The following is a 72,089-nucleotide window of genomic DNA, read 5'->3' as shown; positions in this document are numbered from 1 at the left end:
CTGCCCATAGTGCTTCAGCTACCGGACTCCTTACCACCATCTTAGAGTTCGGCCCAGTGGATCCACCTCCTGGGTCTGCCCGACCGCCTGGCCCTGACAGTATACTGTATATGTGACCCCAGTAATGATGCCGGAGACGTCCGGTCACTGCGGGGTCTCTGTATACTGTATATATGACCCATGTAATGGTGCAGGAGACGTCCGGTCTCTGTATACTGTATATGTGACCCCTGTAATAGTGCAGGAGACGTCCGGTCACTGCGGGGGTCTCTGTATACTGTATATATGACCCCTGTAATGGTGCAAGAGACGTCCGGTCACTGCGGGGTCTCTGTATACTGTGTATATGACCCCTGTAATGGTGCAGGAGACGTCCGGTCACTGCGGGGTCTCTGTATACTGTATATATGACCCCTGTAATGGTGCAGGAGACGTCCGGTCACTGCGGGGTCTCTGTGTACTGTATATGTGACCCCTGTAATAGTGCAGGAGACGTCCGGTCACTGCGAGGTCTCTGTATACTGTATATATGACCCCTGTAATGGTGCAGGAGACGTCCGGTCACTGCGGGGTCTCTGTATACTGTATATATGACCCCTGTAATGGTGCAGGAGACGTCCGGTCACTGCGGGGTCTCTGTATACTGTATATATGACCCCTGTAATGGTGCAGGAGACGTCCGGTCACTGCGGGGTCTCTGTATACTGTATATGTGACCCCTGTAATGGTGCAGGAGACGTCCGGTCACTGCGGGGTCTCTGTATACTGTATATGTGACCCCTGTAATAGTGCAGGAGACGTCCGGTCACTGCGAGGTCTCTGTATACTGTATATGTGACCCCTGTAATGGTGCAGGAGACGTCCGGTCACTGCGGGGTCTCTGTATACTGTATATGTGACCCCTGTAATGGTGCAGGAGACGTCCGGTCACTGCGGGGTCTCTGTATACTGTATATATGACCCCAGTAATGGTGCAGGAGACGTCCGGTCACTGCGGGGTCTCTGTATACTGTATATGTGACCCCTGTAATGGTGCAGGAGACGTCCGGTCACTGCGGGGTCTCTGTATTCTGTATATGTGACCCCTGTAATGGTGCAGGAGATGTCCGGTCACTGCGGGGTCTCTGTATACTGTATTTATGACCCCAGTAATGGTGCAGGAGACGTCCGGTCACTGCGGGGGTCTCTGTATTCTGTATATGTGACCCCAGTAATGGTGCAGGAGTCGTCCGGTCACTGCGGGGTCTCTGTATACTGTATATATGACCCCTGTAATGGTGCAGGAGACGTCTGGTCACTGCGGGGTCTCTGTATACTGTATATATGACCCCTGTAATGGTGCAGGAGACGTCTGGTCACTGCGGGGTCTTTGTATTCTGTATATATGACCCCAGTAATGGTGCAGGAGACGTCTGGTCACTGCGGGGTCTTTGTATTCTGTATATATGACCCCAGTAATGGTGCAGGAGACGTCCGGTCACTGCGGGGTCTTTGTATTCTGTATATATGACCCCAATAATGGTGCAGGAGACGTCCGGTCACTGCGGGGTCTCTGTATACTGTATATATGACCCCTGTAATGGTGCAGGAGACGTCCGGTCACTGCGGGGTCTCTGTATACTGTATATATGACCCCTGTAATGGTGCAGGAGACGTCCGGTCACTGCGGGGTCTCTGTATACTGTATATATGACCCCTGTAATGGTGCAGGAGACGTCCGGTCACTGTGGGGTCTCTGTATACTGTATATGTGACCCCTGTAATGGTGCAGGAGACGTCCGGTCACTGCGGGGTCTTTGTATTCTGTATATATGACCCCAGTAATGGTGCAGGAGACGTCCGGTCACTGCGGGGTCTCTGTATACTGTATATATGACCCCAGTAATGGTGCAGGAGACGTCCGGTCACTGCGGGGTCTCTGTATACTGTATATGTGACCCCTGTAATGGTGCAGGAGACGTCCGGTCACTGCGGGGGTCTCTGTATTCTGTATATGTGACCCCAGTAATGGTGCAGGAGACGTCCGGTCACTGCGGGGTCTTTGTATTCTGTATATATGACCCCTGTAATGGTGCAGGAGACGTCCGGTCACTGCGGGGTCTCTGTATTCTGTATATGTGACCCCTGTAATGGTGCAGGAGACGTCCGGTCACTGCGGGGTCTCTGTATACTGTATATATGACCCCTGTAATGGTGCAGGAGACGTCCGGTCACTGCGGGGTCTCTGTATACTGTATATGTGACCCCTGTAATGGTGCAGGAGACGTCCGGTCACTGCGGGGTCTCTGTATACTGTATATATGACCCCAGTAATGGTGCAGGAGACGTCCGGTCACTGCGGGGTCTTTGTATTCTGTATATATGACCCCTGTAATGGTGCAGGAGACGTCCGGTCACTGCGGGGTCTCTGTATACTGTATATGTGACCCCAGTAATGGTGCAGGAGACGTCCGGTCACTGCGGGGTCTCTGTATACTGTATATATGACCCCTGTAATGGTGCAGGAGACGTCCGGTCACTGCGGGGACTCTGTATACTGTATATATGACCCCTGTAATGGTGCAGGAGACGTCCGGTCACTGCGGGGTCTTTGTATACTGTATATGTGACCCCTGTAATGGTGCAGGAGACGTCCGGTCACTGCGGGGTCTCTGTATACTGTATATATGACCCCAGTAATGGTGCAGGAGACGTCCGGTCACTGCGGGGTCTCTGTATACTGTATATATGACCCCTGTAATGGTGCAGGAGACGTCCGGTCACTGCGGGGTCTCTGTATACTGTATATGTGACCCCTGTAATGGTGCAGGAGACGTCCGGTCACTGCGGGGTCTCTGTATACTTTATATATGACCCCTGTAATGGTGCAGGAGACGTCCGGTCACTGCGGGGTCTCTGTATACTGTATATATGACCCCTGTAATGGTGCAGGAGACATCCGGTCACTGCGGGGTCTCTGTATACTGTATATATGACCCCTGTAATGGTGCAGGAGACGTCCGGTCACTGCGGGGTCTCTGTATACTGTATATATGACCCCAGTAATGGTGCAGGAGACGTCCGGTCACTGCGGGGTCTCTGTATACTGTATATGTGACCCCTGTAATGGTGCAGGAGACGTCCGGTCACTGCGGGGTCTCTGTATACTGTATATATGACCCCTGTAATGGTGCAGGAGACGTCCGGTCACTGCGGGGTCTCTGTATACTGTATATGTGACCCCTGTAATGGTGCAGGAGACGTCCGGTCACTGCGGGGTCTCTGTATACTGTATATATGACCCCAGTAATGGTGCAGGAGACGTCTGGTCACTGCGGGGTCTTTGTATTCTGTATATATGACCCCAGTAATGGTGCAGGAGACGTCCGGTCACTGCGGGGTCTCTGTATACTGTATATGTGACCCCTGTAATGGTGCAGGAGACGTCCGGTCACTGCGGGGTCTTTGTATTCTGTATATATGACCCCAGTAATGGTGCAGGAGACGTCTGGTCACTGCGGGGTCTCTGTATACTGTATATATGACCCCTGTAATGGTGCAGGAGACGTCCGGTCACTGCGGGGTCTCTGTATACTGTATTTGTGACCCCAGTAATGGTGCAGTAGACGTCCGGTCACTGCGGGGTCTTTGTATTCTGTATATATGACCCCAGTAATGGTGCAGGAGACGTCCGGTCACTGCGGGGTCTCTGTATACTGTATATGTGACCCCTGTAATGGTGCAGGAGACGTCCGGTCACTGCGGGGTCTTTGTATTCTGTATATATGACCCCAGTAATGGTGCAGGAGACGTCCGGTCACTGCGGGGTCTCTGTATTCTGTATATATGACCCCTGTAATGGTGCAGGAGACGTCCGGTCACTGCGGGGTCTCTGTATACTGTATATATGACCCCTGTAATGGTGCAGGAGACGTCCGGTCACTGCGGGGTCTTTGTATTCTGTATATATGACCCCAGTAATGGTGCAGGAGACGTCCGGTCACTGCGGGGTCTCTGTATACTGTATATATGACCCCAGTAATGGTGCAGGAGACGTCCGGTCACTGCGGGGTCTCTGTATACTGTATATATGACCCCAGTAATGGTGCAGGAGACGTCCGGTCACTGCGGGGTCTCTGTATACTGTATATATGACCCCTGTAATGGTGCAGGAGACGTCCGGTCACTGCGGGGTCTTTGTATACTGTATATGTGACCCCTGTAATGGTGCAGGAGACGTCCGGTCACTGCGGGGTCTTTGTATTCTGTATATATGACCCCAGTAATGGTGCAGGAGACGTCCGGTCACTGCGGGGTCTCTGTATACTGTATATATGACCCCTGTAATGGTGCAGGAGACGTCCGGTCACTGCGGGGTCTCTGTATACTGTATATATGACCCCTGTAATGGTGCAGGAGACGTCCGGTCACTGCGGGGTCTTTGTATTCTGTATATATGACCCCTGTAATGGTGCAGGAGACGTCCGGTCACTGCGGGGTCTCTGTATACTGTATATGTGACCCCTGTAATGGTGCAGGAGACGTCCGGTCACTGCGGGGTCTCTGTATACTGTATATATGACCCCTGTAATGGTGCAGGAGACGTCCGGTCACTGCGGGGTCTCTGTATACTGTATATATGACCCCTGTAATGGTGCAGGAGACGTCCGGTCACTGCGGGGTCTTTGTATTCTGTATATGTGACCCCTGTAATGGTGCAGGAGACGTCCGGTCACTGCGGGGTCTCTGTATTCTGTATATGTGACCCCTGTAATGGTGCAGGAGATGTCCGGTCACTGCGGGGTCTCTGTATACTGTATATATGACCCCTGTAATGGTGCAGGAGACGTCCGGTCACTGCGGGGTCTCTGTATTCTGTATATGTGACCCCTGTAATGGTGCAGGAGTCGTCCGGTCACTGCGGGGTCTCTGTATACTGTATATATGACCCCTGTAATGGTGCAGGAGACGTCCGGTCACTGCGGGGTCTCTGTATACTGTATATGTGACCCCTGTAATGGTGCAGGAGACGTCCGGTCACTGCGGGGTCTCTGTATTCTGTATATGTGACCCCTGTAATGGTGCAGGAGTCGTCCGGTCACTGCGGGGTCTCTGTATACTGTATATATGACCCCTGTAATGGTGCAGGAGACGTCCGGTCACTGCGGGGTCTCTGTATACTGTATATATGACCCCAGTAATGGTGCAGGAGACGTCCGGTCACTGCGGGGTCTCTGTATACTGTATATGTGACCCCTGTAATGGTGCAGGAGACGTCCGGTCACTGCGGGGTCTTTGTATTCTGTATATGTGACCCCTGTAATGGTGCAGGAGACGTCCGGTCACTGCGGGGTCTCTGTATTCTGTATATGTGACCCCTGTAATGGTGCAGGAGACGTCCGGTCACTGCGGGGTCTCTGTATACTGTATTACTGCATTAAGCATCTGTATTAAGCAGAGATATATACCTGGAGAGTGAACTCAGCAGCAGAGGGGAGCAGACATTACACTTCAGCAAGCAGAGATATATACCAGGAGAGTGAACTCAGCAGCAGAGGGGAGCAGACATTACACTTCAGCAAGCAGAGATATATACCAGGAGAGTGAACTCAGCAGCAGAGGGAAGCAGACATTACACTTCAGCAAGCAGAGATATATACCAGGAGAGTGAATTCAGCAGCAGAGGGGAGCAGACATTACACTTCAGCAAGCAGAGATATATACCAGGAGAGTGAACTCAGCAGCAGAGGGGAGCAGACATTACACTTCAGCAAGCAGAGATATATACCAGGAGAGTGAATTCAGCAGCAGAGGGGAGCAGACATTACACTTCAGCAAGCAGAGATATATACCAGGAGAGTGAAGTCAGCAGCAGAGGGGAGCAGACATTACACTTCAGCAAGCAGAGATATATACCAGGAGAGTGAATTCAGCAGCAGAGGGGAGCAGACATTACACTTCAGCAAGCAGAGATATACACCAGGAGAGTGAATTCAGCAGCAGAGGGGAGCAGACATTACACTTCAGCAAGCAGAGATATACACCAGGATAGTGAATTCAGCAGCAGAGGGGAGCAGACATTACACTTCAGCAAGCAGAGATATATACCAGGAGAGTGAATTCAGCAGCAGAGGGGAGCAGACATTACACTTCAGCAAGCAGAGATATACACCAGGAGAGTGAATTCAGCAGCAGAGGGGAGCAGACATTACACTTCAGCAAGCAGAGATATACACCAGGAGAGTGAACTCAGCAGCAGAGGGGAGCAGACATTACACTTCAGCAAGCAGAGATATATACCAGGAGAGTGAATTCAGCAGCAGAGGGGAGCAGACATTACACTTCAGCAAGCAGAGATATATACCAGGAGAGTGAACTCAGCAGCAGAGGGGAGCAGACATTACACTTCAGCAAGCAGAGATATATACCAGGAGAGTGAATTCAGCAGCAGAGGGGAGCAGGCATTACACTTCAGCAAGCAGAGATATATACCAGGAGAGTGAACTCAGCAGCAGAGGGAAGCAGACATTACACTTCAGCAAGCAGAGATATATACCAGGAGAGTGAATTCAGCAGCAGAGGGGAGCAGACATTACACTTCAGCAAGCAGAGATATATACCAGGAGAGTGAACTCAGCAGCAGAGGGAAGCAGACATTACACTTCAGCAAGCAGAGATATATACCAGGAGAGTGAACTCAGCAGCAGAGGGGAGCAGACATTACACTTCAGCAAGCAGAGATATATATTCCAGGAGAGTGAATTCAGCAGCAGAGGGGAGCAGACATTACACTTCAGCAAGCAGAGATATACACCAGGAGAGTGAATTCAGCAGCAGAGGGGAGCAGACATTACACTTCAGCAAGCAGAGATATACACCAGGAGAGTGAACTCAGCAGCAGAGGGGAGCAGACATTACACTTCAGCAAGCAGAGATATATACCAGGAGAGTGAATTCAGCAGCAGAGGGGAGCAGACATTACACTTCAGCAAGCAGAGATATATACCAGGAGAGTGAATTCAGCAGCAGAGGGAAGCGGACATTACACTTCAGCAAGCAGAGATATATACCAGGAGAGTGAACTCAGCAGCAGAGGGGAGCAGACATTACACTTCAGCAAGCAGAGATATACACCAGGAGAGTGAATTCAGCAGCAGAGGGGAGCAGACATTACACTTCAGCAAGCAGAGATATATACCAGGAGAGTGAATTCAGCAGCAGAGGGGAGCAGACATTACACTTCAGCAAGCAGAGATATATACCAGGAGAGTGAATTCAGCAGCAGAGGGGAGCAGACATTACACTTCAGCAAGCAGAGATATATACCAGGAGAGTGAATTCAGCAGCAGAGGGGAGCAGACATTACACTTCAGCAAGCAGAGATATACACCAGGAGAGTGAATTCAGCAGCAGAGGGGAGCAGACATTACACTTCAGCAAGCAGAGATATATACCAGGAGAGTGAATTCAGCAGCAGAGGGGAGCAGACATTACACTTCAGCAAGCAGAGATATACACCAGGAGAGTGAACTCAGCAGCAGAGGGGAGCAGACATTACACTTCAGCAAGCAGAGATATATACCAGGAGAGTGAATTCAGCAGCAGAGGGGAGCAGACATTACACTTCAGCAAGCAGAGATATATACCAGGAGAGTGAACTCAGCAGCAGAGGGGAGCAGACATTACACTTCAGCAAGCAGATATATATACCAGGAGAGTGAACTCAGCAGCAGAGGGAAGCAGACATTACACTTCAGCAAGCAGAGATATATACCAGGAGAGTGAATTCAGCAGCAGAGGGGAGCAGACATTACACTTCAGCAAGCAGAGATATACACCAGGAGAGTGAATTCAGCAGCAGAGGGGAGCAGACATTACACTTCAGCAAGCAGAGATATATACCAGGAGAGTGAACTCAGCAGCAGAGGGGAGCAGACATTACACTTCAGCAAGCAGAGATATATACCAGGAGAGTGAATTCAGCAGCAGAGGGGAGCAGGCATTACACTTCAGCAAGCAGAGATATATACCAGGAGAGTGAACTCAGCAGCAGAGGGAAGCAGACATTACACTTCAGCAAGCAGAGATATATACCAGGAGAGTGAATTCAGCAGCAGAGGGGAGCAGACATTACACTTCAGCAAGCAGAGATATACACCAGGAGAGTGAATTCAGCAGCAGAGGGGAGCAGACATTACACTTCAGCAAGCAGAGATATACACCAGGAGAGTGAATTCAGCAGCAGAGGGGAGCAGACATTACACTTCAGCAAGCAGAGATATACATCAGGAGAGTGAATTCAGCAGCAGAGGGGAGCAGACATTACACTTCAGCAAGCAGAGATATATACCAGGAGAGTGAATTCAGCAGCAGAGGGGAGCAGACATTACACTTCAGCAAGCAGAGATATACACCAGGAGAGTGAATTCATCAGCAGAGGGGAGCAGACATTACACTTCAGCAAGCAGAGATATATACCAGGAGAGTGAATTCAGCAGCAGAGGGGAGCAGACATTACACTTCAGCAAGCAGAGATATATACCAGGAGAGTGAATTCAGCAGCAGAGGGGAGCAGACATTACACTTCAGCAAGCAGAGATATACACCAGGAGAGTGAACTCAGCAGCAGAGGGGAGCAGACATTACACTTCAGCAAGCAGAGATAGATACCAGGAGAGTGAATTCAGCAGCAGAGGGGAGCAGACATTACACTTCAGCAAGCAGAGATATATACCAGGAGAGTGAATTCAGCAGCAGAGGGGAGCAGACATTACACTTCAGCAAGCAGAGATATATACCAGGAGAGTGAATTCAGCAGCAGAGGGGAGCAGACATTACACTTCAGCAAGCAGAGATATATACCAGGAGAGTGAACTCAGCAGCAGAGGGGAGCAGACATTACACTTCAGCAAGCAGAGATATATACCAGGAGAGTGAATTCAGCAGCAGAGGGGAGCAGGCATTACACTTCAGCAAGCAGAGATATATACCAGGAGAGTGAACTCAGCAGCAGAGGGAAGCAGACATTACACTTCAGCAAGCAGAGATATATACCAGGAGAGTGAATTCAGCAGCAGAGGGGAGCAGACATTACACTTCAGCAAGCAGAGATAGATACCAGGAGAGTGAATTCAGCAGCAGAGGGAAGCAGACATTACACTTCAGCAAGCAGAGATATATACCAGGAGAGTGAATTCAGCAGCAGAGGGGAGCAGACATTACACTTCAGCAAGCAGAGATATATACCAGGAGAGTGAACTCAGCAGCAGAGGGGAGCAGACATTACACTTCAGCAAGCAGAGATATATACCAGGAGAGTGAACTCAGCAGCAGAGGGGATAGACATTACACTTCAGCAAGCAGAGATATATACCAGGAGAGTGAATTCAGCAGCAGAGGGGAGCAGGCATTACACTTCAGCAAGCAGAGATATATACCAGGAGAGTGAATTCAGCAGCAGAGGGGAGCAGACATTACACTTCAGCAAGCAGAGATATATACCAGGAGAGTGAACTCAGCAGCAGAGGGAAGCAGACATTACACTTCAGCAAGCAGAGATATATACCAGGAGAGTGAACTCAGCAGCAGAGGGAAGCAGACATTACACTTCAGCAAGCAGAGATATATACCAGGAGAGTGAATTCAGCAGCAGAGGGGAGCAGGCATTACACTTCAGCAAGCAGAGATATATACCAGGAGAGTGAATTCAGCAGCAGAGGGGAGCAGACATTACACTTCAGCAAGCAGAGATATATACCAGGAGAGTGAACTCAGCAGCAGAGGGAAGCAGACATTACACTTCAGCAAGCAGAGATATATACCAGGAGAGTGAACTCAGCAGCAGAGGGAAGCAGACATTACACTTCAGCAAGCAGAGATATATACCAGGAGAGTGAACTCAGCAGCAGAGGGGATAGACATTACACTTCAGCAAGCAGAGATATATACCAGGAGAGTGAATTCAGCAGCAGAGGGGAGCAGGCATTACACTTCAGCAAGCAGAGATATATACCAGGAGAGTGAATTCAGCAGCAGAGGGGAGCAGACATTACACTTCAGCAAGCAGAGATATATACCAGGAGAGTGAATTCAGCAGCAGAGGGGAGCAGACATTACACTTCAGCAAGCAGAGATATACACCAGGAGAGTGAATTCAGCAGCAGAGGGGAGCAGACATTACACTTCAGCAAGCAGAGATATATACCAGGAGAGTGAACTCAGCAGCAGAGGGGAGCAGACATTACACTTCAGCAAGCAGAGATATATACCAGGAGAGTGAATTCAGCAGCAGAGGGGAGCAGACATTACACTTCAGCAAGCAGAGATATATACCAGGAGAGTGAATTCAGCAGCAGAGGGGATAGACATTACACTTCAGCAAGCAGAGATATATACCAGGAGAGTGAACTCAGCAGCAGAGGGAAGCAGACATTACACTTCAGCAAGCAGAGATATATACCAGGAGAGTGAACTCAGCAGCAGAGGGGATAGACATTACACTTCAGCAAGCAGAGATATATACCAGGAGAGTGAATTCAGCAGCAGAGGGGAGCAGACATTACACTTCAGCAAGCAGAGATATATACCAGGAGAGTGAATTCAGCAGCAGAGGGGAGCAGACATTACACTTCAGCAAGCAGAGATATATACCAGGAGAGTGAACTCAGCAGCAGAGGGGAGCAGACATTACACTTCAGCAAGCAGAGATATATACCAGGAGAGTGAACTCAGCAGCAGAGGGGAGCAGACATTACACTTCAGCAAGCAGAGATATATACCAGGAGAGTGAATTCAGCAGCAGAGGGGAGCAGACATTACACTTCAGCAAGCAGAGATATATACCAGGAGAGTGAATTCAGCAGCAGAGGGGAGCAGACATTACACTTCAGCAAGCAGAGATATATACCAGGAGAGTGAACTCAGCAGCAGAGGGGAGCAGAAATTACACTTCAGCAAGCAGAGATATATACCAGGAGAGTGAAGTCAGCAGCAGAGGGGAGCAGACATTACACTTCAGCAAGCAGAGATATATACCAGGAGAGTGAATTCAGCAGCAGAGGGGAGCAGACATTACACTTCAGCAAGCAGAGATAGATACCAGGAGAGTGAATTCAGCAGCAGAGGGAAGCAGACATTACACTTCAGCAAGCAGAGATATATACCAGGAGAGTGAATTCAGCAGCAGATGGGAGCAGACATTACACTTCAGCAAGCAGAGATATATACCAGGAGAGTGAACTCAGCAGCAGAGGGGAGCAGACATTACACTTCAGCAAGCAGAGATATACACCAGGAGAGTGAATTCAGCAGCAGAGGGGAGCAGACATTACACTTCAGCAAGCAGAGATATATACCAGGAGAGTGAATTCAGCAGCAGAGGGGAGCAGACATTACACTTCAGCAAGCAGAGATATATACCAGGAGAGTGAATTCAGCAGCATGAGGGAGCAGACATTACACTTCAGCAAGCAGAGATATATACCTGGAGAGTGAATTCAGCAGCAGAGGGGAGCAGATATTACACTTCAGCAAGCAGAGATATATACCAGGAGAGTGAATTCAGCAGCAGAGGGAAGCAGACATTACACTTCAGCAAGCAGAGATATATACCAGGAGAGTGAATTTAGCAGCAGAGGGGAGCAGACATTACACTTCAGCAAGCAGAGATATATACCAGGAGAGTGAATTCAGCAGCAGAGGGGAGCAGACATTACACTTCAGCAAGCAGAGATATATACCAGGAGAGTGAATTCAGCAGCAGAGGGGAGCAGACATTACACTTCAGCAAGCAGAGATATATACCAGGAGAGTGAACTCAGCAGCAGAGGGGAGCAGACATTATGTGGCGCCCCTGACCTGGTCAGGCACCACTGAGTACTGCACCCATGCTGGGGACAGTACAACACAGGTAATCCAGAAGGCTGACCGGGGTGTGGAACACAGGCGCATAGTGATCAGGTCTCACACATGTACCCATGAGAGGACCCCTGGGGATCCCAGGAGGGGGCAAGCCTTCACCTTCACTGGAATAGTGGAGGGGGTAGAGCCTCCATCTCCTCTCAAGGGGTGTGGTGGAGAGTCTGGTTGCTAGGTGGCGTAGGCAAGAACAGGAGAGGAGGGGCAGTGAGCCAGTTCAGTGTAGAGTCCAGGGAGCTCAAGTGAGGAGCAGATCCCTGGAGCTGTGCAATCTGACAGCGTCCGCGCAGTGGCTACAGACGGGGGAGAACGGTCAACTAGGAGTGCTACCTGAAAGCCAGCTTCAGCTAGGGAGTGCAACGGAGTGGGAAGTAAGGAGACTGCTAGAGAGCACCAGGCCCAACCGGGCGGCAGATCCCGAAGCGAAGATAGATCCAGCTTTCTTCTGCTAAACCTGCCGGTGTGGGGCTCTCAAAGCCCACACCACAACACCACAAAAGCCGCAGCCACGTAACCACAGTGAGGGCCCATAGGTCACAGGAGGCAAGAAGCTGGAGTGGCCTGGTCCGGGGAACAAGCAAACGGCAAACAAAAGGGGGAGAGAGGCTGCAGCATCTTCCCTGGGCGACCCCCATAGGGACTAAAAGTCGGGGTCACCCCAAACCACCAAGGGCTAAGGAAGGCGAGTCAGTAGTCACCCTCATAAAGTCAGCCTGAAGGATACCTGGTTCCCATCTGGTTCATCTCAGCTACGCCCGGGCTACTCACCCTGCCATCAAATGTGAGTAAAGCCCTTGAAAGACAATTCTGCCTGTGTGGAGTTATTCTGCGCCTTGTGGTACTACAAACTTACACCGGGCCCTGGGGCTTGCCTCACTCTCAGGAGGCTATTCCAACTAACTGCACACACCATCAGCCCCAGGCGTCCCCTAACCTGCAGTGGCGGTCCCCACTGACCGCAATACTGAGAGTGGCGTCACGATCAAAACAGAAGATTTCCTACCAGTGACGGAGATCCAGCAACGTGGAGTCCCTGAAGGTAACGCACCGACACCGACACACCACCTGTGGGGCTTCACATCTGGCGTCACGAACAGGATAAGGACTAGACCTGTTCAGACAGGTGACCATGTGCCTGGGCGGTCCGCTTGAAAAATTGGAAGCGCCGCCATATTGCCACCATGAAAAGCGCGCTGAAAAACAACAGCAGCCCGCGCTGGAAGAAGTTACCGCCCACGAAGAGGTGTGGCTACCCAGAGATCCTCTGCAGAGTCCTGACCTCGCTGATGAAGAAAGCGGAAGCGTCCAGAGACGGCGGAGCAGAGAAGAAGCCAGTAGCGTGCTAGAGGAAATGGAGTCCAGACGTGGATACCCAGAGCCAGGCTCTGCTGCCTGGTGGTGCCGGGAGCTTGCCATCTTCTGCGACCAGCTGGAGGCCAGGATTGTGCGACAGCTCAGGGAAGAACGCACGGAGCTCCTGGAGATGGCTGCGGCGGTGCGGACCTACGAGGAGGGAGCCGCGCGACGCATGCCAGACCGAGCGGCGACGACGCAGACCCCGATGCTGCCACAGATGGGTGAGTCGAGTGATGCCCCGGCCAGCGCAAGTGCCCCGACCCCTGCTGCCACGCCCGCGGTCCCAGAAGAGGCGCCCGGCGCGGCGCCACCGAACCAGGCCGCAGCCACGCTAGATGCGGCCCGCCAAATCCAGGCCGCCGCAGCCATGCCCCGCCTGGCCCGCAAAGGTCCGACTACCACTGCGATACTGATCCGTGCCGCAGGTGTGACACTGACCCAGGCTGCCACCCTGCTGAGCCCAGTCCGCCAAGACCCCACCGCAGCAGCGACGCTCGTCCGCGCCGCAAGTGAGATGCTGAACCAGGCCGCAACCCCGCCAGGTGCGGCCCGCCAAGCTCCGATCGCTGCAGCGACGTCCAGCCCAGCCTGCACAGAGCCCCCTGCAACAGCTACACTGATCCAGGCCGCCGCCATGCCAGGCGCGGCCCGCCAAGACCAGGCCGCCGCCATGCCAGGCGCGGCCCGCCAAGACCAGGCCGCCGCCATACAGGGCGCGGCCCGCCAAGAGATTGGATCACTATTTTCCCCGGCCTGCAAGGCCAGAGCAGACACCGCTCCCCAGTCCAAAGAGGTCCCTGCTAGGAAGACCCTGATAGGAGAGGACCCCGAATACTGGAAGCTGAAGGCTGACCTAGAGGCCCAGTTCCCACAAGAGATGGTGGATCGGTATCTGCTCCCTCCGTATACCCCCAAGGAGATTCAGGCAACCCCTGCAGCTGCGCCGGAGAGTCCACCACCTGGGCCAGCTGAAGAACACTCATCCCCAGCGCTGCCACAACCAGAGTGCAGCGAAGAACTAAGGGGGAGGGGAGGCCAGGAAGCTGAGGGGCTGACTCCGACTCCAGTGCCACCAGCAGTGGACCCATACCCAGAGCCAGAGATGCTGCCCTATTCTCGCTGGGATGAGGAAGACCTGACCCCGTCTGCTGACGAAGATCAGCCCAAAGACCTCACCTGGGAGCCCGCAGGCATGAACCCAGCCCGCAAGACACGGCGCAGCAGAACAAAGTATCCTCCAACACCACAGTCTCCAGAGCAGAGAGAAGTCACAGCCAGAGACCTGCAAGAAAAACGAGCCCTGAGAAGATCCAAAGCCCAGGTCAGAGGACCCCTTTGTAGAGGAGTTGTGGAGGACTTCAATTTGAAAAGCGGATACGGCTTTATTGTAGCAAGAGGAATAAAAGAGGGCATATTTGTGAATCGGAGAGATGTTCAAGCCCACCTGCCCAGAGGACATTCAGGCAGAAATTTGAAAATTGGAGACGCAGTACAGTTCACCTTGCATCAAGGAGAAAGGGGCTACTATGCCTTAGACGTAGCACCATGTCCCAAAGAAGAAAGAAAAGACAGAGATAAAGAAACAGATGCAGAAAAGGGAACAGATGAAGATCAAGAAAGAAAAGACAAAGAGCCTACAGATGAAACTACCTCAGAGGATGACAAGGAGCAAGAAAACAGCAGGTGCCGTAGCCCAATAGGCCAAAGCCCTGGTACCGAGGAGTAAAGTAAAGAAAGAAGTACCGAAAGTTTGACCAGTTTGACAAGTTGAAAAGTTTGCAACGTTATTGTTTAAGCATGTGCCCACAAAAACTATTGTGAGAAATAAACTTTAAGGCTATGAACTTGCTATAGCCACAAACTCTCGCAGTGTAAATAGTTACACCAGTGGCACCACCACCAGGGCCAGCCTGTTTAGGGGCTTGGCTCGTCTGCAACCAGGAGGGGCCCGTCCGTATATAGGGCCTTGGCTCACTTGCGACCAGAGAGCACGCCTGTTTATGGGGCCTTGGCTCACCACCACAAAGAGGGTACCTGGTCAGCACCAACTGTGGAGGCCGCCTCTACATCCTGCCAGAAGAGGCTGACGGCGCGGATCCACCAGGCCAGGTATACCCTGAAACCACCAGCCCATGAAAGCCGCCTCTACATCCTGCCAGAAGTGGCTGAAGTCGCGGCCAACGGGAGAGGAAGATTGGAGGAAAGGTCTGGGGAAGTAGATGGCCCAGATCTGGTTACCAAAAGGACCGGTGACCTGCCTCCTGAGAGGGTTTTGGGTGGGTTAACGGACTTGTGGGTGGAGGGTGGTGATGTATGATACCTGGTGGTTTTAAAAATGTTTTACATGTTTTAATGTTTTATGCATTTTAAAATGTTGTCTTGCAGCCCGAGGACGTGCTGGTGATAACTAAGGGGGAATGTGGCGCCCCTGACCTGGTCAGGCACCACTGAGTACTGCACCCATGCTGGGGACAGTACAACACAGGTAATCCAGAAGGCTGACCGGGGTGTGGAACACAGGCGCATAGTGATCAGGTCTCACACATGTACCCATGAGAGGACCCCTGGGGATCCCAGGAGGGGGCAAGCCTTCACCTTCACTGGAATAGTGGAGGGGGTAGAGCCTCCATCTCCTCTCAAGGGGTGTGGTGGAGAGTCTGGTTGCTAGGTGGCGTAGGCAAGAACAGGAGAGGAGGAGCAGTGAGCCAGTTCAGTGTAGAGTCCAGGGAGCTCAAGTGAGGAGCAGATCCCTGGAGCTGTGCAATCTGACAGCGTCCGCGCAGTGGCTACAGACGGGGGAGAACGGTCAACTAGGAGTGCTACCTGAAAGCCAGCTTCAGCTAGGGAGTGCAACGGAGTGGGAAGTAAGGAGACTGCTAGAGAGCACCAGGCCCAACCGGGCGGCAGATCCCGAAGCGAAGATAGATCCAGCTTTCTTCTGCTAAACCTGCCGGTGTGGGGCTCTCAAAGCCCACACCACAACACCACAAAAGCCGCAGCCACGTAACCACAGTGAGGGCCCATAGGTCACAGGAGGCAAGAAGCTGGAGTGGCCTGGTCCGGGGAACAAGCAAACGGCAAACAAAAGGGGGAGAGAGGCTGCAGCATCTTCCCTGGGCGACCCCCATAGGGACTAAAAGTCGGGGTCACCCCAAACCACCAAGGGCTAAGGAAGGCGAGTCAGTAGTCACCCTCATAAAGTCAGCCTGAAGGATACCTGGTTCCCATCTGGTTCATCTCAGCTACGCCCGGGCTACTCACCCTGCCATCAAATGTGAGTAAAGCCCTTGAAAGACAATTCTGCCTGTGTGGAGTTATTCTGCGCCTTGTGGTACTACAAACTTACACCGGGCCCTGGGGCTTGCCTCACTCTCAGGAGGCTATTCCAACTAACTGCACACACCATCAGCCCCAGGCGTCCCCTAACCTGCAGTGGCGGTCCCCACTGACCGCAATACTGAGAGTGGCGTCACGATCAAAACAGAAGATTTCCTACCAGTGACGGAGATCCAGCAACGTGGAGTCCCTGAAGGTAACGCACCGACACACCACCTGTGGGGCTTCACATCTGGCGTCACGAACAGGATAAGGACTAGACCTGTTCAGACAGGTGACCATGTGCCTGGGCGGTCCGCTTGAAAAATTGGAAGCGCCGCCATATTGCCACCATGAAAAGCGCGCTGAAAAACAACAGCAGCCCGCGCTGGAAGAAGTTACCGCCCACGAAGAGGTGTGGCTACCCAGAGATCCTCTGCAGAGTCCTGACCTCGCTGATGAAGAAAGCGGAAGCGTCCAGAGACGGCGGAGCAGAGAAGAAGCCAGTAGCGTGCTAGAGGAAATGGAGTCCAGACGTGGATACCCAGAGCCAGGCTCTGCTGCCTGGTGGTGCCGGGAGCTTGCCATCTTCTGCGACCAGCTGGAGGCCAGGATTGTGCGACAGCTCAGGGAAGAACGCACGGAGCTCCTGGAGATGGCTGCGGCGGTGCGGACCTACGAGGAGGGAGCCGCGCGACGCATGCCAGACCGAGCGGCGACGACGCAGACCCCGATGCTGCCACAGATGGGTGAGTCGAGTGATGCCCCGGCCAGCGCAAGTGCCCCGACCCCTGCTGCCACGCCCGCGGTCCCAGAAGAGGCGCCCGGCGTGGCGCCACCGAACCAGGCCGCAGCCACGCTAGATGCGGCCCGCCAAATCCAGGCCGCCGCAGCCATGCCCCGCCTGGCCCGCAAAGGTCCGACTACCACTGCGATACTGATCCGTGCCGCAGGTGTGACACTGACCCAGGCTGCCACCCTGCTGAGCCCAGTCCGCCAAGACCCCACCGCAGCAGCGACGCTCGTCCGCGCCGCAAGTGAGATGCTGAACCAGGCCGCAACCCCGCCAGGTGCGGCCCGCCAAGCTCCGATCGCTGCAGCGACGTCCAGCCCAGCCTGCACAGAGCCCCCTGCAACAGCTACACTGATCCAGGCCGCCGCCATGCCAGGCGCGGCCCGCCAAGACCAGGCCGCCGCCATGCCAGGCGCGGCCCGCCAAGACCAGGCCGCCGCCATACAGGGCGCGGCCCGCCAAGAGATTGGATCACTATTTTCCCCGGCCTGCAAGGCCAGAGCAGACACCGCTCCCCAGTCCAAAGAGGTCCCTGCTAGGAAGACCCTGATAGGAGAGGACCCCGAATACTGGAAGCTGAAGGCTGACCTAGAGGCCCAGTTCCCACAAGAGATGGTGGATCGGTATCTGCTCCCTCCGTATACCCCCAAGGAGATTCAGGCAACCCCTGCAGCTGCGCCGGAGAGTCCACCACCTGGGCCAGCTGAAGAACACTCATCCCCAGCGCTGCCACAACCAGAGTGCAGCGAAGAACTAAGGGGGAGGGGAGGCCAGGAAGCTGAGGGGCTGACTCCGACTCCAGTGCCACCAGCAGTGGACCCATACCCAGAGCCAGAGATGCTGCCCTATTCTCGCTGGGATGAGGAAGACCTGACCCCGTCTGCTGACGAAGATCAGCCCAAAGACCTCACCTGGGAGCCCGCAGGCATGAACCCAGCCCGCAAGACACGGCGCAGCAGAACAAAGTATCCTCCAACACCACAGTCTCCAGAGCAGAGAGAAGTCACAGCCAGAGACCTGCAAGAAAAACGAGCCCTGAGAAGATCCAAAGCCCAGGTCAGAGGACCCCTTTGTAGAGGAGTTGTGGAGGACTTCAATTTGAAAAGCGGATACGGCTTTATTGTAGCAAGAGGAATAAAAGAGGGCATATTTGTGAATTGGAGAGATGTTCAAGCCCACCTGCCCAGAGGACATTCAGGCAGAAATTTGAAAATTGGAGACGCAGTACAGTTCACCTTGCATCAAGGAGAAAGGGGCTACTATGCCTTAGACGTAGCACCATGTCCCAAAGAAGAAAGAAAAGACAGAGATAAAGAAACAGATGCAGAAAAGGGAACAGATGAAGATCAAGAAAGAAAAGACAAAGAGCCTACAGATGAAACTACCTCAGAGGATGACAAGGAGCAAGAAAACAGCAGGTGCCGTAGCCCAATAGGCCAAAGCCCTGGTACCGAGGAGTAAAGTAAAGAAAGAAGTACCGAAAGTTTGACCAGTTTGACAAGTTGAAAAGTTTGCAACGTTATTGTTTAAGCATGTGCCCACAAAAACTATTGTGAGAAATAAACTTTAAGGCTATGAACTTGCTATAGCCACAAACTCTCGCAGTGTAAATAGTTACACCAGTGGCACCACCACCAGGGCCAGCCTGTTTAGGGGCTTGGCTCGTCTGCAACCAGGAGGGGCCCGTCCGTATATAGGGCCTTGGCTCACTTGCGACCAGAGAGCACGCCTGTTTATGGGGCCTTGGCTCACCACCACAAAGAGGGTACCTGGTCAGCACCAACTGTGGAGGCCGCCTCTACATCCTGCCAGAAGAGGCTGACGGCGCGGATCCACCAGGCCAGGTATACCCTGAAACCACCAGCCCATGAAAGCCGCCTCTACATCCTGCCAGAAGTGGCTGAAGTCGCGGCCAACGGGAGAGGAAGATTGGAGGAAAGGTCTGGGGAAGTAGATGGCCCAGATCTGGTTACCAAAAGGACCGGTGACCTGCCTCCTGAGAGGGTTTTGGGTGGGTTAACGGACTTGTGGGTGGAGGGTGGTGATGTATGATACCTGGTGGTTTTAAAAATGTTTTACATGTTTTAATGTTTTATGCATTTTAAAATGTTGTCTTGCAGCCCGAGGACGTGCTGGTGATAACTAAGGGGGAATGTGGCGCCCCTGACCTGGTCAGGCACCACTGAGTACTGCACCCATGCTGGGGACAGTACAACACAGGTAATCCAGAAGGCTGACCGGGGTGTGGAACACAGGCGCATAGTGATCAGGTCTCACACATGTACCCATGAGAGGACCCCTGGGGATCCCAGGAGGGGGCAAGCCTTCACCTTCACTGGAATAGTGGAGGGGGTAGAGCCTCCATCTCCTCTCAAGGGGTGTGGTGGAGAGTCTGGTTGCTAGGTGGCGTAGGCAAGAACAGGAGAGGAGGAGCAGTGAGCCAGTTCAGTGTAGAGTCCAGGGAGCTCAAGTGAGGAGCAGATCCCTGGAGCTGTGCAATCTGACAGCGTCCGCGCAGTGGCTACAGACGGGGGAGAACGGTCAACTAGGAGTGCTACCTGAAAGCCAGCTTCAGCTAGGGAGTGCAACGGAGTGGGAAGTAAGGAGACTGCTAGAGAGCACCAGGCCCAACCGGGCGGCAGATCCCGAAGCGAAGATAGATCCAGCTTTCTTCTGCTAAACCTGCCGGTGTGGGGCTCTCAAAGCCCACACCACAACACCACAAAAGCCGCAGCCACGTAACCACAGTGAGGGCCCATAGGTCACAGGAGGCAAGAAGCTGGAGTGGCCTGGTCCGGGGAACAAGCAAACGGCAAACAAAAGGGGGAGAGAGGCTGCAGCATCTTCCCTGGGCGACCCCCATAGGGACTAAAAGTCGGGGTCACCCCAAACCACCAAGGGCTAAGGAAGGCGAGTCAGTAGTCACCCTCATAAAGTCAGCCTGAAGGATACCTGGTTCCCATCTGGTTCATCTCAGCTACGCCCGGGCTACTCACCCTGCCATCAAATGTGAGTAAAGCCCTTGAAAGACAATTCTGCCTGTGTGGAGTTATTCTGCGCCTTGTGGTACTACAAACTTACACCGGGCCCTGGGGCTTGCCTCACTCTCAGGAGGCTATTCCAACTAACTGCACACACCATCAGCCCCAGGCGACCCTCAACCTGCAGTGGCGGTCCCCACTGACCGCAATACTGAGAGTGGCGTCACGATCAAAACAGAAGATTTCCTACCAGTGACGGAGATCCAGCAACGTGGAGTCCCTGAAGGTAACGCACCGACACCGACACACCACCTGTGGGGCTTCACAATTACACTTCAGCAAGCAGAGATATATACCAGGAGAGTGAACTCAGCAGCAGAGGGGAGCAGACATTACACTTCAGCAAGCAGAGATATATACCAGGAGAGTGAATTCAGCAGCAGAGGGGAGCAGACATTACACTTCAGCAAGCAGAGATATATACCAGGAGAGTGAACTCAGCAGCAGAGGGGAGCAGACATTACACTTCAGCAAGCAGAGATATATACCAGGAGAGTGAATTCAGCATCAGAGGGGAGCAGACATTACACTTCAGCAAGCAGAGATATATACCAGGAGAGTGAACTCAGCAGCAGAGGGGAGCAGACATTACACTTCAGCAAGCAGAGATATATACCAGGAGAGTGAACTCAGCAGCAGAGGGGAGCAGACATTACACTTCAGCAAGCAGAGATATATACCAGGAGAGTGAATTCAGCAGCAGAGGGGAGCAGACATTACACTTCAGCAAGCAGAGATATATACCAGGAGAGTGAACTCAGCAGCAGAAGGGAGTAGACATTACACTACAGCAAGCAGAGATATATACCAGGAGAGTGAATTCAGCAGCAGAGGGGAGCAGACATTGCACTTCAGCAAGCAGAGATATATACCAGGAGAGTGAATTCAGCAGCAGAGGGGAGCAGACATTACACTTCAGCAAGCAGAGATATATATACCAGGAGAGTGAATTCAGCAGCAGAGGGGAGCAGACATTACACTTCAGCAAGCAGAGATATATACCAGGAGAGTGAATTCAGCAGCAGAGGGGAGCAGACATTACACTTCAGCAAGCAGAGATATATACCAGGAGAGTGAATTCAGCAGCAGAGGGGAGCAGACATTACACTTCAGCAAGCAGAGATATATACCAGGAGAGTGAATACAGCAACAGAGGGGAGCAGACATTACACTTCAGCAAGCAGAGATATATACCAGGAGAGTGAATTCAGCAGCAGAGGGGAGCAGACATTACACTTCAGCAAGCAGAGATATATACCAGGAGAGTGAATTCAGCAGCAGAAGGGAGCAGACATTACACTTCAGCAAGCAGAGATATATACCAGGAGAGTGAATTCAGCAGCAGAGGGGAGCAGACATTACACTTCAGCAAGCAGAGATATATACCAGGAGAGTGAATTCAGCAGCAGAGGGGAGCAGACATTACACTTCAGCAAGCAGAGATATATACCAGGAGAGTGAATTCAGCAGAAGAGGGGAGCAGACATTACACTTCAGCAAGCAGACATATATGCCAGGAGAGTGAATTCGGCAGCAGAGGGGAGCAGACATTACACTTCAGCAAGCAGAGATATATACCAGGAGAGTGAACTCAGCAGCAGAGGGGAGCAGACATTACACTTCAGCAAGCAGAGATATATACCAGGAGAGTGAATTCAGCAGCAGAGGGGAGCAGGCATTACACTTCAGCAAGCAGAGATATATACCTGGAGAGTAAATTCAGCAGCAGAGGGGAGCAGACATTACACTTCAGCAAGCAGAGATATATACCAGGAGAGTGAATTCAGCAGCAGAGGGGAGCAGACATTACACTTCAGCAAGCAGAGATATATACCAGGAGAGTGGATTCAGCAGCAGAGGGGAGCAGACATTACACTTCAGCAAGCAGAGATATATACCAGGAGAGTGGATTCAGCAGCCTAGGGTGGCACGTTGCGGGGGGCGGCACTTTCTGGCAGCAAAAAAAAAAAAAAAAAAATATATAAATTTTTTTTTTTTTTTTTTTTTACATCCCCGCCCCCGTCCCTCCCTCCGTTACACTCGGCTGTGTTCCGGGGGGAGGGGGGGTTGGGAGGGAGGACAGGCGCACTTCTGCTGTCTATTTAAATACATGGCGGGCGCCAGGCATAGTGAGCTGGTAGGGTTGCGTCTAGTTCAGAGTTGATTTTTTGTGGTCCTCAAAAAATCAACTCTGATCTAGCTGCTTCAGTAGTGAGCCGGCTATATCGGAGTTGATTTTTTGAGGCCTCATTTTTTCCACTCTGATTTAGCCGGCTCACTACTGAAGTGTCTAGATCAGAGTTGATTTCTTGAGGCCTCGCTGTAGTCACATGTTTTTGGTCACCTCATTTTATCCACTCCGTTCTAGCTGCTTCACCAGTGAGGTGGCTAGATCAGAGTTGATTTTTTGATGATCTCTGTGATCTTTTCTCCATACAACACAGTTCAGTTTCCACAGCAGGGGCTGGAATCAGATTTATAATTGGAATGATTTCATGTTTTTATTTATTAGATGCTCACACTGTTATATTTATTATTTTTTTCCAAAGGGCAAATTTTTATTTTCATTATTATTATAACTTACATTTTATTATTATTTTTTACAATATAAATAATTACACACAGCGCTGATTGTTCAGTTTTGCTGGAATTTTAATTTTACCGTATTTCCACAAGTCGTAGCCGCATGACTGACATTGAAAGAGTGGGCGGAGCCTCGCAAGGAAAAACGGAACCGCGCAGCTGACAGCCTTCATAACGTACAATATTGGATCAGAGTGGATTTTTTGAGGATCTCTCTGTAGCCTTCATTATGTACATTTGGTACTGAGGTGACTGAAATTCAGTTTTTTGAAGAGTGGGAGGAGCCTCACGGCGAAAAACGTAACAGAGCGCAGCCGAGAAAGTGCTTATAATTTCACACATTGTGTCGTAGCGGATTTTTTGAGGACCTCATTTTAGCCACTCCGTTCTAGCTGCTTCAGTAGTGAGCCGTCTATATCAGAGTGGATTTTTTGAGGACCTCATTTTAGCCACTACATTATGTACATTTGGTACTGAGGTGACTGCAATGGATTTTTTCGAAGAGTGGGAGGAGCCTCAAAGCAAAAAGCGTAACAGAGCGCAGCTGAAAGTCCTCATAATATCCACATTGTGTCGTAGTGGATTTTTTGAGGACCTCAAAAAAGCCACTCCTTTCTAGCTGCTTCAGTAGTGAGCCGTCTATATCAGAGTGGATTTTTTGAGGACCTCATTTTAGCCACTACATTATGTACATTTGGTACTGAGGTGACTGCAATGGATTTTTTCGAAGAGTGGGAGGAGCCTCAAAGCAAAAAGCGTAACTGAGCGCAGCTGAAAGTCCTCATAATATCCACATTGTGTCGTAGTGGATTTTTTGAGGACCTCAAAAAAGCCACTCCGTTCTAGCTGCTTCAGTAGTGAGCCATCTATATCAGAGTGGATTTTTTGAGGATCTCATTTTAGCCACTACATTATGTATATTTGGTACTGAGGTGACTGGAATGGATTTTTTTGAATAATGGGAGGAGCCTCAAAGCAAAAACCGTAACAGAGCGCAGCTGAAAGTCCTCATAATATCCACAATGTGTCGTAGTGGATTTTTTGAGGACCTCATTTTAGCCACTCCGTTCTAGCTGCTTCAGTAGTGAGCCGTCTATATCAGAGTGGATTTTTTGAGGACCTCATTTTAGCCACTACATTATGTATATTTGGTACTGAGGTGACTGGAATTGATTTTTTCGAATAATGGGAGGAGCCTCAAAGCAAAAAACGTAACAGAGCGCAGCTGAAAGTCCTCATAATATCCACATTGTGCCATAGTGGATTTTTTGAGGACCTCATTTTAGCCACTCCGTTCTAGCTGCTTCAGTAGTGAGCCGTCTATATCAGAGTGGATTTTTTGAGGACCTCATTTTAGCCACTCCGTTCTAGCTGCTTCAGTAGTGAGCCGTCTATATCAGAGTGGATTTTTTGAGGACCTCATTTTAGCCACTACATTATGTATATTTGGTACTGAGGTGACTGGAATGGATTTTTTCGAAGAGTGGGAGAAGCCTCAAAGCAAAAACCGTAACAGAGCGCAGCTGAAAGTCCTCATAATATCCACATTGTGTCGTAGTGGATTTTTTGAGGACCTCATTTTAGCCACTACATTATGTACATTTGGTACTGAGGTGACTGCAATGGATTTTTTCGAAGAGTGGGAGGAGCCTCAAAGCAAAAACCGTAACAGAGCGCAGCTGAAAGTCCTCATAATATCCACATTGTGTCGTAGTGGATTTTTTGAGGACCTCATTTTAGCCACTCCGTTCTAGCTGCTTCAGTAGTGAGCTGTCTATATCAGAGTGGATTTTTTGAGGACCTCATTTTAGCCACTACATTATGTATATTTGGTACTGAAGTGACTGGAATGGATTTTTTTGAATAATGGGAGGAGCCTCAAAGCAAAAAACGTAACAGAGCGCAGCTGAAAGTCCTCATAATATCCACATTGTGTCGTAGTGGATTTTTTGAGGACCTCATTTTAGCCACTCCGTTCTAGCTACTTCAGTAGTGAGCCGTCTATATCAGAGTGGATTTTTTGAGGACCTCATTTTAGCCACTCTGTTCTAGGTGATTCAGCAGTGAGCCGTCTAGATCAGAGTGGATATTTTGAGCACCTCATTTTTGCCACTCCATTCTAGATGATTCACTAGTGCGCTGTCTAGATTGGGCCCGTGAGTCACTGTGGCCCCGTGGACCTCCTGCCGTCGATCGTACTTTCATTTATATCGGCATCACCATCACAGATGCCAATACAATTGAAAGGAACAATGCGAGGAGGAGCAGAACACTCTATTTCTAATCATTCTACTACTATGTGTCTGTGAGACACTGATGTGTCAGCATGGAGGACTGTGGTTACTAGAGATGAGCGAGCCTCTGAAGGCTCCGTTCGAGGCGCCGTTCGACGAACCGTTTGACGAACCTCTCAAACCCCATTGAAAACAATGGGAGGCAAACACATAAAAACACATAGAAAACACCTTCAAAGGTGTCCAAAAGGTGACAAACAACTCACAACATATCACAAACACATGGGAAAGTGACAAGGACATATACTCATGCGAAAAGAAAACAGCTGGACGAGGAAAAAGAGGAGACACAGATATAGGCATGGCACGCCCTTCTAAAATCATGTAAAACACAGCAAGGGGACTCTAAGCAGAGTCTCCCTTTTTTCCAAAAATTGGGCCACACACACCCCTTCAGTGGCATCACTTGTGCCCCAGTTACAAACTTGACCTGTTGATTTGCATCAAGCACATTCAAAAATACGCCAGCCTTAACTGTCTTCAGGATGACACCGGGGTAGGTAGCAAAGTCCTTGCTGAACCATGACTTGTTCATCTTGGATCATTTTTAAAAACACAGCAAGGGGACTCCAAGCGGAGTCTCCCTTTTTTCCAAAAATTGGGCCCCACAGACACCACATCAGTGGCATCACTTGTGCCCCAGTTGTAAACTTCACATGTTGACTTGCATCAAGTACAATCCAAATCTACAAGCCTTTACTCTCCCCAGGATGACACCGGGGTAGCAAAGTCCTTGCTGATCCATGACTTGTTCATCTTGATGAACGTTAGTCTGTCCACATTGTCACTGGACAGACGCGTGCGCTTATCTGTCAGCACACACCCAGCAGCAGTGAAGACAGATTCAGAGACAACGCTGGCCTCGGGACACAGCAAGATCTCCAAGGCGTAAGTGGAGAGCTCTGGCCATTTTTCAAGATTTGAAGCCCAAAATGAGCAAGGCTCCATTTGCAAAGTCATGGCATCGATGTTCATTTGGAGATACTCCTGTATCATCCTCTCCAGCCGTTGAGTATGTGTCAGACTTCTTGTCTCTGGTGGCCTTGCAAAGGAGGGTCTAAAAAATTATGAAACGATTCAATAAAACTGCTGTTACCACCAGATACGGTGCTGCTGGTACGGTTTGACTGTTGATGACGAGACAGTCCCATGTTTGTCAAGTTACAACTGGGAGATTCACTCCCTGCACCTGCACGGTTGTTTGGTGGAAAAGCCGAGCTAAGATCGAGTAACAGCTTCTGCTGATACTCCTGCATACGTGCGTTCCTTTCTATGGCTGGAATTATTTTGCAAAACTTGGACTTGTACCGGGGATCTAAGAGTGTGGCAATCCAGTAGTCATCATTACTTCTAATTCGGACAATCCGAGGGTCATGTTGAAGGTAGTGCAGCAAGAAGGCACTCATGTGTCTTGCGCATCCCTGCGGACCAAGTCCTTGCTTGTGTTGGTGGCGGCGAGGTGATAACCATGCTGCCTTCCTCTGACATATCCTCCCAACCTCGAACAACCGAAATTTGACCAAGGTCTCCCTCATCAGCTGAGTCTTCCATGCCCATCGACAGTTCGTCCTCCATTTCTTCATGGGCTCCTGCCCCTTCCTAAACAGTTTGGCTGCTACCATGTGCCCTTGTTAATCCCTCTCCCCCACTGTCCCATGCCTGCCGCCTTGGTGATGATGAACGTCTGGTCCTTGTAGATCTTGTTAGCCCTTCCGTTGTCATACTAATAATGGCATTGTCAGCGCTAAACATATTCGTCGCCATGTCGAAGCTGTGCAGAAGGGTGCATAGGTCCTTGATCTGAAACCACTCCATCAGCGTGATCTGCCCCACCTCTGCATCTCGTTGGCCCAGGCTATACGTCATAACGTATTGCACCAGGGCTCGGCGGTGCTGCCACAGTCGCTGTAACATGTGGAGAGTCGAATTCCAGCGTGTCGTCACATCGCATTTCAGGCGATGAACCAGCAGGCCGAAAGACCTCTGCAGCGATGCAAGTCGGTCAGCTGCGGCGGTTGAATGGCGGAAGTGAGCAGAGAGTGACCGTGCCCTGTGCAGAAGCCCATCTAGGTCGGGATAGTGGGTGAAAAATTGCTGGATAACAAGGTTCAAAACGTGAGCCATACAAGGCACGTGTGTCACCTTGCCCCGGCGAGGGGCCGCACCCAGGTTTGCAGCATTGTCGCACACGGCCTTACCTGGCTGCAGGTTGAGTGGAGACAACCATTTACGAAACTCCGAGTGCAGAGCTGACCACAACTCCTCAGCTGTGTGACTCTTATTTCCCAGACATTTCAACGTAAAGACCGCCTGATGCCGTTGAGCTCTGCTGCCAGCATAGTAAGGAGGTGTGCGGGATTCCTTGTGCACAGTTACAACGCGGGTGGCCTGACCACACAGGCTTTGGGCGGAGGTGGAGGACCCAGATGAGCTTGAGGAGGCAGAAGCAGTGGAGGAACTTCGATATACAGAGGATTGACGCACAAGTCGTGGGGACAGCAAGACTTGTTCAGCAGACCCCTCACCATCTCTCACCATAGTTACCCAGTGCCCAGTCAGCGACATGTAACGCCCCTGTCCATGCTTACTGGTCCAAGTATCGGTGGGGAAATGCACCCTGTCACACACAGAGTTTCTCAAGGAAGCGGCGATGTTGTGTGCGACATGCTGGTGTAGCGCAGGCATACCTTTCTTGGAGAAGTAGTGGCGACTGGGCATCTGGCACTGGGGCACTGCGACTGATATAAGGTCTTGAAAATCCTCTGTGTCCACCAGGCGGAAAGGCAGCATTTCGGTAGCCAAGAGCTTACAGAGGGTGAAAGTCAACCTCTTAGCTTTGTCATGGCTCGGAGGAAATGGCCTTTTATTTGTCCACATCTGAGGGACCGAGATCTGGCTGCTGTGTGGAGACGGTGGTGAGTAGGGTGTCCCTGGAAAACTGCAGGTCTGTGAGGAAAGTGCAGGCGGAGACATGATGTTGCCTTCATCCAAAGTTGGTGCTCTCGATGTCTGAGAGAGCTCTACACCAGCACTTGTTTCCCCTTCCAAACCAACTGACAACCTGCCAAGCAAACTGGCTGTTGCGATTAAAGAGGTGGAAGGTCTGCGTGGAAAAACATGTGTGACAGCTGTCCCCACAGTCATAGAAGATGAAGGGCGCGCGGAGGAATTTGAAGGGGCAGGCGGTGGTTGGCCCGCTCCGCTAGGCCGCATTGCAGCACGGTGAGCTTCCCACTGGGACTTATGCTTGTTATTCATGTGACGATTCATGGAAGAAGTTGTCAAACTGGTGAGGTTTTGGCCTTTACTTATAGATTGGTGACAAATTTTACAGATCACATGATTTGGGAGATCCTTTGCAAGGTCAAAAAAGGACCCGGCTAGGCAAGGCTTAGAGGCCATGCGACCTGCAGAGCCACCCCGACTTGTGCTCAGAGGCAGAGTTGTGGCTGAGGATGCAGTTGTTGTTGTGCTTCCAGTTCTCCGACTCTGTCCAGGAAGGCGCAAGGTAACTTCGTCATCAGTTGCATCCTCCTCCACCGCCTCTGGTGTCCTCCTCGAGTGCCTGACTGTGGGTTGACAGTAAGTGGGATCTAGAACTTCATTATCAAGTTAAGTTGTCATCCCAATCTGGTATCTGCGTCTCATCGTCATCAGTATGTTCCTCATTGTCTCTACCAACAGGTGTTACAGTTTGGGAATGAGGGTCTACATTATGCTCAGAAACTTGGTCATCAAGGCCTGAATCAGACTCACAAAGCTTCTGGGCATCACTGCAGACCATTTCCTGGTCTGTACTCACTGTAGCTTGGCAACAGACCTCTGATTCCCAGGCTATAGTGTGACTGAACAGCTCTGCAGACTCAGCCATCTCTGTTACACCATACTCTTCAGGGCGGGTGGAGACTTGAGAGCTGGGAGAAAGCAAGTGCAATTGGGATGACAACTGAGAGGACTGTTGTTTTTTGGATGTTGAAGTTGAGGTGGAGGAGAGGCCACTTGTTGGAGCACTTGAGATCCATTCAAGCTTGTTCTTTTTTTGTGCATCATCTACCTTTGTTACAGTTGTTCGGTTCCGTAAAAAAGGAAGCACATCGGATTGTCCACGGAAAGTAGTAGACATCTTACTTTTGCTGGAAGATGGCATTTCTTCAGCAGATGTTAATGTAGCTTTCCTACCTACCCCACGGACACAAACTTTTTTTCCTTTTCCAACACGCCTGTTCCCCTTTCCACCAGCATCTGTCCTTTTGCCACTCATTTTGTTAGTGAAAAGATTGGACACTTAAAATGTGGTAGCAAAAATGGAGAGGTGCTGTAGATTGCAGAGGTGGTCTAGCTTTATTGACAGCTGAAGAACCAACACTGACTATCCCAGACAATTTTAATATGCCCCTAACAGTGGCAGCACAGTTTGCAATTAGAATTGTGTGGGAAAAATGGGCAGTTGGGTAGAATGCCCGGGTGCTGTGGGTAGCAGGACAGCAAAGGGACACTAATGTAGTATTTCAGACACTTTTAGGATGGCACAAAAAGTGTCAGCTCTTTGGTCAAATAAAATAGCGTGGCAAAAATGGGCAGGTGGGTATAATGCACGGGTGCTGTGGGTAGCAGGACAGCAAAGGAATACTAAGGCGGGCTTTGCACGTTGCGACATCGCAAGCAGATGCTGCGATGTCGCACGCGATAGTCCCCGCCCCCGTCGCAGGTACGATATCGTGTGATAGCTGGCGTAGCACAAATTATCGCTACGCCAGCTTCACACGCACTCACCCGCCCTGCGACCGTCGCTCTGGCCGGCGACCCGCCTCCTTCCTAAGGGGGCGGGTCGTGCGGCGTCATAGCGACGTCACACGGCAGGCGGCCAATAGCGGCAGAGGGGCGGAGAGGAGCAGGATGTGAACATCCTGCCCACCTCCTTCCTTCCGCATATCCTACGGAAGCCGCGGTGACGCCGGTAGGAGATGTTACTGGCTCCTGCTGCTTCACACACAGCGATGTGTGCTGCCGCAGGAACGAGGAACAACATCGGACCGTCGCGTCGGCGTAATTATGGATTACGGCGACGCTGCACCGATGATACGATTACGACGATTTCGCGTTCGTTAATCGTATCATCTAGGCTTTACACACTACGATGTCGCATGCGATGCCGGATGTGCGTCACTTTCAATTTGACCCCACCGACATCGCACCTGCGATGTCGTAGTGTGCAAAGCCGCCCTAAGGTACTATCTCAGACACTTTTAGGATGTCACAAAAAGTGTCAGCTCTTAGGGCAAATAAAATAGCATGGCAAAAATGGGCAGGTGGGTATAATGCACGGGTGCTGTAGGTAGCAAGACAGCAAAGGAACACTAAGGTAGTATTCCAGACACTTTTAGGATGGCACAAAAAGTGTCAGCTCTTTGGGCAAATAAAATAGCGTGGCAAAAATGTGCATGTGGGTAGAATGCATGGGTGCTCTGGGGAGCAGGACAGCAAAGGAAGCCTCACTTTCTATCCTTGCTAATGAAAAAATGCAGCATGGAATTGCCTGAGCTGAGGTAGCCAGACGCTGTTATCTAAAGCCCTACACCGCATTTGCACGGACATGCTTAGCAGCTATGGCTATGAATGCCTGTAAATCAGCCCTGAAAGGGCTGAAATAACCAGCAGTCCCTAATCCCTAAAGCGCTGTGTAGATTGCACTGTATCTCTATAGCGCACACAGCAGCAGCAGCAGCAGCGTGAGCGGTGACTGTCACCCACACGCAGAAGACAGATAATAGCGGCGAAGGGGAAAATGGCCGTATCTTATAGGTTAAGGACATGTGACATGCACAGCCTATGACACATGCCCTTGCTTGTCTGCCAAAAATCCACTTAGCTGTGTGTGTGTCTGTGATTTGCTGACAGCTTGGAACGCCCCACTGCACGCGCGGTTAGGGGGAAAAAAAATTAAAAAATGGTGATCAGCATTCTCTCAGCACTTTGCAGCAGCACAGATCTAAACCCCGTCCCCCCTGCACACTATACGCTGAAATTTGATAATAGTGTGAATCACAGAGTGACTCACACTATTACAGTGAAAAGCCAGCTAGTAACTAGCTAGGCTTTTTGGTGATCGAACCGTTCTCGAACGTAACTCGAACTGTCGAGCTTTTAGCAAAAATCACTCGAACATGAAATTGGCGAACCTCGAACATCGCTCATCTCTAGCAGTGACGTCACTACTGCGCACTGATGTGCTAAAATGTCAGAGTGGCATAACAGTGGACACACGCTGAGGAGACTGGGGCAGTGGCTGAATGAGGAGAAGTGAGTATATTTGTGTATTTAATCAGGAATTCCAGAGGACTATGGGGAAGCATATATGGGGGTTGCAAAATAGTATATGGGGCTGCATATTGTTAGGACCAGGATGACGGGTAGGCCCAGGAGGTGGATCCACTGGACTGAGCACCCCACCGAGGGCAAGGTGCCCGGTAGCCGAAGCACTACGGGTAGCAGGACAGTCCGTTCAGAGGAGTGGGTGTAGAAGTCCCTGGGATCACGGAGTCTCTGAAGGTAGTCCGGGTGACGGAGCGCAGGTTCGGAGGCCGAGATGATGTCAGGCAGGGTCCGGAACCAGCGGAACGGGGAGATCGGTCACCGCACAGATCCAGGAATCGGAGACGGTAGGGACTGAGAAGATGGCGGACAGTCCGTTCGGGGTTCTGGAACCGTCAGGACCGGTTGGCGGGACAGGAGCGGCTCTACAAGAGAGATAGGTGAGTACGAAACAATGGCACAGGGAGACCTGACTCCTAGCTTAGCAAACACGAAGAACAGGCCCCGCCCACTTGGAAAGGAACCCCCTATATACCCTGTACCTGCATCTTCAATATCCTGTTGGAGGACGCTGGCCCTTTAAGAAAAGGTCAATGACCGCGCGCGCGCCCTAATGCACATGCGCGAGGCCCGGGTGCTAGAAGCCAGAGCAGGATGCGGTGTACAGGAGGCAGGAGTGCCGGGCCGGCTCAGGACAGCAGACGGGCGCCGGGACCGGGGACCGGGTTGCCTGGAGGACGCAGGTGAGGGAGCATGGAGGCTGAGGAGCGGGGGACCGGGGAGCGTGGCACGGGAGCGGGGAAGCGAGGTCCGGGAGCGGGGGAGCGTGTCAGAGGAGCCGGGGAGCGTGGCAGAGGAGCCGGGGAGCGTGGCAAGGGAGCCGGGGAGCGTGGCAGGGTAACCGGGGAGCGTGGCACGGGCACCGGGGAGCGTGACACATATAACTATATGTTGGCGCACAATATTATATTGGGGCACACAATATGGTGGTGCACTATATGGGGGCTGCATACTAGTATATGGCGGAATATAAGGGGTGCATACTACTATATGGAGGAATATAAGGCGTGTACTAAACTATATGAAGGAATATAAGGGGAGCATAATACTATATAGAGGAATATAAGGGGTGCATAATACTATATGCAGGAATATAAGGGGTGCATAATACTATATGAAGGATCCCTTTTACATGGAATATAGGGGTGCATTATACATGGAGGACTATGGAGCTGCATAATCCAATATGAAGGACTATGGGGTGCATTTTAATACATATAGGACTTAGGGGTTGCATTATATGGAGGACTAATTGGGTTACCTTATACATGGACTTTAGGGGTGCATTATACAGTGCCTACAAGTAGTATTCAACCCCCTGCAGATTTAGCAGGTTTGATAAGATGCAAATAAGTTAAGCTGGTGTCACACATAACGACGACGACAACGACGTCGCTGCTACGTCACCATTTTCTGTGACGTTGCAGCGACGTCCCGTCGCTGTCGCTGTGTGTGACATCCAGCAACGACCTGGCCCCTGCTGTGAGGTCGCCGGTCGTTGCTGAATGTCCAGCTTCATTTTTTGGTCGTCACTCTCCCGCTGTGACACACACATCGCTGTGTGTGACAGCGAGAGAGCGACGAAATGAAGCGATCAGGAGCCGGCACTGGCAGCTGCGGTAAGCTGTAACCAGCGTAAACATCGGGTAACCAAGGGAAGACCTTTCCCTAGTTACCCGATGTTTACGCTGGTTACCAGCCTCCGCTCTTGCTGCCAGTGCCGGCTCCTGCACTGTGACATGTGGCTGCAGTATGCATCGGGTAATTAACCCGATGTATACTGTAGCAAGGAGAGCAAGGAGCCAGCGCTAAGCAGTGCGCGCGGCTCCCTGCTCTCTGCACTGTGACATGTAGCTGCAGCACACATCGGGTTAATTAACCCGATGTGTGCTGCAGGAGAGCAAGGAGCCAGCGCTAAGCGCGGCTCCCTGCTCTCTGAACATGTAGCACAGCGACCTTATGATCGCTGCTTCTGCTGTGTTTGACAGCTAAGCAGCGATCATAACAGCGACTTACAAGGTCGCTGTTACGTCACCGAAAATGGTGACGTAACAGCGACGTCGTTGTCGCTGTCGTTTAGTGTGACACCAGCTTTAGAGGCTGAAAACTTCAAACAAGAGCAGGATTTATTAACAGATGCATAAATCTTACAAACCAACAAGTTATGTTGCTCAGTTAAATTTTAATAAATTTTCAACATAAAAGTGTGGGTCAATTATTATTCAGCCCCTAGGTTTAATATTTTGTGGAATAACCCTTGTTTGCAATTACAGCTAATAATCGTCTTTTATAAGACCTGATCAGGCCGGCACAGGTCTCTGGAGTTATCTTGGCCCACTCCTCCATGCAGATCTTCTCCAAGTTATCTAGGTTCTTTGGGTGTCTCATGTGGACTTTAATCTTGAGCTCCTTCCACAAGTTTTCAATTGGGTTAAGGTCAGGAGACTGACTAGGCCACTGCAACACCTTGATTTTTCCCTCTTGAACCAGGCCTTGATTTTCTTGGCTGTGTGCTTTGGGTCGTTGTCTTGTTGGAAGATGAAATGACGACCCATCTTAAGATCCTTGATGGAGGAGCGGAAGTTCTTGGCCAAAATCTCCAGGTAGGCCGTGCTATCCATCTTCCCATGGATGTGGACCAGATGGCCAGGCCCCTTGGCTGAGAAACAGCCCCACAGCATGATGCTGCCACCACCATGCTTGACTGTAGGGATGGTATTCTTGGGGTCGTATGCAGTGCCATCCAGTCTCCAAACGTCACGTGTGTGGTTGGCACCAAAGATCTCGATCTTGGTCTCATCAGACCAGAGAACCTTGAACCAGTCTGTCTCAGAGTCCTCCAAGTGATCATGAGCAAACTGTAGACGAGCCTTGACATGACGCTTTGAAAGTAAAGGTACCTTACGGGCTCGTCTGGAATGGAGACCATTGCGGTGGAGTACGTTACTTATGGTATTGACTGAAACCAATGTCCCCACTGCCATGAGATCTTCCCTGAGCTCCTTCCTTGTTGTCCTTGGGTTAGCCTTGACTCTTCGGACAAGCCTGGCCTCGGCACGGGTGGAAACTTTCAAAGGCTGTCCAGGCCGTGGAAGGCTAACAGTAGTTCCATAAGCCTTCCACTTCCGGATGATGCTCCCAACAGTGGAGACAGGTAGGCCCAACTCCTTGGAAAGGGTTTTGTACCCCTTGCCAGCCTTGTGACCCTCCACGATCTTGTCTCTGATGGCCTTGGAATGCTCCTTTGTCTTTCCCATGTTGACCAAGTATGAGTGCTGTTCACAAGTTTGGGGAGGGTCTTAATTAGTCAGAGAAGGCTGGAAAAAGAGATAATTAATCCAAACATGTGAAGCTCATTGTTCTTTGTGCCTGAAATACTTCTTAATACTTTAGGGGAACCAAACAGTTCTGGTGGATTGAGGGGTTGAATAATAAATGACCCTCTGAATAAACTTTTCACAATTTGAAAAAAAATAAAAAAAGAAATAACATTCTTTTTTGCTGCATTTCACACTTCCAGGCTGATCTACAGTCCAAATGTCACAATGCCAAGTTAATTCCGAATGTGTAAACCTGCTAAATCTGCAGGGGGTTGAATACTACTTGTAGGCACTGTATATGGAGGATTATAGGGCTGCATAATACAATATGAAGGACACCGTATACATGGAATGCAAGGGTGCATTATACATGGAGAACTATGGGGCTGCATAATACAATATGAAGGACTATGGGGATGCGTTATAATACATATAGGATTATGGGGGCTGCATTATATGAGGACTAATGGCGTTACCTTATACATGGACAATAGGGCTGCATTAGAATACATTAACCCCTTAACGACCTTTGACGTACTGGGTACGTCACGGTGACATGGTGCTAAACGACCCATGACGTACCCAGTACGTCATGGCGAAATCGCGGTCCCGGAGCCCCGGGGAGTCTAATTTCTTTGATTAAACGGTAGATTCGGGAAGGAGGGGACCTCTGCCTGACCTCAGGAGGGGTGGTGCCTCCTCCCCGAACCTACAGAGGCTGTGATTGGCTGACAAACGCCGCTCAGCCAATTACAGTCACTGTAATGTTCCAGCCATTGAAAATGGCTGGAACATTTAAATCCAGCCCTGATCAGTGCTGCTGTAGCACTGGCCATTGGCTGGAGCTGGGTGATCGGTGCTTCACCCGCCCCCAGCTCTGATTGGAGAGACCGGTCTTGTGACCGCTCTCTCCAATCAATGTGAATCTGCGGCCTGTGACCGTCCCTGGAAGCCGAGGAGAGCGGTCTCTGCGGGTGCCCATCGGTAAGTTGCCGCCCGCCCCTGTCCCCCCCTGTCCCCGATCACCCCCGCCGCTGTCTCCGATCGCCCCGCCCGCCCCCGCCGCTGTCTCCGATACCCCCGCCCGCCACCGCCAGCCCCGCCGCGGCTCCGATCGCCCCGCCGCTGCTCCGGATCCACCGCTGTCCCCGCCGCCACGCTCCCGATCCACCGCTGTCCCCGGCGCCACGCTCGCCACTGTCCCCGCCGCTGCTCCGGATCCACCGCTGTCCCCACCGCCACGCTCCCGATCCACCGCTGTCCCGTCGCCACGCTCGCCACTGTCCCCACCGCTGCTCCGGATCCACCGCTGTCCCCGCCGCCACGCTCGCCACTGTCCCCACCGCTGCTCCGGATCCACCGCTGTCCCCGGCGCCACGCTCGCCACTGTCCCCACCGCTGCTTCGGATCCACCGCTGTCCCCGCCGCCACGCTCGCCACTGTCCCCACCGCTGCTCCGGATCCACCGCTGTCCCCGTCGCCACGCTCGCCACTGTCCCCGCCGCCACTCCGGATCCACCGCTGTCCCCGCTGCCGTCGCACCCACCTTTTTCAGCCGCTGCTACCCCCAAATCGGCCCCCACTGTTCCCGTTCGGCGGCCGCCGCCTCCTTCATCGGCTGCCCCTTCTCCATCGCCACTACACCTCCTATCTCTCCATGTGCTGCAAGCCACCCTCCCCCCACATGTGGGGGCGGGTGGCTTACAGCACATGTGGGGGGAGGGTGGCTTGCAGCACATGTGGGGGGAGGGTGGCTTGCAGCACATGTGCTGCAAGCCACCCTCCCCCCACATGTACTGTTGCAAGCCACCCTCCCCCCACATGTGCTGCAAGCCACCCTCCCCCCGGGGCCCCAGCTCCTCCATGTGCCATCTCTCTCTCCCATCAGACTCTGCCCCCCTCCCTGATCTGCTGCCTGCTCTCTCCCATCCTCTTCATCTACTGCCCCCTCTCACCCTCCTCAATCTGTTGCCTCCTTCATCTGCTGCCTCTTCTGTCTGCTGTGATCCTGCTGCCTAGATCCATCCTGTAAGGTAGGTATCCCCATCTCACCTCCCCCCCCCCATCCTCTGCCGCTCCTCCATCCGCTGCGCCATTTCCCATCTTCCATCCGCTGCGCCCTTTCCCATCCTCTGCGCCATTTCCCATCATCCATCCGCTGCGCCCTTTCCCATCCTCTGCCGCTCCTCTATCCGCTGCGCCATTTCCCATCTTCTGCCGCTCCTCCATCCGCTGCGCCATTTCCCATCCGCTGCGCCATTTCCCATCCTCTGCCGCTCCTCCATCCGCTGCGCCCCTTCCCATCATCCATCCGCTGCGCCCTTTCCCATCCTCTGCCGCTCCTCCATCCGCTGCGCCATTTTCCATCTTCCATCCGCTGCGCCCTTTGTCATCTGCCGCCCCGCCCTCTCGCATCGCATTATCCAGCGCAGTTACTCGCTTCCAGACTGCAGTGGATGATGCGATGCGAGACTCGTGCATTGCTCTCACGTTTGGCACTGGTCTTAGTGGCAGGCGCTCTTTTTTTTTTATTCATTTTTTTTTTTTTAATGATGTCTGTATTTTTTATTCCACCAAACTAATTTTTTTGTATGGGGGGGGTCTAGTTTCCAAAATGGGATCACATGTGGGGGAGCTCCATTGTTTAGGCACCTCAGGGGGTCTCCAAATGAAACATGGCGTCTGCTAATAATTCCAATCAATTTTACTGTGAAATGGCGCTCCTTCTCTTCTGAGCCCCGCTGTACGCCCAAACAATTGATTTCCACCACATATGAGGTACCTGTGTACTCAGGAGAAATTGCACAATACATTTTATGGTGCATTTTTTCCTCATACCCTTGTGGAAAAAAAGCTACCTGTTTGAAAAAACAATTTTGTGGTAAAAAAAAGAATAAAATATTTTCACGGCTGAACATTACAAACGTTTGTGAAGCCTCCAGGGGTTCAAAGTGCTCACTAAACAGCTAGATAAATTCCATGAGGGGTCTAGTTTCCAAAATGGGGTCAATTGTGGGGGAGCTCCATTGTTTAGGCACTTCAGGGGGGTCTCCAAACGCAACATGGCGTCCGCTAATAATTCCAACCAATTTTGCTGTGAAATGGCGCTCCTTGCCTTCCGAGTCCTGCCGTGTGCCCAAACATTTGATTTCCACTACATATGGGGTATCTGCGTACTCAGGAGAAAATGCACAATACATTTTATGGTGCATTTTTTCCTGATACCCTTGTGATAAAAAAAGCTACCTGGTTGAAGCAACAGTTTTGTGGTAAAAAAATTTTTTTTTCTTTTCACGGCTCAACGTTATAAACTTCTGTAAAGCCCCCAGGGGTTCAAAGTGCACATCAAACATCTAGAAAAAATAGTTGAGGGCTCTAGTTTCCAAAATTGGGTCACTTATGGGGGAGCTCCATTGTTTAGGCATCTCAGGGAGTCTTCAAACCCGTCATGGCGTCCGCTAATGAGTGCAGCTAATTTTGCACTCAAAAATTCAAATGGCGCTCCTTGCCTTCCGAGTCCTGCCGTGTACCCAAACATTTGATTTCCACCACATATGGGGTATCTGCGTACTCAGGAGAAAATGCACGATACATTTTATGATGCATTTTTCCTGATACCCTTGTGAAAATACTAATTTTTATGGCTAAAGTAACATTTTTGTGTTAAAAAAGTAACATTTTCATTTTTTCGTCTACATTGCTTTGGTTGCTGTGAAGCTCCTAAAGGGTTAATAAACTTCTTGGATGTGGTTTTGAGTAGAGTGAGGGGTGCAGATTTTAGAATGGGGTCACTTTTGAGTATTTTCTGTCGCCTAGGTTTCTCAAATCACTCCAAATGTGATGTGGTACCTAAAAATTTTTTTTTTGTAAATTTTGTTGGAAAAATTAGAAATTGCTGATGAACTTTGAACCCTTCTAACTTCCTAACGGAATTTTTTTTTTTTTCCAAAAATTGCGCTGGTGTAAAGCAGACAAGTGGGAAATGTTATTTAGTAACTATTTTGTGTGACATATCTTTTAGATTTATGGGCATAAAATTTCACATTTTGAAAATTGCAAAATTTTCACAAATAAACGCAAAACATATCGGCCTAAATTTACCACTGACATGAAGTACAATATGTCACGAAAAAACAATCTCAGAATCGCCAGGATCCGTTGAAGTGTTCCAGAGTTATAACCTGTCAAAGTCACACTGGTCAAAATTGCAAAAAATAGCCGGGTCTTTAAGGTGAAAACAGGCTGGGGGCTGAAGGGGTTAAGGACTATGGGGTGAATAATACAATACACTGTGTGCAGAATTATTAGGCAAATTAGTATTTTGATCACATGATACTTTTTCTACATGTTGTCCTACTCCAAGCTGTATAGTGAAAGCCAACTGCCAATTAAGTAAATCAGGTGATGTGCATCTCTGTAATGAGGTGTGGTGTAATGACATCAACACCCTATATAACGTGTGCTTAATTATTAGGCAGGTTCCTTTCCTTTGACAAAATGGGTCAGAAGAGAGATTTGACGGGCTCTGAAAAGTCTAAAATTGTGAGATGTCTTGCAGAGGGATGCAGCAGTCTTGAAATTGCCAAACCTTTGAAGCGTGATCACCGAACAATCAAGCGTTTCATGTCAAATAGCCAACAGGGTCGCAAGAAGCGTTCCGGGACAAAAAGGCACAAAATAACTGTCCATGAATTGAGGAAAATCAAGCGTGAAGTTGCCAATATGCCATTTGCCACCAGTTTGGCCATATTTCACAGCTGCAACGTTACTGGAGTATCAAAAAGCACAAGGTGTGCCATACTCAGGGACATGGCCAAGGTAAGGAAGGCTGAAAAACCACCACCTCTGACCAAGAAACACAAGATAAAACGTCAAGGCTGGGCCAAGAAATCTCTTAAGACTGATTTTTCAAAGGTTTTATGGACTGATGAAATGAGAGTGACTCTTGATGGGCAGATGGATGGGCAAAAGGCTGGATCAGTAAAGGGCAGAGGCTCCACTCCGACTCAGACGCCAGCAAGGTGGAGGTGGGTACTGGTATGGGCTGGGATCATCAAAGATCAACTTGTGTGACCTTTTCGGGTTGAGAATGGAGTGAAGCTCAACTCCCAGACCTACTGCCAGTTTCTGGAAGACAACTCCTTCAAGCAGCGGTACAGGAAGAAATCAGTATCGTTCAAGAAAAACATGATTTTCATGCAGGACAATGCTCCATCACATGCATCCAACTACTCTACAGGGTGGCTGGCCAGTAAAGGTCTAAAAGATGAAAAAATAATGACATGGCCCCCTTGTTCACCTGATCTGAACCCCATAGAGACCCTGTGGTCCCTCATAAAATGTGAGATCTACAGGGAGAGAAAACAGTCCACCTCTGGGAGCAGTGGCTGGAGGCTGTGGTGGCTGGAGGCTGTGGCGGCTGCTGCACGCAATGTTGAGTGTAAACAGATCAAGCAATGACAGAATCTATGGATAGTCGGCTGTTAAATGTCATCATAAAGAAAGGGGGCTATATTGGTCACTAATTTTTAGTGTTTTTTTTTTTTGCATGTCAGAAATGTTTATTTCTAAATTTTGTGCAGTTATATTGGTTTACCTGGTGAAAATAAACAAGTGAGATGGAAATAGATTTGGTTTTTATTAAGTTGCCTAATAATTCTGCACAGTAATAGTTACCCGCACAGACAGATATCCTCCTAAGGCTATGTGTCCACGAGAGAATGTAGCTGCGGATTTTTCTGCATCAAAATCCGCAGCTTTCCCGCAAAATCCGCACCTTTTCAAAGGTGCGGATTTGCCGCGGATTTACCGCAGAATTGCCGCAGATTTTTTTTTTTTTCCCCCATTTTTAAAGCCAAAATCCGGATGAAAATCCGCAACAATAATTGACATGTTGCAGATTTTTCCGGACCAAAATCCGCACGAAATCCGCTGCGGAAAAATCCGCAGCATGGACACAGCATTTCCAAAATGCCATAGAAATGGCTGGGAAGTGCCGGTGCTGCAGATTTTCGGGAAATCCGCGGCTTTTCCGCGAGAAATCCGCGGCAAAATCCGTGCATTTTCCGCAGCGTGGACACATAGCCTAAGATAAGATAGCCAAATCTAAAAAACCCCACTCCAACTGCCAAAAATATTAAGCTTTGATATTTATGAGTCTTTTGTGTGATTGAGAACATAGTTGTTGATCAATAATAGAAAAAAATCCTCTGAAATACAACTTGCCTAATAATTCAGCACACAGTGTATGAAGGACTATGGTGACTGCATTATAATACATATAGGACTATGGGGGTGCATTATAATATATGGAAAACTATGGGGTGCAGTATAATATACGCAGGACTGTGGGGTGCAGTATAATATATGTAGTACTATGGGGTGCAGTATAATACATGGAGAACTATGTGGTGCAGTATAATATATGGAGTACTATGGGGTGAATTTTACATAGATGGCTATGGGGTGCAGTATATGTAGGACAATGGGGTTCAGTATAATATACAGAGGACTTTGAGAGCTGCATTATAATACATGAATGACTATGGGGAGTGCATTATACAGTAATACATGGAGTACTATGTGAGCTGTATTAATAATAATAATAATAATAATCTTTATTTCTATAGCGCCAACATATTCCGCAGCGCTTTACAATTCAGGAGGATCATATACAAACAAGTAACAGTAATAACAGTAATAGAAAATACAATATCTAAAAAGAAAAAGAAAAGACAACCCTGCTCGTGAGAGCTTACAATCTACAATGAGATATGGGTGGGGTGGGGGGGCAAGGTACAAGTGCTTATTTACAATGACAATCCAGCAATTTCAAGGAAATGGGGGATAGATAATGGCTTCCTGGACCAGTGGGCCTGAATCTTGAGATGCATTTGGGTGGCATGGAGTTTGACGTGGGGCTATGTTGTGAGAAGTTGTAGAGGCACTGTGTGAATTGGATTAGGGAGTGTGATAGGCCGCCCTAAAAAGATGCGTTTTTAGGGAGCGTCTGAAGCAGAGTAAGTTATGATTCATCCTAACTTCTTGGGGTAGAGCGTTCCAGAGGATTGGTGCAGCTCGGAAGAAGTCTTGGATCCGGGAGTGGGAAGTTCGGATTAGTGTTGATGTTAGTCGAAAGTCGTTTTCAGAGCGTAGAGAATGGGTGGGGTGATAGACAGAGAGGAGGGTGGAGATGTAGGGGGGTGCCGCACTGTGGAGAGCTTTGTGGTGATAGACAGAGAGGAGGGTGGAGATGTAGGGGGTGATGTACTGTGGAGAGCTTTGTGGGTGAGAACAAGCAGTTTGAATTGGATCCTGTGATATATGGGCAGCCAGTGCAATGACTGGCACAGAGCAGAGGCATCCGAGTAGCGATTAGCCATATAGGTGACCCTGGCTGCTGCATTAAGGATGGACTGTAGAGGAGAGAGTCTAGTTAGGGGGAGACCAATTAATAGAGTTACAGTAGTCAAGGCGAGAGTGGATCAGAGCCACGGTGAGTGTTTTTGTCATTTCCATTGTGAGAAAGGGGCGGATTCTAGAGATGTTCTTGAGGTGCAAGCGGCAGGAGCGGGCAGTTTTGGAAAGGTTAAGTTTGAGATAGAGAGCAGACATGACATTGCAAACTGCAGTCAGGCAGTCACTTGTGTTCTGTAGTACAGCGGGGGTGAGCTCAGGGGATATTCCACCCTAAGAATATCATCCCCCAGTTGTCTGCTGTACCATGGCTGTTTTTTTAGTAAAAATGGGAGGGGACCACACGTAATTTTTTTAAATCTAAAATTTTAAAAAATAAGCGTGGGATCCCCTCTATTTTTCATAATCAGCCAAGGTACAGCAGAGAGCTGAGGATTTCAGCCTACAGCTGCTGCTGTTCCTGTGCTGAACATGAAAGTTGGGGGGACCCCACGTCTTTTTTTTTTTTTTAAATTAAAAAATAAAAATGGTGTAAAAATGCTGGTCAAGCTAACTATCTCTAGAACACTATTCTATAAGCTCTATTTATCTTCCTATATCTTTAATTTTTCAGGCTTTCCACATTAAACAAAAAAAACCCCAAAACATTCATTTCAGTATCTTACTTTTTTTTTTACCGGTACCACACGGACAACCATACTGGTACGTGTGGCTTGCACCTGTTTAAACACGGACATCTGAAAGGGGCCTTATAGATACCCATCTACTGTATGTACTATCATTTTGAGTTGCTGCAAATTATGATGTTCTCCTCCTTGGCTAAAAATACTTCTCAAGATTTCTAAGGAGTATTGTTACCCCTCTGTAAAATATGTAGTGTGACCTCTGCCAAAGCCTGTCCTATGGAACAACAGTGGCAACAGCTTCAGACGCTCAGCAAAAAGCAACTTATGTCCCTTTCAATTAAAAAAAAAAACGTTTCGCCCCATATGACCGGAATCAGGTGGTGTGAGCCTCATGGAGTTATGTTGCCACCAAAGGAGGGAAACACTGTGAAACAGGACTGGGGCCTAATAAATGGGGGGCGTGAGAGAGGATCGGGGGCTGCTAAAGACAGAAAATAAATTGTCAGCGAGATCTGATTAGTTTACTGTGGGTCTACATGTGAGGACTGAGATGTTTTGGAAACTACCTACAACAATGTGTGACCGCAGCCCGACCGGCAGTGACTGCTCACTAATGTAACGCCGAGCTTTATCATTATAGAAATGAACATTCAGCTTAAACTTCTAGAACAGTTTTATTAAAATAAGTATATCAATTTAAAAAAAAAAAAAGGAGAAATATATTTATAGTTTTATTTTTATAGAGAACATTTATTCGATGCTGTACATGGGAACGGGTTACACCCAAAATACAGATATAAATTACAGTGAATAAACCAATCCTGACAGACGGGTACAGAGGGGAGCGGACCCTGCCCTCAGGGGCTCACAGTCTACAGGGTAAAGGGGAGGAGACAGAAGGTCGGGGATACAAATATATAACACTGACAGACGGGTACAGAGGGGCGCAGACCCTGCTCTCGGGGGCTTACAGTCTACAGGGTAATTAGGGTGGGGGAGACAGTAGGTCGGGGATACAAATATACTGTAACAATCAACTTTAAAAAACAATACGTAGAATAAAGCCATGTTGGACATTGGCGACAATGAAAGAAAAAAATCTTTTGTATCCGAGTCCCGTGCGTTTTAGGTGTAAAAATTGTATTTCTCCATTTACCATAAAAATCCTCTTTTTGAATACATTGGAGGACACAGGAGGTGTGATGTGCATTAGACCACACTGTTCTCTCAGTCTCTAAGGTGGGACGACGGGGGGCAATTACACCCAGATGCCAGTAGTCACAAACTGTATTAGAAAAACAAAGGGAGAAGATTAATAGCACACAGGCGAGCCCCCTCCCACAAAGTGCAACACGGCCCCCTGCCCAGCACGAGCCCCCCACGTGCAGCCTCTCTCCCCCTGCAAGCTCCCCCCCAACGTACAGCCTCTCTTCCCCTGCAAGCTCCCCCCCAACGTACAGCCTCTCTCCCCCTGCAAGCTCACCCCCAGACGTGCAGCCTCTCTCCCCCTGCGAGCCCCACCCAACACACACACACACACGGCCCACACACACACACGGCCCACACACACACACACGGCCCACACACACACACACGGCCCACACACACACACACGGCCCACACACACACGGCCCACACACACGGCACACACACACACACACACACACACACGGCCCACACACACACACACGGCCCACACACACACACGGCCCACACACACGGCCCACACACACACACACGGCCCACTCACACACACACACACGGCCCACTCACACACACACACACGGCCCACGCCCACACACACACACACGGCCCACACACACACGGCCCACACACACACACACGGCCCACACACACACACACGGCCCACGCCCACACACACACACACACGGCCCACGCCCACACACACGGCCCACGCCCACACACACGGCCCACACACACACACACGGCCCACGCCCACACACGGCCCACACACACACACACACACACACATGGCCCACACACACACACACACACGGCCCACACACACACACACACGGCCCACGCCCACACGGCCCACACACACACACACACACACGGCCCACACACACACACACGGCCCACACACACACGGCCCACACACACACACACACACACACACACACACACACGGCCCACACACACACGGCCCACACACACACGGCCCACACACACACACACGGCCCACACACACACACACACACACACACACACACGGCCCACACACACACACACGGCCCACGCCCACACACACACGGCCCACGCCCACACACACACACACGGCCCACGCCCACACACACACGGCCCACGCCCACGCGGCCCACGCCCACACACACACGGCCCACACACACACACACGGCCCACGCCCACACACACGGCCCACACACACACACACACGGCCCACACACACACACACACACACGGCCCACACACACACACACACACACGGCCCACGCCCACACGGCCCACACACACACACACGGCCCACACACACACGGCCCACACACACACACACACGGCCCACACACACACGCACGGCACACACACGGCCCACACACACACACGGCCCACGCCCACACACACACGGCCCACGCCCACACACACACGGCCCACGCCCACACACACACGGCCCACGCCCACACACACACACGGCCCACGCCCACACACACACGGCCCACGCGGCCCACGCCCACACACACACACACACGGCCCACGCACACACACACACACGGCCCACGCACACACACACACGGCCCACGCACACGGCCCACGCACACACACACACACGGCCCACGCACACACGGCCCACGCACACACACACACACGGCCCACGCACACACACACGGCCCACGCACACACACACACACGGCCCACGCACACACACACACACGGCCCACGCACACACACACACGGCCCACGCACACACACACGGCCCACGCACACACACACGGCCCACACACACACACACACGGCCCACGCACACACACACGGCCCACACACACACACACGGCCCACACACACACACACACGGCCCACACACACACACACACGGCCCACACACACACACACACGGCCCACACACACGGCCCACACACACACACGGCCCACACACACACGGCCCACACACACACGGCCCACGCCCACACACACACGGCCCACGCCCACACACACACGGCCCACGCCCACACACACACGGCCCACGCCCACACACACACGGCCCACGCCCACACACACACACACGGCCCACGCCCACACACACACACGGCCCACGCACACACACACACACGGCCCACGCACACACACACACACACGGCCCACACACACGGCCCACACACACACGGCCCACACACACACGGCCCACACACACACGGCCCACACACACACGGCCCACACACACACGGCCCACACACACACGGCCCACACACACACGGCCCACACACACACGGCCCACACACACACGGCCCACACACACACGGCCCACACACACACGGCCCACACACACACGGCCCACACACACACGGCCCACACACACACGGCCCACACACACGGCCCGCCCACACGGCCCACACACACACACACACACACACACGGCCCACACACACACGGCCCACACACACACGGCCCACACACACACACACACACACACGGCCCACACACACACACACACACACACGGCCCACACACACACACACACACACACGGCCCACACACACACACACACACACACGGCCCACACACACACACACACACACACGGCCCACACACACACACACACACACACACACACACACACACGGCCCACACACACACACACACGGCCCACACACACACGGCCCACACACACACGGCCCACACACACACGGCCCACACACACACGGCCCACACACACACGGCCCACACACACACGGCCCACACACACACACACACGGCCCACACACAAACACGGCCCACGCCCACACACACACACGGCCCACACACACACGGCCCACGCCCACACACACACGGCCCACGCCCACACACACACGGCCCACGCCCACACACACACGGCCCACGCCCACACACACACACACGGCCCACGCCCACACACACACACACGGCCCACGCCCACACACACACACACGGCCCACGCCCACACACACACACACGGCCCACACACACACACGGCCCACACACACACACACGGCCCACACACACACACACGGCCCACACACACACACACGGCCCACACACACACACACGGCCCACACACACACACACACGGCCCACACACACACACACACGGCCCACACACACACACACACGGCCCACACACACACACACACGGCCCACACACACACACACACACGGCCCACACACACACACACACGGCCCACACACACACACACACGGCCCACACACACACACACACGGCCCACACACACACACACACACGGCCCACACACACACACACACGGCCCACACACACACACACACGGCCCACACACACACACACACGGCCCACACACACACACACACGGCCCACACACACACACACACGGCCCACACACACACACACACGGCCCACACACACACACACACGGCCCACACACACACACACACGGCCCACACACACACACACGGCCCACACACACACACGGCCCACACACACACACGGCCCACACACACACACGGCCCACACACACACACGGCCCACACACACACACGGCCCACACACACACACGGCCCACACACACACACGGCCCACACACACACACGGCCCACACACACGGCCCACACACACACACACACACACACACACACACGGCACACACACACACACACACACACACACGGCCCACACACACACGGCCCACACACACACGGCCCACACACACACACACACACGGCCCACACACACACACACGGCCCACACACACACACACGGCCCACACACACACACACGGCCCACACACACACACACGGCCCACACACACACACACGGCCCACACACACACACACGGCCCACACACACACACACGGCCCACACACACACACACGGCCCACACACACACACACGGCCCACACACACACACACACGGCCCACACACACACACACGGCCCACACACACACACACACGGCCCACACACACACACACGGCCCACACACACACACACACGGCCCACACACACACGGCCCACACACACGGCCCACACACACACGGCCCACACACACACACACACGGCCCACACACACACGGCCCACACACACACACACACACGGCCCACACACACACGGCCCACACACACACACACACGGCCCACACACACACGGCCCACACACACACACACACACGGCCCACACACACACGGCCCACACACACACACACACGGCCCACACACACACGGCCCACACACACACACACACACGGCCCACACACACACACACGGCCCACACACACACACACACGGCCCACACACACACACACACACACACACACGGCCCACACACACACACACACGGCACACACACACACACACACACACACACGGCCCACACACACACGGCCCACACACACACGGCCCACACACACACACACACGGCCCACACACACACACACACGGCCCACACACACACACACACGGCCCACACACACACGGCCCACACACACACGGCCCACACACACACACACGGCCCACACACACACACACGGCCCACACACACACACACGGCCCACACACACACACACGGCCCACACACACACACACGGCCCACACACACGGCCCACACACACGGCCCACACACACACACACACGGCCCACACACACACACACACACGGCCCACACACACACACACACACACGGCCCACACACACACACACACACACGGCCCACACACACACACACACACGGCCCACACACACACACACACGGCCCACACACACACACACACGGGCCCACACACACACACACGGCCCACACACACACACACGGCCCACACACACACACACGGCCCACACACACACACGGCCCACACACACACACGGCCCACACACACACACACACGGCCCACACACACACACACACGGCCCACACACACACACACACGGCCCACACACACACACACACGGCCCACACACACACACACACACGGCCCATACACACACACACACGGCCCATACACACACACACGGCCCACACACACACACGGCCCACACACACACACGGCCCACACACACACACGGCCCACACACACACACGGCCCACACACACACACGGCCCACACACACACACACGGCCCACACACACACACACGGCCCACACACACACACGGCCCACACACACACACGGCCCACACACACACACGGCCCACACACACACACGGCCCACACACACACACACGGCCCACACACACACACACGGCCCACACACACACACACGGCCCACACACACACACACGGCCCACACACACACACACGGCCCCACACACACACACACGGCCCACACACACACACACGGCCCACACACACACACACGGCCCACACACACACACACGGCCCACACACACACACACACGGCCCACACACACACACACGGCCCACACACACGGCCCACACACACACACACGGCCCACACACACACACACGGCCCACACACACACACACGGCCCACACACACACACACGGCCCACACACACACACACGGCCCACACACACACACACACGGCCCACACACACACACACACGGCCCACACACACACACACGGCCCACACACACACACACACACACGGCCCCTGCCCAGTGCGAGCCCCCACCAAACATGCGTCACCCCCTGCCCACTGCGAGCCCCCAAACGTGCAGCGTCACCCCCTGCCCACTGCGAGCCCCCCAAACATGCAGCATCTCCCCCTGGCCAGTGCGAGCCCCCCCCCCCCAAACATGCAGCGTCACCCCCTGGCCAGTGCGAGCCCCCCCCCCCCAAACATGCAGCGTCACCCCCTGGCCAGTGCGAGCCCCCCCCCAAACATGCAGCGTCACCCCCTGGCCAGTGCGAGCCCCCCAAACATGCAGCGTCACCCCCTGCCCACTGCGAGCCCCCAAACGTGCAGCGTCACCCCCTGCCCACTGCGAGCCCCCAAACGTGCAGCGTCACCCCCTGCCCACTGCGAGCCCCCAAACGTGCAGCGTCGCTCACTGCCCAGTGCCAGCCCCCCCCCAAACGTGCAGCGTCGCTCACTGCCCAGTGCCAGCCCCCCCAAACGTGCAGCGTCTCCCCCTGGTCAGTGCGAGCCCCCGCCAAACATGCAGCGTCGCCCCCCAAACATGCAGCATCACCCCCTGGCCAGTGCGAGCCCCCCAAACATGCAGCATCTCCCCCTGGCCAGTGCGAGCCCCCCAAACATGCAGCATCTCCCCCTGGCCAGTGCGAGCCCCCCCCAAACATGCAGCATCTCCCCCTGGCCAGTGCGAGCCCCCCCCAAACATGCAGCGTCACCCCCTGGCCAGTGCGAGCCCCCCCCCCCCCCCCCAAACATGCAGCGTCACCCCCTGGCCAGTGCGAGCCCCCCCCCCCCCCAAACATGCAGCGTCACCCCCTGGCCAGTGCGAGCCCCCCCCCCCCAAACATGCAGCGTCACCCCCCTGGCCAGTGCGAGCCCCCCAAACATGCAGCGTCACCCCCTGGCCAGTGCGAGCCCCCCAAACATGCAGCGTCACCCCCTGGCCAGTGCGAGCCCCCCAAACATGCAGCGTCACCCCCTGGCCAGTGCGAGCCCCCCAAACATGCAGCGTCACCCCCCCTGGCCAGTGCGAGCCCCCCAAACATGCAGCGTCACCCCCTGGCCAGGTGCGAGCCCCCCAAACATGCAGCGTCACCCCCTGCCCAGTGCAAGCCGCCACCAAACTTGCGTCACCCCCTGCGAGCCCCCCCCCCCAAGCGTGCAGCGTCGCCCCCTGCCCAGTGCCAGCCCCCCCAAACATGCAGCGTCACCCCCCTGGCCAGTGCGAGCCCCCCCCCCCAAACATGCAGCGTCACCCCCTGGCCAGTGCGAGCCCCCCCAAACATGCAGCGTCGCCCCCTGGCCAGTGCGAGCCCCCCCCAAACGTGCAGCGTCGCCCCCCCGGCCAGTGCGAGCCCCCCCAAACGTGCAGCGTCGCCCCCCCGGCCAGTGCGAGCCCCCCCAAACGTGCAGCGTCGCCCCCCGGCCAGTGCGAGCCCCCCCAAACGTGCAGCGTCGCCCCCCGGCCAGTGCGAGCCCCCCCAAACGTGCAGCGTCGCCCCCCGGCCAGTGCGAGCCCCCCCAAACGTGCAGCGTCGCCCCCCGGCCAGTGCGAGCCCCCCCAAACGTGCAGAGTCGCCCCCCCGGCCAGTGCAAGCCCCCCCAAACGTGCAGAGTCACCCCCCAAACGTGCAGCATCGCCCCCCGGCCAGTGCGAGCCCCCCTTAAACGTGCAGCATCGCCCCCCGGCCAGTGCGAGCCCCCCCAAATGTGCAGCGTCACCCCCCGGCCAGTGCGAGCCCCCCCAAACGTGCAGTCGCCCCCCGGCCAGTGCAAGCCCCCCCCAAACGTGCAGAGTCGCCCCCCGGCCAGTGCAAGTCCCCCCAAACGTGCAGAGTCGCCCCCCAGCCAGTGCGAGCCCCCCCAAACGTGCAGCATCGCCCCCCAGCCAGTGCGAGCCCCCCCCAAACGTGCAGCGTCGCCCCCCGGCCAGTGCGAGCCCCCCAAACGTGCAGCGTCGCCCCCCGGCCAGTGCGAGCCCCCCCAAACGTGCAGCGTCACCCCCCGGCCAGTGCGAGCCCCCCCAAACGTGCAGCGTCACCCCCCGGCCAGTGCGAGCCCCCCCAAACGTGCAGCGTCACCCCCCGGCCAGTGCGAGCCCCCCCAAACGTGCAGCGTCACCCCCCGGCCAGTGCGAGCCCCCCCAAACGTGCAGCGTCACCCCCCCCGGCCAGTGCGAGCCCCCCCAAACGTGCAGAGTCGCCCCCCAGCCAGTGCGAGCCCCTCCAAACGTGCGTCGCTCACTGCCCAGTGTGAGCCCCCCAAACGTGCAGCTTCACCCCCTTTCCAGTGCGAGTCCACCCCAAACATGCAAAGTCGCTCCCTGGCAAGTGTGAGCCGCCCAAAACGTTCCACATTGCCTCCTGCAAGCCCCCCAAACATGCAGCGTCGCCTCCTGCCTAGAGTAACCCCCACATTCCTTATGAAACCTCCACAGCATCACCCCCAGCTCCGTGTAACCCCCCATAAGCCACTTACCTTATTGAAGCCTGAGATATACACGAGCTGCAGCCCCCAACACTGACAGGACACACTGCTCTGTGCCCCCAACATACAGGCTGAGACCCCAGAGCCATAACTAATGAGGAGATGCTGAATCTTCTCCACCTCAGGGTCAGGATCCGTCCGCTCTGCACAGAGGAGCCCGAGCACTGCTGCTTCCCGCCCACAGATCAGCACAGAACTGAGGAGACCCCGCCCCTTCCGGTGACATCATGATTTCATGAAATCACTCCTCCCACTCAAAAAATCAACTCCGATCTAGCCTCTACCTTGCGTCTAGGTAGGGTTGCGTCTAGATCAGAGTTGATTTTTTGTGGTCCTCAAAAAATCAACTCTGATCTAGCTGCTTCAGTAGTGAGCTGGCTATATCGGAGTTGATTTTTTGAGGCCTCATTTTAGCCACTCTGATCTAGCCGGCTCACTACTGAAGTGTCTAGATCAGAGTGGGTTTTTTGTGGTCCTCATTTTTTCCACTCTGATCTAGCCGGCTCACTACTGAAGTGTCTAGATCAGAGTTGATTTCTTGAGGCCTCGCTGTAGTCACATGTTTTTGGTCACCTCATTTTATCCACTCCGTTCTAGCTGCTTCACCAGTGAGGTGGCTAGATCAGAGTGGATTTTTTGATGATCTCTGTGATCTTTTCTCCATACAGCACAGTTCAGTTTCTACAGCAGGGCTGGAATCAGATTTATAATTGGAATGATTTTATGTTTTTATTTATTAGATGCTGAAACTGTTATATTTATTATTTTTTTCCAAAGGGCAAATTTTTATTTTCATTATTATTATAACTTACATTTTATTATTATTTTTTACAATATAAATAATCACACACAGCGCTGATTGTTCAGTTTTGCTGGAATTTTAATTTTACCGTATTTCCACAAGTCGTGGCCGCATGACTGACATTGAAAGAGTGGGCGGAGCCTCACAAGGAAAAACGGAACCGCGCAGCTGACAGTCTTCATAACGTACAATATTGGATCAGAGTGGATTTTTTGAGGATCTCTCTGTAGCCTTCATTATGTACATTTGGTACTGAGGTGACTGAAATTCAGTTTTTTGAAGAGTGGGAGGAGCCTCACGGCGAAAAACGTAACAGAGCGCAGCCGAGAAAGTGCTTATAATTTCACACATTGTGTCGTAGTGGATTTTTTGAGGACCTCATTTTAGCCACTACATTATGTACATTTGGTACTGAGGTGACTGCAATGGATTTTTTCGAAGAGTGGGAGGAGCCTCAAAGCAAAAAGCGTAACAGAGCGCAGCTGAAAGTCCTCATAATATCCACATTGTGTCGTAGTGGATTTTTTGAGGACCTCAAAAAAGCCACTCCGTTCTAGCTGCTTCAGTAGTGAGCCGTCTATATCAGAGTGGATTTTTTGAGGACCTCATTTTAGCCACTACATTATGTACATTTGGTACTGAGTTGACTGCAATGGATTTTTTCGAAGAGTGGGAGGAGCCTCAAAGCAAAAAGCGTAACAGTGCGCAGCTGAAAGTCCTCATAATATCCACATTGTGTCGTAGTGGATTTTTTGAGGACCTCAAAAAAGCCACTCCGTTCTAGCTGCTTCAGTAGTGAGCCGTCTATATCAGAGTGGATTTTTTGAGGACCTCATTTTAGCCACTACATTATGTACATTTGGTACTGAGGTGACTGCAATGGATTTTTTCGAAGAGTGGGAGGAGCCTCAAAGCAAAAAGCGTAACAGTGCGCAGCTGAAAGTCCTCATAATATCCACATTGTGTCGTAGTGGATTTTTTGAGGACCTCAAAAAAGCCACTCCGTTCTAGCTGCTTCAGTAGTGAGCCGTCTATATCAGAGTGGATTTTTTGAGGACCTCATTTTAGCCACTACATTATGTACATTTGGTACTGAGGTGACTGCAATGGATTTTTTCGAAGAGTGGGAGGAGCCTCAAAGCAAAAAGCGTAACAGTGCGCAGCTGAAAGTCCTCATAATATCCACATTGTGTCGTAGTGGATTTTTTGAGGACCTCAAAAAAGCCACTCCGTTCTAGCTGCTTCAGTAGTGAGCCGTCTATATCAGAGTGGATTTTTTGAGGACCTCATTTTAGCCACTACATTATGTATATTTGGTACTGAGGTGACTGCAAAGGATTTTTTCGATGAGTGGGAGGAGCCTCAAAGCAAAAACCGTAACAGAGCGCAGCTGAAAGTCCTCATAATATCCACATTGTGTCGTAGTGGATTTTTTGAGGACCTCAAAAAAGCCACTCCGTTCTAGCTGCTTCAGTAGTGAGCCGTCTATATCAGAGTGGATTTTTTGAGGACCTCATTTTAGCCACTACATTATGTACATTTGGTACTGAGTTGACTGCAATGGATTTTTTCGAAGAGTGGGAGGAGCCTCAAAGCAAAAAGCGTAACAGTGCGCAGCTGAAAGTCCTCATAATATCCACATTGTGTCGTAGTGGATTTTTTGAGGACCTCAAAAAAGCCACTCCGTTCTAGCTGCTTCAGCAGTGAGCCGTCTATATCAGAGTGTATTTTTTGAGGACCTCATTTTAGCCACTACATTAGGTACATTTGGTACTGAGGTGACTGCAATGGATTTTTTCGAAGAGTGGGAGGAGCCTCAAAGCAAAAAGCGTAACAGAGCGCAGCTGAAAGTCCTCATAATATCCACATTGTGTCGTAGTGGATTTTTTGAGGACCTCAAAAAAGCCACTCCGTTCTAGCTGCTTCAGTAGTGAGCCGTCTATATCAGAGTGGATTTTTTGAGGACCTCATTTTAGCCACTACATTATGTACATTTGGTACTGAGGTGACTGCAATGGATTTTTTCGAAGAGTGGGAGGAGCCTCAAAGCAAAAAGCGTAACAGTGCGCAGCTGAAAGTCCTCATAATATCCACATTGTGTCGTAGTGGATTTTTTGAGGACCTCAAAAAAGCCACTCCGTTCTAGCTGCTTCAGTAGTGAGCCGTCTATATCAGAGTGGATTTTTTGAGGACCTCATTTTAGCCACTACATTATGTACATTTGGTACTGAGGTGACTGCAATGGATTTTTTCGAAGAGTGGGAGGAGCCTCAAAGCAAAAAGCGTAACAGTGCGCAGCTGAAAGTCCTCATAATATCCACATTGTGTCGTAGTGGATTTTTTGAGGACCTCAAAAAAGCCACTCCGTTCTAGCTGCTTCAGTAGTGAGCCGTCTATATCAGAGTGGATTTTTTGAGGACCTCATTTTAGCCACTACATTATGTACATTTGGTACTGAGGTGACTGCAATGGATTTTTTCGAAGAGTGGGAGGAGCCTCAAAGCAAAAAGCGTAACAGAGCGCAGCTGAAAGTCCTCATAATATCCACATTGTGTCGTAGTGGATTTTTTGAGGACCTCAAAAAAGCCACTCCGTTCTAGCTGCTTCAGTAGTGAGCCGTCTATATCAGAGTGGATTTTTTGAGGACCTCATTTTAGCCACTCTGTTTTAGGTGATTCAGCAGTGAGCCGTCTAGATCAGAGTGGATATTTTGAGCACCTCATTTTTGCCACTCTATTCTAGATGATTCACTAGTGAGCTGTCTAGATTGGGCCCGTGAGTCACTGTGGCCCCGTGGACCTCCTGCCGACGATCGTACTTTCATTTATATCGGCATCACCATCACAGATGCCAATACAATTGAAAGGAACAATGCGAGGAGGAGCAGAACACTCTATTTCTAATCATTCTACTACTATGTGTCTGTGAGACACTGATGTTTCAGCATGGAGGACTGCGGTTACTAGAGATGAGCGAGCCTCTGAAGGCTCCGTTCGAGGTGCCGTTCGACGAACCGTTTGACGAACCTCTCGAACCCCATTGAAAACAATGGGAGGCAAACACCTAAAAACACATAGAAAACACCTTCAAAGGTGTCCAAAAGGTGACAAACAACTCACAACATACCACAAACACATGGGAAAGTGACAAGGACATATACTCATGCGAAAACGAAACAGCTGGACGAGGAAAAAGAGGAGGAGACACAGATATAGGCATGGCACGCCCTTCTAAAATCATGTAAAACACAGCAAAGGGACTCTAAGCAGAGTCTCCCTTTTTTCCAAAAATTGGGCCACACACACCCCTTCAGTGGCATCACTTGTGCCCCAGTTGCAAACTTGACCTGTTGATTTGCATCAAGCACATTCAAAAATACGCCAGCCTTAACTGTCTTCAGGATGACACCTGGGTAGGTAGCAAAGTCCTTGCTGAACTATGACTTGTTCATCTTGGATCATTTTTAAAAACACAGCAAGGGGACTCCAAGCGGAGTCTCCCTTTTTTCCAAAAATTGGGCCCCACACACACCACTTCAGTGGCATCACTTGTGCCCTAGTTGTAAACTTCACATGTTGACTTGCATCAAGCACAATCCAAATCCACAAGCCTTTACTCTCCCCAGGATGACACCGGGGTAGCAAAGTCCTTGCTGATCCATGACTTGTTCATCTTGATGAACGTTAGTCTGTCCACATTGTCACTGGACAGACGCGTGCGCTTATCTGTCAGCACACACCCAGCAGCACTGAAGACACATTCAGAGACAACGCTGGCCGCGGGACATGACAAGATCTCCAAGGCGTAAGTGGAGAGCTCTGGCCATTTTTCAAGATTTGAAGCCCAAAATGAGCAAGGCTCCATTTGCAAAGTCATGGCATCGATGTTCATTTGGAGATACTCCTGTATCATCCTCTCCAGCCGTTGAGTATGTGTCAGACTTCTTGTCTCTGGTGGCCTTGCAAAGGAGGGTCTAAAAAATTATGAAACGATTCAATAAAACTGCTGTTACCACCAGATACGGTGCTGCTGGTACGGTTTGACTGTTGATGACGAGACAGTCCCCTGTTTGTCAAGTTACAACTGGGAGATTCACTCCCTGCACCTGCACGGTTGTTTGGTGGAAAAGCCGAGCTAAGATCGAGTAACAGCTTCTGCTGATACTCCTGCATACGTGCGTCCCTTTCTATGGCTGGAATTATTTTGCAAAACTTGGACTTGTACCGGGGATCTAAGAGTGTGGCAAGCCAGTAGTCATCATTACTTCTAATTCGGACAATCCGAGGGTCATGTTGAAGGTAGTGCAGCAAGAAGGCACTCATGTGTCTTGCGCATCCCTGCGGACCAAGTCCTTGCTGTGTTGGTGGCGGCGAGGTGATAACCATGCTGCCTTCCTCTGACATATCCTCCCAACCTCGAACAACCGAAATTTGACCAAGGTCTCCCTCATCAGCTGAGTCTTCCATGCCCATCGACAGTTCGTCCTCCATTTCTTCATGGGCTCCTGCCCCTTCCTAAACAGTTTGGCTGCTACCATGCGCCCTTGTTAATCCCTCTCCCCCACTGTCCCATGCCTGCCGCCTTGGTGATGATGAACATCTGGTCCTTGTAGATCTTGTTAACCCTTCCGTTGTCATGCTAATAATGGCATTGTCAGCGCTAAACATATTCGTCGCCATGTCGAAGCTGTGCAGAAGGGTGCATAGGTCCTTGATCTGAGACCACTCCATCAGCGTGATCTGCCCCACCTCTGCATCTCGTTGGCCCAGGCTATACGTCATAACGTATTGCACCAGGGCTCGGCGGTGCTGCCACAGTCGCTGTAACATGTGGAGAGTCGAATTCCAGCGTGTCGTCACATCGCATTTCAGGCGATGAACCAGCAGGCCGAAAGACCTCTGCAGCGATGCAAGTCGGTCAGCTGCGGCGGTTGAACGGCGGAAGTGAGCAGAGAGTGACCGTGCCCTGTGCAGAAGCCCATCTAAGTCGGGATAGTGGGTGAAAAATTGCTGGACAACAAGGTTCAAAATGTGAGCCATACAAGGCACGTGTGTCACCTTGCCCCGGCGAGGGGCCGCACCCAGGTTTGCAGCATTGTCGCACACGGCCTTACCTGGCTGCAGGTTGAGTGGAGACAACCATTTACGAAACTCTGAGTGCAGAGCTGACCACAACTCCTCAGCTGTGTGACTCTTATTTCCCAGACATTTCAACGTAAAGACCGCCTGATGCCGTTGAGCTCTACTGCCAGCATAGTAAGGAGGTGTGTGGGATTCCTTGTGCACAGTTACAACGCGGGTGGCCTGACCACACAGGCTTTGGGCGGAGGTGGAGGACCCAGATGAGGTTGAGGAGGCAGAAGCAGTGGAGGAACTTCGACATACAGAGGATTGACGCACAAGTCGTGGGGACGGCAAGACTTGTTCAGCAGACCCCTCACCATCTCTCACCATAGTTACCCAGTGCCCAGTCAGCGACATGTAACGCCCATGTCCATGCTTACTGGTCCAAGTATCGGTGGGGAAATGCACCCTGTCACACACAGAGTTTCTCAAGGAAGCGGCGATGTTGTGTGCGACATGCTGGTGTAGCGCAGGCATACCTTTCTTGGAGAAGTAGTGGCGACTGGGCATCTGGCACTGTGGCACTGCGACTGATATAAGGTCTTGAAAATCCTCTGTGTCCACCAGGTGGAAAGGCAGCATTTCGGTAGCCAAGAGCTTACAGAGGGTGAAAGTCAACCTCTTAGCTTTGTCATGGCTCGGAAGAAATGGCCTTTTATTTGTCCACATCTGAGGGACCGAGATCTGGCTGCTGTGTGGAGACGGTGGTGAGTAGGGTGTCCCTGGAAAACTGCAGATCTGTGAGGAAAGTGCAGGCGGAGACATGATGTTGCCTTCATCCAAAGTTGATGCTCTCGATGTCTGAGAGAGCTCTACACCAGCACTTGTTTCCCCTTCCAAACCAACTGACAACCTGCCAAGCAAACTGGCTGTTGCGGTTAAAGAGGTGGAAGATCTGCGTGGAAAAACATGTGTGACAGCTGTCCCCACAGTCATAGAAGATGAAGGGCGCGCGGAGGAATTTGAAGGGGCAGGCGGTGGTTGGCTCGCTCCGCTAGGCCGCATTGCAGCACGGTGAGCTTCCCACTGGGACTTATGCTTGTTATTCATGTGACGATTCATGGAAGAAGTTGTCAAACTGGTGAGGTTTTGGCCTTTACTTATAGATTGGTGACAAATTTTACAGATCACATGATTTGGGAGATCCTTTGCAAGGTCAAAAAAGGACCCGGCTAGGCAAGGCTTAGAGGCCATGCGACCTGCAGAGCCACCCCGACTTGTGCTCAGAGGCAGAGTTGTGGCTGAGGATGCAGTTGTTGACGTGCTTCCAGTTCTCCGACTCTGTCCAGGAAGGCGCAAGGTAACTTCGTCATCAGTTGCATCCTCCTCCACCGCCTCTGGTGTCCTCCTCGAGTGCCTGACTGTGGGTTGACAGTAAGTGGGATCTAGAACTTCATTATCAAGTTAAGTTGTCATCCCAATCTGGTATCTGCGTCTCTTCGTCATCAGTATGTTCCTCATTGTCTCTACCAACAGGTGTTACAGTTTGGGAATGAGGGTCTACATTATGCTCAGAAACTTGGTCATCAAGGCCTGAATCAGACTCACAAAGCTTCTGGGCATCACTGCAGACCATTTCCTGGTCTGTACTCACTGTAGCTTGGCAACAGACCTCTGATTCCCAGAGGCTATAGTGTGACTGAACAGCTCTGCAGACTCAGCCATCTCTGTTACACCATACTCTTCAGGGCGGGTGGAGACTTGAGAGCTGGGAGAAAGCAAGTGCGATTGGGATGACAACTGAGAGGACTGTTGTTTTTTGGATGTTGAAGTTGAGGTGGAGGAGAGGCCACTTGTTGGAGCACTTGAGATCCATTCAAGCTTGTTTTTTTTTGTGCATCATCTACCTTTGTTACAGTTGTTCGGTTCCGTAAAAAAGGAAGCACATCGGATTGTCCACGGAAAGTAGTAGACATCTTACTTTTGCTGGAAGATGGCATTTCTTCAGCAGATGTTATTGTAGCTTTCCCACCTACCCCACGGACACAAACTTTTTTTCCTTTTCCAACACGCCTGTTCCCCTTTCCACCAGCATCTGTCCTTTTGCCACTCATTTTGTTAACGAAAAGATTGGACACTTAAAATGTGGTAGCAAAAATGGAGAGGTGCTGTAGATTGCAGCGGTGGTCTAGCTTTATTGACAGCTGAAGAACCAACACTGACTATCCCAGACAATTTTAATATGCCCCTAACAGTGGCAGCACAGTTTGCAAATAGAATTGTGTGGGAAAAATGGGCAGTTGGGTAGAATGCCCGGGTGCTGTGGGTAGCAGGACAGCAAAGGGACACTAACGTAGTATTCCAGACACTTTTAGGATGGCACAAAAAGTGTCAGCTCTTTGGTCAAATAAAATAGCATGGCAAAAATGGGCAGGTGGGTATAATGCACGGGTGCTGTGGGTAGCAGGACAGCAAAGGAACACTAAGGCGGGCTTTGCACGTTGCGACATCGCAAGCCGATGCTGCGATGTCGCACGCGATAGTCCCCGCCCCCGTCGCAGGTACGATATCGTGTGATAGCTGGCGTAGCAAAAATTATCGCTACGCCAGCTTCACGCGCACTCACCTGCCCTGCGACCGTCGCTCTGGCCGGCGACCCGCCTCCTTCCTAAGGGGGCGGGTCGTGCGGCGTCATAGCGACGTCACACGGCAGGCGGCCAATAGCGGCGGAGGGGCGGAGATGAGCAGGATGTGAACATCCTGCCCACCTCCTTCCTTCCGCATATCCTACGGAAGCCGCGGTGACGCCGGTAGGAGATGTTCCTCGCTCCTGCGGCTTCACACACAGTGATGTGTGCTGCCGCAGGAACGAGGAACAACATCGGACCGTCGCGTCAGTGTAATTATGGATTACGCCGACGCTGCACCGATGATACGATTACGACGATTTTGCGCTCGTTAATCGTATCATCTAGGCTTTACACACTACGATGTCGCATGCGATGCCGGATGTGCGTCACTTTCAATTTGACCCCACCGACATCGCACCTGCGATGTCGTAGTGTGCAAAGCCGCCCTAAGGTACTATCTCAGACACTTTTAGGATGTCACAAAAAGTGTCAGCTCTTAGGGCAAATAAAATAGCATGGCAAAAATGGGCAGGTGGGTATAATGCACGGGTGCTGTAGGTAGCAAGACAGCAAAGGAACACTAAGGTAGTATTCCAGACACTTTTAGGATGGCACAAAAAGTGTCAGCTCCTTGGGCAAATAAAATAGCGTGGCAAAAATGTGCATGTGGGTAGAATGCACGGGTGCTCTGGGGAGCAGGACAGCAAAGGAAGCCTCACTTTCTATCCCTGCTAATGAAAAAATGCAGTAAGGAATTGCCTGAGCTGAGGTAGCCAGACGCTGTTATCTAAATCCCTACACCGCATTTGCACGGACATGCTTAGCAGCTATGGCTATGAATGCCTGTAAATCAGCCCTGAAAGGGCTGAAATAACCAGCAGTCCCTAATCCCTAAAGCGCTGTGTAGATTGCACTGTATCTCTATAGCGCACACAGCAGCAGCAGCAGCAGCGTGAGCGGTGACTGTCACCCACACGCAGAAGACAGATAATAGCGGCGAAGGGGAAAATGGCCGTATCTTATAGGTTAAGGACATGTGACATGCACAGCCTATGACACATGCCCTTGCTTGTCTGGCAAAAATCAACTTAGCTGTGTTTGTGTCTGTGATTTGCTGACAGCTTGGAACGCTCCACTGCACGCGCGGTTAGGGGAAAAAAAAATTAATAAATGGTGATCGGCATTCTCTCAGCACTTTGCAGTAGCACAGATCTAAACCCCGTCCCCCCCGCACACTATAAGCTGAAATTTGATAATAGTGTGAATCACAGAGTGACTCACACTATTACAGTGAAAAGCCAGCTAGTAACTAGCTAGGCTTTTTGGTGATCGAACCGTTCTCGAACGTAACTCGAACTGTCGAGCTTTTAGCAAAAATCACTCGAACATGAAATTGGCGAACCTCGAACATCGCTCATCTCTAGCAGTGACGTCACTACTGCGCACTGATGTGCTAAAATGTCAGAGTGGCATAACAGTGGACACACACTGAGGAGACTGGGGCAGTGGCTGAATGAGGAGAAGTGAGTATATTTGTGTATTTAATCAGGAATTCCAGAGGACTATGGGGAAGCATTTATTGGGGTTGCAAAATAGTATATGGGGCTGCATATTGTTAGGACCAGGATGACGGGTAGGCCCAGGAGGTGGATCCACTGGACTGAGCACCCAACCGAGGGCAAGGTGCCCGGTAGCCGAAGCACTACGGGTAGCAGGACAGTCCGTTCAGAGGAGTGGGTGTAGAAGTCCCTGGGATCACGGAGTCTCTGAAGGTAGTCCGGGTGACGGAGCGCAGGTTCGGAGGCCGAGATGATGTCAGGCAGGGTCCACAACCAGCGGAACGGGGAGATCGGTCACCGCACAGATCCAGGAATCGGAGACGGTAGGGACTGAGAAGATGGCGGACAGTCCGTTCGGGGTTCTGGAACCGTCAGGACCGGTTGGCGGGACAGGAGCGGCTCTACAAGAGAGATAGGTGAGTACGAGACAATGGCACAGGGAGACCTGACTCCTAGCTTAGCAAACACGAAGAACAGGCCCCGCCCACTTGGAAAGGAACCCCCTATATACCCTGTACCTGCATCTTCAATATCCTGTTGGAGGACGCTGGCCCTTTAAGAAAAGGTCAATGACCGCGCGCACGCCCTAATGCGCATGCGCGAGGCCCGGGTGCCAGAAGCCAGAGCAGGATGCGGTGTACAGGAGGCAGGAGTGCCGGGCCGGCTCAGGACAGCAGACGGGCGCCGGGACCGGGGACCGGGTTGCCTGGAGGACGCAGGTGAGGGAGCATGGAGGCTGAGGAGCAGGGGACCGGGGAGCGTGGCACGGGAGTGGGGAAGCGAGGTCCGGGAGCGGGGGAGCGTGGCAGAGGAGCCGGGGAGCGTGGTAGAGGAGCCGGGGAGCGTGGCAGGGGAGCCGGGGAGCGTGGCAGGGGAACCGGGGAGCGTGGCACGGGCACCGGGGAGCATGGCACGGGCACCGGGGAGCGTGACACATATAACTATATGTTGGCGCACAATATTATATTGGGGCACACAATATGGTGGTGCACTATATGGGGGCTGCATACTAGTATATGGCAGAATATAAGGGGTGCATACTACTATATGGAGGAATATAAGGCGTGTACTAAACTATATGAAGGAATATAAGGGGAGCATAATACTATATGGAGGAATATAAGGGGTGCATAATACTATATGCAGGAATATAAGGGGTGCATAATACTATATGAAGGATCCCTTTTACATGGAATATAGGGGTGCATTATACATGGAGGACTATGGAGCTGCATAATCCAATATGAAGAACTATGGGGTGCATTTTAATACATATAGGACTTAGGGGGTTGCATTATATGGAGGACTAATTGGGTTACCTTATACATGGACTTTAGGGGTGCATTATACAGTGCCTACAAGTAGTATTCAATCCCCTGCAGATTTAGCAGGTTTGATAAGATGCAAATAAGTTAGAGCCTGCAAACCTCAAACAAGAGCAGGATTTATTAACAGATGCATAAATCCTACAAACCAACAAGTTATGTTGCTCAGTTAAATTTTAATAAATTTTCAACATAAAAGTGTGGGTCAATTATTATTCAACCCCTAGGTTTAATATTTTGTGGAATAACCCTTGTTTGCAATTACAGCTAATAATCGTCTTTTATAAGACCTGATCAGGCCAGCACAGGTCTCTGGAGTTATCTTGGCCCACTCCTCCATGCAGATCTTCTCCAAGTTATCTAGGTTCTTTGGGTGTCTCATGTGGACTTTAATCTTGAGCTCCTTCCACAAGTTTTCAATTGGGTTAAGGTCAGGAGACTGACTAGGCCACTGCAACACCTTGATTTTTCCCTCTTGAACCAGGCCTTGGTTTTCATGGCTGTGAGCTTTGGGTCGTTGTCTTGTTGGAAGATGAAATGACGATCCATCTTAAGATCCTTGATGGAGGAGCGGAGGTTTTTGGCCAAAATCTCCAGGTAGGCCGTGCTATCCATCTTCCCATGGATGCGGACCAGATGGCCAGGCCCCTTGGCTGAGAAACAGCCCCACAGCATGATGCTGCCATCACCATGCTTGACTGTAGGGATGGTATTCTTGGGGTCGTATGCAGTGCCATCCAGTCTCCAAACGTCACGTATGTGGTTGGCACCAAAGATCTCGATCTTGGTCTCATCAGACCAGAGAACCTTGAACCAGTCTTCCCGGAGCTCCTTCCTTGTTGTCCTTGGGTTAGCCTTGACTCTTCGGACAAGCCTAGCCTCGGCACGGGTGGAAACTTTCAAAGGCTGTCCAGGCCGTGGAAGGCTAACAGTAGTTCCATAAGCCTTCCACTTCCGGATGATGCTCCCAACAGTGGAGACAGGTAGGCCCAACTCCTTGGAAAGGGTTTAGTACCCCTTGCCAGCCTTGTGACCCTCCACGATCTTGTCTCTGATGGCCTTGGAATGCTCCTTTGTCTTTCCCATGTTGACTATGTATGAGTGCTGTTCACAAGTTTGGGGAGGGTCTTAATTAGTCAGAAAAGGCTGGAAAAAGAGATAATTAATCCAAACATGTGAAGCTCATTGTTCTTTGTGCCTGAAATACTTCTTAATACTTTAGGGGAACCAAACAGTTCTGGTGGTTTGAGGGGTTGAATAATAAATGACCCTCTGAATAAACTTTTCACAATTTAAAAAAAAAAATAAAAAAAGAAATAACATTCTTTTTTGCTGCATTTCACACTTCCAGGCTGATCTACAGTCCAAATGTCACAATGCCAAGTTAATTCCGAATGTGTAAACCTGCTAAATCTGCAGGGGGTTGAATACTACTTGTAGGCACTGTATATGGAGGATTATAGGGCTGCATAATACAATATGAAGGACTATGGGGATGCGTTATAATACATATAGGATTATGGGGGCTGCATTATATGAGGACTAATGGCGTTACCTTATACATGGACAATAGGGCTGCATTAGAATACATTAAGGACTATGGGGTGAATAATACAATACACTGTGTGCAGAATTATTAGGCAAATTAGTATTTTGATCACATGATACTTTTTCTACATGTTGTCCTACTCCAAGCTGTATAGTGAAAGCCAACTGCCAATTAAGTAAATCAGGTGATGTGCATCTCTGTAATGAGGAGGGGTGCGGTGTAATGACATCAACACCCTATATAAGGTGTGCTTAATTATTAGGCAACTTCCTTTCCTTTGACAAAATGGGTCAGAAGAGAGATTTGACAGGCTCTGAAAAGTCTAAAATTGTGAGATGTCTTGCAGAGGGATGCAGCAGTCTTGAAATTGCCAAACCTTTGAAGCGTGATCACCTAACAATCAAGCGTTTCATGTCAAATAGCCAACAGGGTCGCAAGAAGCGTTCCGGGACAAAAAGGCACAAAATAACTGCCCATGAATTGAGGAAAATCAAGATGCCATTTGCCACCAGTTTGGCCATATTTCACAGCTGCAACGTTACTGGAGTATCAAAAAGCACAAGGTGTGCCATACTCAGGGACATGGCCAAGGTAAGGAAGGCTGATAAACCACCACCTCTGACCAAGAAACATAAGATAAAACGTCAAGGCTGGGCCAAGAAATATCTTAAGACTGATTTTTCAAAGGTTTTATGGACTGATGAAATGAGAGTGACTCTTGATGGGCAGATGGATGGGCCAGAGGCTGGATCAGTAAAGGGCAGAGAGCTCCGCTCCGACTCAGACACCAGCAAGGTGGAGGTGGGTACTGGTATGGGCTGGGATCATCAAAGATCAACTTGTGTGACCTTTTCGGGTTGAGAATGGAGTGAAGCTCAACTCCCAGACCTACTGCCAGTTTCTGGAAGACAACTTCTTCAAGCAGTGGTACAGGAAGAAATCAGTATCGTTCAAGAAAAACATGATTTTCATGCAGGACAATGCTCCATCACATGCATCCAACTACTCCACAGCGTGGCTGGCCAGTAAAGGTCTAAAAGATGAAAAAATAATGACATGGCCCCCTTGTTCACCTGATCTGAACCCCATAGAGAATCTGTGGTCCCTCATAAAATGTGAGATCTACAGGGAAAGAAAACAGTCCACCTCTGGGAGCAGTGTCTGGAGGCTGTGGTGGCTGGAGGCTGTGGTGACTGGAGGCTGTGGTGTCTGGAGGCTGTGGTGTCTGGAGGCTGTGGCGGCTGCTGCACGCAATGCTGAGTGTAAACAGATCAAGCAATGACAGAATCTATGGATAGTCGGCTGTTAAGTGTCATCATAAAGAAAGGGGGCTATATTGGTCACTAATTTTTTGTGGTTTTTTTTGCATGTCAGAAATGTTTATTTCTAAATTTTGTGCAGTTATATTGGTTTACCTGGTGAAAATAAACAAGTGAGATAGGAATAGATTTGGTTTTTATTAAGTTGCCTAATAATTCTGCACAGTAATAGTTACCCGCACAGACAGATATCCTCCTAAGGCTATGTGTCCACGAGAGAATGTAGCTGCGGATTTTTCTGCATCAAAATCCGCAGCTTTCCCGCAAAATCCGCACCTTTTCAAAGGTGCGGATTTGCCGTTGATTTACCGCGTAATTGCCGCGGATTTGATGCGGATTTTTTTTCCCAATTTTAAAGCCAAAATCCGGATGAAAAGCCGCAACAATAATTGACATGTTGCAGATTTTTCCGGACCAAAATCCGCACGAAATCCGCTGCGGAAAAATCCACAGCATGGACACAGCATTTCCAAAATGCCATAGAAATGGCTGGGAAGTGCCGGTGCTGCAGATTTTCGTGAAATCCGCGGCTTTTCTGCGAGAAATCTGCGGCAAAATCCGTGCATTTTCCGCTGCGTGGACCTAAGATAGCCAAATCTAGCCTAAGATAGCCAAATCTAAAAAACCCCACTCCAACTGCCAAAAATATTAAGCTTTGATATTTATGAGTCTTTTGGGTGATTGAGAACATAGTTGTTGATCAATAATAGAAAAAAATCCTCTGAAATACAACTTGCCTAATAATTCTGCACACAGTGTATGAAGGACTATGGTGACTGCATTATAATACATATAGGACTATGGGGGTGCATTATAATATATGGAAAACTATGGGGTGCAGTATAATATACGCAGGACTGTGGGGTGCAGTATAATATACAGTTAGGTCCAGAAATATTTGGACAGTGACACAAGTTTTGTTATTTTAGCTGTTTACAAAAACATGTTCAGAAATGCAATTATATATATAATATGGGCTGAAAGTGCACACTCCCAGCTGCAATATGAGAGTTTTCACATCCAAATCGGAGAAAGGGTTTAGGAATCATAGCTCTGTAATGCATAGCCTCCTCTTTTTCAAGGGACCAAAAGTAATTGGACAAGGGACTCTAAGGGCTGCAATTAACTCTGGAGGCGTCTCCCTCGTTAACCTGTAATCAATGAAGTAGTTAAAAGGTCTGGGGTTGATTACAGGTGTGTGGTTTTGCATTTGGAAGCTGTTGCTGTGACCAGACAACATGCGGTCTAAGGAACTCTCAATTGAGGTGAAGCAGAACATCCTGAGGCTGAAAAAAAAAGAAAAAATCCATCAGAGAGATAGCAGACATGCTTGGAGTAGCAAAATCAACAGTCGGGTACATTCTGAGAAAAAAGGAATTGACTGGTAAGCTTGGGAACTCAAAAAGGCCTGGGCGTCCACGGATGACAACAGTGGTGGATGATCGCCGCATACTTTCTTTGGTGAAAAAGAACCCGTTCACAACATCAACTGAAGTCCAGAACACTCTCAGTGAAGTAGGTGTATCTGTCTCTAAGTCAACAGTAAAGAGAAGACTCCATGAAAGTAAATACAAAGGGTTCACATCTAGATGGAAACCATTCATCAATTCCAAAAATAGACAGGCCAGAGTTAAATTTGCTGAAAAACACCTCATGAAGCCAGCTCAGTTCTGGAAAAGTATTCTATGGACAGATGAGACAAAGATCAACCTGTACCAGAATGATGGGAAGAAAAAAGTTTGGAGAAGAAAGGGAACGGCACATGATCCAAGGCACACCACATCCTCTGTAAAACATGGTGGAGGCAACGTGATCACGTGGTCACTTGTGTTTATTGATGACATAACAGCAGACAAGAGTAGCCGGATGAATTCTGAAGTGTACCAGGATATACTTTCATCCCAGATTCAGCCAAATGCCGCAAAGTTGATCGGACGGCGCTTCATAGTACAGATGGACAATGACCCCAAACATACAGCCAAAGCTACCCAGGAGTTCATGAGTGCAAAAAAGTGGAACATTCTGCAATGGCCAAGTCAATCACCAGATCTTAACCCAATTGAGCATGCATTTCACTTGCTCAAATCCAGACTTAAGACGGAAAGACCCACAAACAAGCAAGACCTGAAGGCTGCGGCTGTAAAGGCCTGGCAAAGCATTAAGAAGGAGGAAACCCAGCGTTTGGTGATGTCCATGGGTTCCAGACTTAAGGCAGTGATTGCCTCCAAAGGATTGGCAACAAAATATTGAAATTAAAAATATTTTGTTTGGGTTTGGTTTATTTGTCCAATTACTTTTGACCTCCTAAAATGTGGAGTGTTTGTAAAGAAATGTGTACAATTCCTACAATTTCTATCAGATATTTTTGTTCAAACCTTCAAATTAAACGTTACAATCTGCACTTGAATTCTGTTGTAGAGGTTTCATTTCAAATCCAATGTGGTGGCATGCAGAGCCCAACTCGCCAAAATTGTGTCACTGGCCAAAGATTTCTGGACCTAACTGTATGTAGTACTATGGGGTGCAGTATAATACATGGAGAACTATGTGGTGCAGTATAATATATGGAGTACTATGGGGTGAATTTTACATAGATGGCTATGGGGTGCAGTATATGTAGGACAATGGGGTTCAGTATAATATACAGAGGACTTTGAGGGCTGCATTATAATACATGAATGACTATGGGGAGTGCATTATACAGTAATACATTGAGTACTATGTGAGCTGTATTAATAATATTAATAATAATAATAATAATAATAATAATAATCTTTATTTCTATAGCGCCAACATATTCCGCAGCGCTTTACAATTCAGGAGGATCATATACAAAAAAGTAACAGTAATAACAGTAATAGAAAATGCAATATTTAGAGGGGAAAAAAAAGACAACCCTGCTCGTGAGAGCTTACAATCTACAATGAGATATGGGTGGGGTGGGGGGGGGCAAGGTACAAGTGCTTATTTACAATGACAATCCAGCAATTTCAAGGAAATGGGGGATAGATAATGGCTTCCTGGACCAGTGGGCCTGAATCTTGAGATGCATTTGGGTGGCATGGAGTTTGACGTGAGGTTATGTTGTGAGAAGTTGTAGAGGCACTATGTGAATTGGATTAGATTAGGGAGTGTGGTAGGCCGCCCTAAAAAGATGCGTTTTTAGGGAGCGTCTGAAGCAGAGTAAGTTATGATTCATTATAACTTCTTGGGGTAGATGTCACGCTCTCCGGCTCCCCTGCTCTGCTCCCCGGCTCACCTGCCACGCTCCCCGGCTTCCCTGCTTCTCTCCCCGGTCCCCAGCCTCCATTGCCTGCGGTCTCCAGGCGGTCCGGTCCCCGCTCCCGGCGCCCGTCGGCTGCTCAGCCCCAGCCCGGCTCTCCTGCTTCCTGCTCACCGCTCCCTGCCCTGGCTTCTGGCACCCGGGCCTCGCGCATGCGCATTAGGGCGCGCGCGCGGTCATTGACCCTTTCTTAAAGGGCCAGCGTCCACTGACAGGAAATTGAGCACACAGGTACAGGGTATAAAGGGGTTTAGTGTCCAAGTGGGCGGGGCCTGTTCTTCGTGTTTCCCAAGCTAGGAGTCAGGTCTCCTTGTGTCTCTGTGCCATACTTACCTATCTCTCTTCTAGAGCCGCTCCTGCCTCGCCATCCGGTCCTGCCGATTCCCGAACCCAGAACGCTGACTATCTGCCATCCTGTCAGTCCGTACCATCTCTGATCCCTGAGGTGACCCGTCCTCTCGCTCCATCGGTTCCGGACTCCGCCTGACAACATCTCGGCCTCCGAACCTGAGCTCCGTCACCCGGACTACCATCAGTGACTCCGTGGTCCCAGGGACTTCTCCATTCTACTCTTGTATACGGACTGTCCTGCTACCCGTAGTGCTCCGGCTACCGGACCCCTTGCCTTCATCAAGGAGTTCGGCCCAGTGGATCCGCCTCCTGGGTCTGCCCGTCCACCTGGCCCTAACAGTAGAGCGTTCCAGAGGATTGGTGCAGCTCGGAAGAAGTCTTGGATCCGGGAGTGGGAGGTTCGGATTAGTGTTGATGTTAGTCGAAAGTCGTTTTCAGAGCGTAGAGACCGGGTGGGGTGAGACAGAGACAGACAGAGAGGAGGGTGGAGATGTAGGGGGGTGCCGCACTGTGGAGAGCTTTGTGGTGATAGACAGAGAGGAGGGTGGAGATGTAGGGGGTGCTGTACTGTGGAGAGCTTTGTGGGTGAGAACAAGCAGTTTGAATTGGATCCTGTGATATATGGGCAGCCAGTGCAATGACTGGCACAGAGCAGAGGCATCCGAGTAGCGATTAGCCAGATAGATGACCCTAGCTGCTGCATTAAGGATGGACTGTAGAGGAGAGAGTCTAGTTAGGGGGAGACCAATTAATAGAGAGTTACAGTAGTCAAGGCGAGAGTGGATCAGGGCCACGGTGAGTGTTTTTGTCATTTCCATTGTGAGAAAGGGGCGGATTCTAGAGATGTTCTTGAGGTGCAAGCGGCAGGAGCGGGCAGTTTTGGAAAGGTTAAGTTTGAGATAGAGAGCAGACATGACATTGCAAACTGCAGTCAGGCAGTGACTTCTGTTCTGTAGTACAGCGGGGGTGAGCTCAGGGGATGAGGTGTATAGCTGTGTGTCATCAGCATAACCAAATCTGCTAATGGTCATTCCAATTGGGGCAGTGTAGAGGGAGAAAAGAAGAGGGCCGAGGACTGAACCTTTAGGGACCCCAACAGTGAGAGGAAGAGGAGAAGATGTGGAGCCAGCAAATGATAAATTGAATGAAAGGCGAGAAAGATAGTTAGAGAACCACGAGAGCACAGTGTCCTTTAGGCCGATAGAATGGAGCATAGAGAGAAGGAGATGGTGGTCAACAGTGTCGAAGGCGGCAGAGAGGTCAAGAAGGATAAGCAGAGAGTGGTCACCATTATGTTTTGCAGTCAATAGGTCATTGGTCACTTTGACAAGGGCAGTTTCTGTTGAGTGTAAAGGGCGGAAGCCAGACTGTAAAGGATCTAGAGGAGAGTGAGAGGACAGGTAGCGGGTGAGGCGAGAGTAGACCAGGCGCTCCAAGAGTTTGAAGATGAAGGGGAGATTGGAGACTGGTCTGTAGTTGCTTGTGCAGGACGGATCAAGGGAAGGGTTTTTTTAATAATGGAGTAATAATAGAGTGTTTGAGGGAGGAGGGGAAGATACCCGAAGAGAGAGAGAGATTGAAGATTTTAGTTAGGTGAGTGGTGACAACCAGAGTAGGTGTGAGGGAAAGGGATCAGTAGGGCAAGTGGTAGGATGAGAAGAAGAGAGGAGCCTGGAGACCTCCTCCTCTGTGACTGGGTCAAATGTGGAAAGTGAGCTTGATGGGATATATGGAGGGATGGGATTCACAACGCTTGGTAGCTGGGAGCTGATCTCCTGGCGGATGTTTTCTATTTTATCTGTGAAATATGAGGCCAGGTCATCAGCATGAAGGTCTGTGATGGGGGTATGTACTTTGGGACTGAGGAGGGAGTGAAAGGTGTCAAAGAGCTTTTTTGGATTGTTGGATAGTGAGGAAATAAGGGTGGTGAAGTAGG

The 72,089-nt window shown here is 51.1% G+C and overlaps 1 long non-coding RNA gene across 1 annotated transcript; it reads right to left on the bottom strand.

Moving 5' to 3' along the window:
- Positions 1-43,672: 43,672 nt before the first annotated feature.
- On the bottom strand, positions 43,673-52,453 carry LOC142289865 (uncharacterized). The gene is made up of 2 exons (XR_012750181.1): positions 52,264-52,453; positions 43,673-44,296 (listed from the first exon to the last, which is right to left on the bottom strand). It is a non-coding gene; the product is annotated as an uncharacterized LOC142289865 (long non-coding RNA).
- Between the last annotated feature and the right edge of the window lie 19,636 nt (positions 52,454-72,089).

This window comes from Anomaloglossus baeobatrachus, chromosome 2, assembly GCF_048569485.1.
Source record: "Anomaloglossus baeobatrachus isolate aAnoBae1 chromosome 2, aAnoBae1.hap1, whole genome shotgun sequence".
NCBI lineage: Eukaryota > Metazoa > Chordata > Amphibia > Anura > Aromobatidae > Anomaloglossus > Anomaloglossus baeobatrachus.
The sequence above is the reverse complement of the archived record's forward strand: the minus strand, read 5'-3'. Positions and strand labels throughout refer to the sequence as shown.